Raw genomic sequence first — 72,089 nt, 5'->3', positions numbered from 1 at the left:
GTCTCCCAGAACCTCAGCTCTCTCCCTTATAAAATGGGATTAGCAATAAATCCCCTGTAGGTAGGTCTTTATGAAGACTAGCAATAATGTCTGAAAAGTCTCTAGGACCTTCCTTGGCACAGTAGCCACTCAACAGCCACATGGCAGCTATTATTACAAAGTGTCCTGCTGAGTGTGGACAAGATGCTCCATGAAAGTTTATGGAAGGAGCTGAATGAATTGAGAGAGACATAATCTAATATCAACTCAAGTATCAAGGGAAAAAAATGAAAAAAAACCGCATCCTGTTTATTCTCTGCATTTAAATATCCCTTTACAAGGGATTGGATACATAAATGATTTTATGCTCATATAGTGGAATTCTGTGCAATTCTTAAAAAGAAGAGAATATTGGGGCTGGCCCCCTGGCTGAATGGCTAAAGTTCTGTGCACTCCGCTTGGGTGGCCTGGGGTTCATGGGTTCAGATCCTGAGCACAGACCTACTCCACTCAGCAGCCGTGCTGTGGAGGCATCCCACATACAAAATAGAGGAAAGCTGACACAGAAGTTAGCTCAGGGCTAACGTTCCTCAAGCAAAAAAAAAAAGAATGTGATCTTGATGATGATGATGTTAGTAAAAAAATATTCATATGATGATGAATATTTATTACTCTTTTAGAGTAGTCATATTAATTATATTAGAATTATAATCCACTCCATTTTTCAGGTGAGAAAATTGAGATTTGGAGAAGTTATACAATTTCCCTAAGGTCACCCCCTCGCTAGTAAGTGTTGGAGTAAGTACTTGGAGCAACCAAATCACACCCAAGATCAGCGTTCTCAGCCTCATTGTCCCCTGGGCCCCACAGACCCCGGGTCCTGATGTACATAACCCCAGGAAGCAGGAAGGAGCACGAGCCCTTCTCGTTTTCAGAGAATGGGAAAGAGCAACTGAGAGCTAGGCTTGACTTCACCTAGAAACATAAGTAAATGTGACATTGGTTGCCTCTTGAATTTTAGCAGTAATTTGTATTCTTGTTGCATGTGTGCCATGATAGGTATTGTTGCTATCCAGACTTTCACCACTGAGCTCAAGGGTCACATAAAACCAGGTGACTTTTAAGATAAATCTTTGTTATAGAAACTCTTGCTACTCACTGTCTTAAACTCAGGAACCAAATTTATCTGAATCCGTACCATCCCTCCTGACTCAAGCTTGGTGTCTCTCCTTATCCAAATCAGGAACCAAATAGATTTGGGTGGAAAGGGACAGTTATGTACACAGAAAATACACCAAACTTTGGATTTGGCTCTCACTGAGTATCTCTAGTGGATGCTATTATGAGAAACTTTTACTTTGCTAATAAATTGTTGTAATGTTTTAATTTTTACAAGCATGTTGACATAACTAATTTTTATAAAATACACCTGTGGGTGGAATGCCCTTGTCCCTATCTCGAGAACCATAACCCAGATTCCCAAAGGGTTCCTTGCCCGAATATTTGGAAACCGAGGTCCTCAGAGCATGAGCCTGTTCCCTTATTCCCACCCACAGATCTTGGCTTCAGTGGTCCTTCCTTAGCACGGCCTCTGGTTTGCTGGGCTGGACGTGCCTGTGTTGAAGAGGCATCCACTCACACACCACGTGGACTTTTCATACTTTACTATGCAGCAAACAATTTGCTCCTCAGCCCTCGGTCGCCCGGGTCCATTACTGGGTGTTCTGGGGGTGGAGGGTGGAGGCCTCTCCAACATTTTGCGGCTCAGCATTTCTGGCTCTTTCTCCTTTCACTCTGGAGCTGGTGCTCAGATGGTTAGAGTGCTGTGCAAATGAGGTGGTGATCTTGGCACGGGGACCTGTTTGCCAGCCTCTGACCCCTCTCCCAAGACCTCAGGCAGCTGTCTGGCAGCAACTGTTGATCACCAGAGGGACCAAGCAAGCAGCCAATGGACCAGGGCCACGTCAGGACTCATGGAGAAGGCTGCACACTTCCTACGGGGAGCAGGTCAACACATCAAAGACCCCTGAAGCACCTCTTCCTAGAACTGAGCCCTCATTTGTGTAAAAGAAAAAATGATCTGTTGATTTTTTACACTTTGCTGTACATTTTTGTTAGTAGCAATCTGTTAGTTGTGACAGTCCCACTGGGTCCCCCCCGACCCCGCCCCAATTGCTAGAAAGCTTTATTACTCTGGAGCTTTAAAGCCTCCTGGGGTGAGAAACTATTACATAAACACACTGTTTGGAGAGAGGAAAATGACCTGTCGTTCTCATTCTCTAAAGGGGTGTGATTATCACAACGCCAGTCCTGCCTCTGCTGGTGGGGACTCCCAGATGTGCCTCATTCCACTAGTGTTTTCACACCCAACCCCCTTCTCAATTTCCAGTCTGCTCAGGGAGGGGGAGGGAAGAATATTCCACTGCGTGTAGAGAAGAGAGGGACTCCTGTCGTGGGCCCTGCAGATCCTGAAGTTGAGGTCACAAGCTCCAGCGACTGTCTGCGTGTGTAATAGTTGTGGGGACGAGATCCTTGTGCGATTAAGTCTTTCTTACCCCTTACATCTGGCAAGTCCTCTCCTCAGCTTGGACTTCAGGGACTCCTGGAACACTGGAACATGCTGAAGATCCAGATCCAGCCCTCTGAGTGTTGGTCTCTCTCTTTTGTGACCAAGACACTTAGAAGAACCATGGCTTCTGCAAGAGGGCAGGTTGGGGAGAGATGCGTGCACTTGAGGGATTGAAGTGTAACTTGAACCACTTGTTTGCAAACTGCATGTGGGGATCTCGTCCCAAGACTATTACACACCGGACAGCAGCTGGAGCTTGTGCACAAACGTGTGTGTGTACGTGTCAGGAGGATGTTTTTTCACAGCTTCATCGAAGGGTAATTGACATACAATAAACTGCACATATTTAAAGTTACAGCTTGACATGTGTTCACTGGCAACATCATTTCCATCACCCCAAAGTTTCCTGTGCCTCTTCGTAACCCTGCCTCCTGCCCCTCCTGCTCTACCTCTCCCCAAGCAGCCCCTGGTCTGCTGTTTGTCACAAATAAGTAGATTTGCAACTACTTATTATACCAGCTCTGAGCCCAGCAGGTAAACACTTTCTTGTTGTAGTTGGACCTTTCATTGTGTGTTTAAAAGTCTCAATTCCCAGAGAATGAGAGAAACAGAGACAGAGACAGGTGAAAGGCTAGTGTGGGTCCACCTCCTGGGGGTCTTGCCCTAACCAGCTTTGCTCACGTGCCCGGAGCCCCTACCCCCAGGACAGCCCCGCCCAGCCTCTGTCAGCTTGCTGGAAATTCTTACCACCTTTTCCGGTAGGTTCCGTCCAGTGTGGGACTCTTGGCCAGTTCTTGCACCGAAACAACAAATCCCAGCAACAGGATGTTTGAAGCCAGTCGCTGCAACCTCACCTCCTATCCCTATCCAGCTGCTGAACAAAACGTACTCTCTCTCTCCCTCTTTTCTGGTAGCTTCCCCCTTACTGTCTGATCCTCCACATACTGGATCTTTCTTCCATCTGCTTCTTTCCCAGTCCATGCAGCCCCTGGAGCCCCATGTCAATATAAACAAACTCTTCTCTACCCTCAATCTGTCTGCAGAACTGCATCTCTGGCATGGATCTGCCCTGACGACATCACACCTCTTCCCATGGGGGCCTGCACCTGTGGATTCAGGTGAGGGTGGGAATGGGTGCCCACCTGGCTCCCCTCTGCTGCATCCAGGCCCATTCTCTTCCAACGTGTTAGATGTTGGGTAGCCATGGAAAGTGTCCAGCACACATATCATGTGTCCTGGTTTGGGCAAATGATGATGAAAATAGTGTTTTCCCATAAAATAGGCAATATCATCTGTGAAAGCACCTAGTTCATTTCTGACACAAAATAGGCATCAGAAAAGTAGGGCTTAGTGTTTTAAAAAGCTTCTTAAGAGACAGGTAAAGATTTCTTCAACAGGACATAAAAAAAGACTAAGCCAAAAGGAAAAGACTGATACATTGGACAAGAGTAAAATGAAGAATTTCTTTTTTTCTTCAGTTTTATTGAGATATAACTGAGATATAACATTTTATAAATTTAAGGTGTACAACGTAACAATTTGATATACACGTATATTGCAAAATGATTACCACCTTGAGTTTAGTTAACACATCACCACAAAAGTAAGATTTTTTTTCTTGTGATGAGAACTTTTAAGATCTACTGTCTTAGCAACCTTCAAATATACAAGACAGTATTATTAACTATAGTCACCATGCTGTAACTTACATCCGCAGAGCTTATTCATCTCATAATTGGAAGTTTGTACCTTTCGACCAACTTCACCCATTTCCCCCACCCCTCGCCCCCCACCTCTGGCAACCACCAATCTGTTCTCTGTATCGATGAGTTCATTTTTTTTTAGATTCCACGTGTAAGTGAGACCATGCACTATTTGACTTTCTCTGTCTGACTTATTTCACTTAGTGTAATGTCCTCAAGTTTCACCCATATTGTTGCAAATGGCAGATTTCCTTCATCTTATGGTTGAATAATATTCCATTATTATCTTTATAATCTCACATCTTCTTTATTATTTCATCCATGGATGGACACTTAGGTTGCTTCCAAGTCTTGGCTATTGTAAATAGTGCTGCAGTGAACATGGAGATGCACATATCTTTTCAAGTTAGTGTTTTCATTTTCTGTGGATAAATACTCAGAAGTGGAATTTCTGGGTCATATGGTAATTCTATTTTTAATTTTTTGGGGAACCTCCATACTGTTTTCCATAGTGCCTGCATCAATTTACAGGCCAATCAACAGTGTACAAGTGTTTTCTTTTCTCCACATCCTCATCAACACTTTTCTTTTTTTTTAAAAAAAAAATAGCCATTCTAACAGATACGAGGTGAGATCTCATTGTGATTTTGATTTGTATTTCCCTGATGATTAGTTACGTTGAGCACCTTTTCATGTCCCTGTTGGTCATGGGACTATCTTCTTTGGAAAATATCTATGCAGGTCCTTTGCCTGTGTTTTAACTGGATTATTTGTTTTTTTGCTATTGAGTTGTATTAGTTCCTTATATATTTTGGATATTTACCCATTTTCAGATATGTGTTTTGCAAATATCTTCTCCCATTCCACAGGTTGCCTTTTCATTTTATTCATCATTTCTTTTGCTGTGCAGAAGCTTTTTAGTTGTAAAATTAAGAATTCTTTTAATCAATAAGTGAGTAAAAAGGTAATTCACAGATGGAGAAATATATTTATAATATATGTAACAGACAAAGGACTCATATCAGGAATTTGTAAAGGATTCTTACAAATTAATAAGAAAAAGGCTGATGACCCAATTGAAGAAGGGTATATGAGATGAACAGCTGGAAACGGATGGTGGTGATTGTTGCACAACAATGTGAATATAATAATACCACTGAATTGCACACACAAAAATGATAAATTTATGCTATATATATGTTACCACAATTTTTAAAAAAGTCAAATTAGGTAATTAAAGAAATGAACACACGCTTCACCAAAAAAGAAAGAAAGGAAAGACATCCAAATCACCAAAAGCATATAAAAGATGCTCAACCTCATAAGCTATCACACAGATTTAAACCACTGCTGATGGGAAAGTAAAATAGCACACCCACTTTGGAAACTCTTTGGCAGTTCCACTAAAGCTGAGCACACCCTACCACCCAGAAATTCCACTCCAAGGCATAGACCCAAAAGGAATGTGCACATATTGTCATCCATGATGTGTACTAGAATGTTTACAGCAGCACTATTCATAATAGCCCCAAATGTCCATCAACAGCAGACCAGATAAATACATTGTAATATATCTATAAAGGAATTCTTACAGTAATGAAAATGGATGAGCAACTGCTATGCATCGGTGAGGAATCTCACCCACATAATGTTGAGCAAAGGAAGCCATATGTAAAAGAATGCATACTCCATGATTCCATTAATATGATGTTCAAAACCATGGCAAAACTTACCTATGGCATTAGAAGTCAGTACAGCAATTACCTTAGAGCTCAGAGGAGGGTGCCAGGGGGGAGGTGGCTCTGATGATAGTTTATCTCTTGATCTGAGGGCCAGTGAACCAGATGTGTCACTTTGTCATTCTCACTTGCTCTTCATGCCCCATATGAAGTAATAAAAAGCAGGAACACTTTTAGTAGACTGGTTTCCATGTAATAATTATATTTATATATGTCCTCTCAAAGATGCATGCATTCTCAGATGTCAGCAACATGGCAGAGGAGTTCTTCCCTTAGACTCTCCCCCATAAGATACAATGAAAAGGACATTCATATACTAACAGAGGTCATTCACACAACATAACAGATGTCTGAGAGACCCACGCAGCCATATGTCTGAAGGTGGAGGTGTGGGACTCATGGAGGAAGTGGAAGGAAGGGGATCTGCTCTCCCTTCCCCAGTGGCAGTAGCCCAAGGCATGGGACTGTGCACGGATCTGAGAGGAGAGAGGGGAGGGGGAGCCCTCCACAGGAATACCTTCATCCTCCAAGTTTCCTCACAGCCCTTGGGGAAGGCCCACAAAGAGGCAGCTAAGCTACTGCAGAGGTGTCTTCATCAAGCCAACAGCCCAGGAGAGCAGTTAGCAAGGATGAAGCAAGAATGCCCCCAGGATGGCACAGGGGAAAGAATGTGCACACCCCCTGCCCAGCACTCCAGCTCAGCCAGTGGGCCAGAGTGCCCACGCATATGACAGAAAAGCAGCAGCTGTGAGCAAGTGAGCCAGGGTCATGGTGGGCTCAGAACACACAGCTCTTGACCCCCACCCCATGGTGGCAAGTGGAAGCTGTGACCAAATACTATCATTACGTGGAGGCACAAATCCACACCATCAAACAGTATGAAAAAATATGTTAATACTCCAGACCAGAAGGAAAATGCCAAACACCCAGAAATCAATCCTGAAGGCACAGAAATTCATAATCTAAATGACAGAAAATTCAAAATAGCTATCATTTAAAAATTCAACAAATTACAAGAAAATACAGATAGGCAGTTCAATGAAATAAGGAACTTCACGAAAGAGAATGAAACTATAAACAAAAAACAATCAGCAATGTTGGAGATGAAAAACACAATGAATGAGATAAAGAAAAATCTGGACTCCCTGAATAACAGAGCTGATATTATGGAGGAGAGAATCAGCAGTCTAGAGGACAGAAATATGGAAATGCTCAGATGGAGGAGGAGAGAGAACTAAGACTAAAAAGAAATGAAGAAATTCTCCAAGAAAGGATGGAAGGCAATACTCCAAGCAAATAGTAAACAAAAGAAAGCAAGTATTGCCATACTTCTATTGGAGAAAGTGGACTCCAAGACAAAACAGGTAATGAGAGACAAAGAGGGACAATATATAACAATAAAAGGGACACTCCACCAAGAACACATAACACTTATAAATATATATGTACCCAACACAGGAGCACCAAATTTCATAAAGCAACTATTAACAAACCTAAAAAGAGATATTAACAACAACACGATAGTAGCAGGGGACCTTAATGGCCCATTTACATCAATGGATAGACTATCCAGACAGAAAATCAACAGGGAAATAGTGGGTCCAAATGACAAAATTGACCAGATGGATTTAATAGATATATATAGATCACTCCCTCCAAAAACAACAGAATACACATTCTTCTCAAGTGCACATGGAACATTCTCAAGGATAGACCATATGTCAGGAAACAAAGCAATCCTCAATAAATTTAAGAAGATTGAAATCATATCAAGAATGTTTTCTGACCATAATACTATGAAACTAGAAATCAACTACAAGGGGCCAGCCCTGTGGCTGAGTGGTTAAGTTCACGTACTCTGCTTTGGCGGCCTGGGGTTCACCGATTCAGATCCTGGGTACAGATGTAGCCCCACTCGTCAAGCCATGCTGAGGCAGCATACCACATAGAGGATCTAGAAGAACCTACAACTAGGATATACAACTATGTACTGAGGGCTTTGGGGAGAAAAAAAAGACAAAGATTGGCAACAGATGTTAGCCCAGGGCTAACCTTCAAAAAAACGAAAAACAACTAGATTTCCAGCTGATTAACAAAATAAATAAATACATAAATTACAAGAAAAAAGCTGGGAAGGTGACAAACATGTGGAGACTAAACAACATGCTACTGAACAACCAATGGATCATTGAAGAAATTAAAGGAGAAATCAAAAAATATCTGGAGACAAATGAGAATGAAAATACACCACACCAACTCAAATGAGATGCAGCAAAAGTGGTCCTAAGAGGGAAATTCACGGTGATACAGACATACCTTGACAAACAAGAAAAATCTCAAATAAGCAATCTCAAACTACACCTAACAGAATTAGAAGAAAAGAGCAAACAAAGCCTAAAGTCAGCAGGAGGAGGGAAATAATAAAAATTAGGGCAGAAATAAATGAAATTGAAACCAAAAAACAGTAGAAGAGATCAACGAAACAAAGAGCTAGTTCTTTGAGAAGATAAAATTGACAAACCCTTAGGCAGACTCACTAAGAAAAAAAGAGAGATGGCTCAAATAAATAAAATTAGAGATGAAACAGGAGAAATCACAATGGATACCACAGAAATACAAAGGATTATAAGAGAATACTATGAAAAACTATATGCCAACAAATTGGACAATCTAGAAGAAATGGATAAATTCTTAGACTCATACAACCTCCCAAAACTGAACTAAAAAGAAATAGAGAATCTGAAAAGACCAATCACAAGCAAAGATATTGAAATAGTAACAAAAACGTTCCAAAAAATAACAGTCCAGGACCAAGGTGGTTTCTCTGGAGAATCCTACCAAACATTCAAAGAAGATTCAATACCTATCCTTCTCAACCTATTCCAAAAAATCAAGGAAGATGGAACACTTCCTAACACATTCTACGAGGCCAACATCACCCTGATACCAAAGCCAGACAAGGACAACAAAAAGAAGAAAAATTACAGACCAATATTGCTGATGAACATAGATGCAAAAACCCTCAACAAAATATTGGCAAACCAAATACAGCAATACATTAAAAAGATCATACACTACGATCAAGTGAGATTTATTCCACGGACACAGGGATGGTTCAACATACACAAATCAGTCAACGTGATACACCACATTAACAAAATGAGGAATAAAAACCACATGATCATCTCAATAGATGCAGAGAAAGCATTTGACAAGATCCAACATCCATTTATGATAAAAACTCTTAACAAAATGGGTATACAAGGAAAGTACCTCAACATAATAAAGGCCATATATGGCAAACCCACAGCCAACATCATACTCAATGGGGAAAAATTGAAACCCATCTCTCAGAGATGAGGAACAAGACAAGGGTGTCCACTCTCACCACTCTTATTCAACATAGTACTGGAGGTTTGGGCCAGGGCAATTAGGCAAGAAAAATAAATAAAAGGAGTCCAAATATGCAATGAAAAAGTGAAACTCTCGCTGTTTGCAGATGACATGATTTTGTGTACTGAAAACCCTAGAGAATACATTGGAAAACTATTAGAAATAACCAACAACTACAGCAAAGTTGCAGGGTACAAAATCAACTTACAAAAATCAGTTGCATTTCTATACTCTAACAACAAACTAACAGAAAGAGACCTGAAGAATATAATCCCACTTACAATCACAACAAAAAAATAAAATACCTAGGAATAAATTTAACCAAGGAGCTGATAGACCTATACAATGAAAACCATAAGGTTTATTGAAAGAAATCCATGATGATGTAAAGAAATGGAAAGACATTCCATGCACATGGTTTGGAAGAATAAATATAGTTAAAATGCCCATACTACCTAGAGCAATCTACAGATTCAACGAAATTCCAATCAGAATCCAATGACATTCTTCATGGAAATAGAACAAAGAATCCTAAAATTCATATGGGGCAACCAAAGACCCCGAATAGCTAAAGCAATCCTGAGAAAAAAGAACAAAGCTGGAGGCATCACAATCGCTGACTTCAAAATATACCAAAGCCATACTAATAAAAACAGCATGGTACTGGCACAAAAACAGACACACAGATCAATGGAACAGAATTGAAAGCCCAGAAATAAAACCACACATCTATGGACAAGTAATCTTCAACAAAGGAGCTAAGAACATACAATGAAGAAAGAAAAGTGTCTCTTCAATAAATGATGTTGGGAAAACTGGACAGCCACATGTAAAAGAAGGAAAGTAAACCATTGTCTTTCACCATATGCAAAAATTAACTGAGAAAGGATCAAAGACTTGAAAGTAAGACCTGAAACCATAAAACTCCTAGAAGAAAATATAGGCAGTACACTCTTTGACATTGGTCTCGGAAGGATTTTTCAAATACCATATCTACCCAGGCAAGAGAAATAAAAGAAAAAATAAACAAGTGAGACTTCATCAGACTAAAGAGCTTCCTCAAGGCAAAGGAAACCAGGAAAGAAACGAAAAGACAACCCACCAACTGGGAGAAAATATTTGCAAATCATATATTTGACAAGGGGTTAATCTCCAAAACATATAAAGAACTCTCACAGCTCCACACCAAAAAAGCAAACAACTCGATCAGAAAATGGGCAGAGGATGTGAACAGACATTTTTCCAAAGAAGACATACAGATGGCCAATAGGCACATGAAAAGATGTTCAACATCACTAAGCATCAGGAAAATGCAAATCAAAACTACACTGAGATATCATCTTACACCTGTTAGAATGGTTATAATCACCAGTTGAAAAAATAACAAGTGTTGGAGAGGATGTGGAGAAAAGGCAACCCTAGTAGACTATTGGTGGGAATGGAAACTGGTACAGCTACTATAGAAAACAGTATGGAGATGTCTCAAAATATTAAAAATAGAAATAGCATACAACCCAGCTAGCCCACTACTGAGTATTTATCCAAAGAACTTGAAATCAACAATTCAGAGACTTATACACCCCTATGTTCATTGCAGCATATTCACTACAGCCAAGATGTGGAGGTAACCCAAGTGCCCATTAACTGATGATTGGATAAAGAAGATGTGGTGTATATATATACAATGGAATACTACTCAGCCATAAAAAAGACAAAATCGTCCCATTCACAACAACATGGATGGACCTTGAGGGAATTACGTTAAGCAAAATAAGCCAGATAGAGAAAGACAAACACCATACAATTTCACTCATCTGTGGAAGATAAACTAACACATGGACAAAGAGAACAGTTTAGTGGTTAGCAGAGGGGAAGGGGGTTGGGGGTGGGCATAAGGGCTGAAGGGGCACATTTATATGGTGACTGACAAATAATAATGTATAACTGAAATTTCGCAATGTTACAAACTAGTATGACCTCAATAAAAAAATTTTTTAAAAAAGATGCATGCATTCTTTGTGACTATAAAAAGACAAAGAGCACTGTGGATTCTGGAATTAATGGATAAAGGGGAGGGGTTAGTCTCCAGATCAACAAATTGAACAAAGGGTACAATTGGGAAATGTCAAGCAGAGAAAGGTGGAGACTGGCTGTATTTTCTTCTGAATCTTTACTTTTACTTATGGAATGAAGGTCTTCATTCAATTAAAGAGATTCGAAAGTTAGCAGAGAAGATAGGAAGATCCTTTTTAGTGTGGAAGAATTTGTTTTGTAGAGCCAGAACTGATCCCATATAGACCCATGGACTGAGCTACCCCTGAGAGCAGGCCTGCGCCTGGGGCAGGGCAGGGACAAATTACAGCCAGGAGGCTGAGGCATCTTGCCTTTGCTGGGTGGTTGGCATGGGACAGTCTTCTGCTCAGTTCTGCACAGCAACAGCTTCTCATCAGAAGCTATGCTAAGTCTTGCGGATCCAAAAATAAATTAGATATGGCTCCTTTTCTCAAGGACAGGAAGCTACATAAATAGACTACAATATAATGCAACGATATGAGTACTAAGAATGATGCTATGATCCTGGACAAGCTGCTTAATCTCTTTGTGCCTCTGTTTCCTCATCCGTGAACTGGGGATAAAGATAGTACCTATACCATAGGGTTGTAAGGACGAAATGAGATCAAACATATGAAACAGCTAGCCTGGTGCCCAACACACAATAATTGCTCACTCCCTCACTTTGCTACATGGCTGTAAAGATGATGACCAGACCACAGTTATGATAACGATGATACAGTCACACACGGTGAGATGGAAGCATCAAGACCCAGCCTGGGAATTGAGGGACACCTCCCTGCAGGAGATCTGAAAGCACGAATAGTTTGAGGGGATATGGTAGAAAAGAACAGCAGCCGGGACGGCTGAGAAAGTCCCAGAACTGTGCAACAGCGCAGCGTGTGCAGGCAGCCTCCAGCGTGGGAGGTGGAGCTGGAGTGTGGAGCACAGAGGAGGAGAAGAGATCTGGAGCTGGGTCTTGGAGAGCCTTGTATAAAATGAATGAGCTGGAATTTCAGCATGTAAGTGACAGGGAACCACTGAGGGGAGTTTTTTAAAAATCTCTCTCAAGTAAAATCGGCAGGGCTTGGTGTTGATTGGTTAGTGTTGAAGGAAAGAGAAGTCAGTAACGACTCCTTGGTTCTAGTTTGCAAAAAGGGAATAGATGCCACTGGGAATGGAGGACACAAAAGGAAAACCAGGTGTGGTGGGAGGAGGGCTATGTGTTCTGTTTTGAGTGTGTTGAGTTTGAGGTGCCTTGGAACAATCTATAGCAAATGTCCAGCAAGCAGTTAGAGGTACCCACCTGAGGCCCAGGGAGACTGGCCAGATGTGAGGTGTAGGTGGTGCCAGGACAATGAGAGAGACATCCAAGAACTGTGTGTGGAGGAGACAGTCACCTCAGAGCCCCAGGCCTGGGGGCAAGCAGAGGAAGGGGAGCCATGTTGGGGCTTCAGGTGGAATAACGGGTCCATCAGGGACCAGCAGAGTGCAGTGCCCAGAGGAGGACAAATAAGACAAGGACCATGAAGGGCCTTGTGTTAGTCTGCTCTGACTGCCATGACAAGACCACACACTGTGTGGCTTAAACAACAATAATTTATTCCTCACATTCTGGAGGTTGGAAGTCTACCATCAAGGTGTCAGCAGGGCTAGTTTCTTCTGAGGCCTCTCTCCTTGGCTTGTAGATGGTCATCTTCACCCTGTGTCCTCACTGGTCTTCCTTCCATGTGTCTGTGTCCTGATTTCCTCTTCTTAGAAAGACACCCGTCACATAGGATTAGGGCCCACCCAGATGACCTCATTTTATCTTAATCACCTCTTTAAATGCTTTATCTCCAAATACAGCCATGTTCTGAGGTTCTGGGGGTTAAGACTTCAACATTTGAACTTGGGGGCACACAGTTTAGCCAATGACAGGCCTTTTGGATTGGCAGTTGGGAAGCAGTAGATGAGCTCAACAAAGCATTGGAAGGCAAGAGGAAGCCAGGCTGCAGGGACTGGAAGGAGTGAGAGGCAGGAAATGGGGCCACCTGGGAGCCAACAGTGGGCTGGATGGAGAGCCAGGGTCAAGGTACAGGAGACTTGAGCACTGTAAAGCCTGAAGGGAAACATGGACGGGGGAGCAAGGGAATGAAAGGCCAGGCTCACGGGGTCACTGTGTTACCGCAGGTTCGTTTTTGCCCGTCGCCCAGAAAGCCAAACACTGAGACAACGAGATGGCAGCAGAGAGAGGGTTTAATCACAAGGCAGCCAAGTGAGGAAGCAAGAGAATGAGTTTCAAATCCCCTTCTCTAAAAATAGGGACTCAGGGATATTTATGGGGTCGGGGGCAAGGTGGTCTGAAACATGGAGAGAGGTGATTGGAGGTGAGGAGAGGTGAGGCAATTGATGATCTAAGCAAACATAGTCAGACTCCATGCCTCTTCATGGGACCCATGTTCACAAAATGGCGGTGTTAGCATGATCTGAGGGTGGGGTTTTAGCCACTTGACGTCAAAAAGTCACCTATAGGACATCCGTGCTTGCCCAGTTGATGGGTTGGTGGTCTCAACTGACCTGAACTGGACAAGGGGTTCTAATTCCTGAAAAACACCTCACACGCCCATTACCATGGTGACCCAGGCTCCAGGGAGATGTTATCTATAGGAGCCTAGTGGGAGCCAGATAGCATATTGCCTAAGCAGCAGTTAACAATGGGCGGGTTAAACAGCTAAAAGCTATAATCAGTCATTGCAAAAGGAACAAAACCTTTAATTCCTAGCTACTTAATCATCAGTGTCTAACTGCTTGCCAATTTCAAATGTGTGTGGAGTGCGTCAGAGCACGTGTCCACCTCCGGACCAAGCTGGCCCATAATGAGCACAGTGAGTTAAAGCCCCCTGAGACGAGGGCATGGAGCCTGCTCAGAGACTTTCAAACCCTGATTCATCCTGACTCTCGCACCCTCAGGGATGGTGACTTGCCCCAGATGGCCAAAAGAAAAGCTGGTGGCCTGCAGGGAGCACGAGGAGACCTTGTCACTGTGACTTAAGGGAACAGAAATTTTAATTTTGTGGATGAAAAGATTATTTTCTCCTTAGCCTCAAGATACTTTCTAAATTAAAAAAGAAGTTTTCTTTCCACTTCCATGAGATTGCTGGAGGAGTCAAAATCACAGAGACAGAAAGTAGAACGTTGGTTGCCAGGGGCTGGGGGAGGGGGATGGGTAGTTAGTGTCTAATGGGGACAGAGTTTCAGTCTGGGAAGGTGACAGAGTCCTGCAGATGGATGGTGGTGATGGTTGCACAACAATGTGAATATACTTAATGCCCCTGAACTGTACGCCTAAAAGTGGTTAAGATGGTAAATTTTCTCTGATTTTTTTTTTTTTTTTGAGGAAGATTAGCTCTGAGTTAACATCTGCTGCCAATCCTCCTCTTTTTGCTGAGGAAGACTGGCCCTGAGCTAACATTCGCGCCCATCTTCCTCTACTTTACATGTGGGACGCCTACCACAGTATGGCTTGCCAAAGCGGTGCCATGTCTGCACCCATGATCTGAACTGGCGAACCCTGGGCCACCGAAGAGGAACCGCTGCGCCACCGGGCCAGCCCAAGGTGGTAAATTTTATGTTATGTGTGTTTTACTGCAATTTAAATAAATAGATAAGCAAATAAATAAAAATTTTTAAAAAGTTTCTATAGAGTCTGTTTTCCTCCCTGACATGCGTATTTGAACATTGGAGACAAAATGTCTAGAATGCTCTTGATTACCAAAATGTTTTTAAAAGCATCAGGCGGGAGACTGTCTCAGAGTTTAGACTATGAGGTACCTTTCCAAAGTGTGGAAAGGGAGTTAAGCAGTTTGTAGGACAGTGAAGCGTTCTTCTCAACAAACCATTCCCTTCAACGGGCATTTGTTGGTTCCCTATTATGTGCCGGGCAGGGAAGGAGGGAGATTTGTTTTCTCTATTTGCGTCTTTTCGTGATTTGCTTCCTCACAAATGGTGCCGAGGTCTAAGGCAGATCGCTGAGTGTCGGGCAGGGCTGCGATCTGGGGCGCTCCTCCGATGCAGTCAGGCCCTTCCCCTGAAGAAGCTGAGGACGCTCCATCTGGCTCTCTCTGTGGTCCCTTTGCATCTGGGGTCTCCTTCCAATCTGGGGAAGCAGACCCGAGTCCCTCCCATGTCCTGGCCACAGAGGTCCAAAAGCCTTGTAAGTTTGAAGACAAACTGTTTGCCATCCGCTGGAATTCCAGAAAATTATGAATGAAAACAGCATTTGCAAGATGAAACGGCTTTGCAAACTACAGCTGGTTATTCACTGGCTGTCTTGGGTTTTGGCAGGAGTGCTCAAAATTTGCTGCTCAAGGATCCAAAGGGAGCAGTAGACAGCGATGGCGAAGCCTGGGCTCCCTCACCTCTCGCACAGTGTCTGCCGGTATTTGACTGGTACTGAGGAAGCTCAGGCCCCGAAGCCAGCATAAAGCGGCAGTTGGGGGCAGCTCCCGGTTCAGCTAAACTTGATCGTGTCTTCTCCCAGCTGGGGTGGGCTGAGGGCCAGCACTCAGAGCCACTTATGGCTTTTGGCCCTGGGGTCCTGGGGAGCCAAGCCTACTTTTCAGGCACACCAGAAATGCCTGCATTCTGTCTCAAACGGGCCAGCAGACGCTTGTGGGTGCCAGGTCTTTGATGAACTAGATTTTGGATGCAAATCAAATATTTAAATTGATGTTTTCCCTCTCTGGGAGGACCATTCCAACCGGTCCTGTAGACTTGTTTTTACATAAAACTCAAGCATCTTTAAATATGCATTCCTTCTTCCTGAATATGCCTGAGGCAGGACGGTGGCTGCATTTGAAAACCCGAGGCTACCGGTCAGGCCCTAGAGAAGGGGAGGAGGTCACCTCAGCTAGCCCTCTTGGCTGAAAGGCCACTTGTTAGAAAACCAATTTGCCCACTGGCTCCGTGCAGCTATCTGTTGTTTAATCACACAGGCCTTGGGCTTCCGCCAAGCAGCAACTTGCTGCCTGCCATCTTTTAGGAAAGGAGTAAGACAAATTCATTCACTTCTGTCTCTTTCTCAGTTTCCTGGGCTAAATGAAAGCAAGAACGTGTTTATGAACATTCCAAAGTGCTCTGAAATATCCATCTTGGTGAAAATAGACATTCTGCTTCTTTTTGAAAAACAGCATTTTGTGAAAGGAATTTTTACCCATAAATCTACCTCAGATAATTCCAGATATTTCCATCGGCTCTCCTTCCTCCCTCCACATTACATATATAGGCTCGAGAAATGTGAAGTTGCCTTCTCCACCACTAGTTCTGGGATCTGGGCCTGGACCATGAGTCTCCGTCCTGGTCAGTTACTGCTGACACCATGAACACAGGGGCGGTTGGAAGCACATTTCCAGGCAGGTGCAGGAATTCCATAAATTCCATCCCAAGGAATCCAAGCAATCCCACAGCCACGCTTGGAAAGAGCAGGTGGGACGTTCACTTTCCAAGACGGGATGCAGGAAGAGCCGAGTCCTCCCCTCCCTCCTGCCATCCAGGCTGCTCCTCTATTGCCTGTGGAGGGCTGGGGATCCCCTCCCAAGCTGAGCCCATCCCTTCAGCCCCTTGAGCGGCCCTAAACCAGGAGCTCTGACCACAGCACACTCCTTTCTCCCTCCTTCCCACCCATTGCGCAGTCCAGCAGGAGTCCAGTTTTCTTACAGCCACTCCTTCTCTGCTTCGCTTATTGCCAGTAAACTGTCTCCTTTACTCACTATGCCATGGGAGCATCAACTGAGTGACGTGCATGTTACCTATCAGCTATAGACCAAGGCTTACTTGTAAAAGTCCAAGGTCAAGGTTCCGTCTCGGCACAGCCAACACACACGTTGGACACTGAGGTTTCTCTGAGCAACATCCTGGAGTGGAGGAATGCAGCCCCTGCTGTGCACCCGCCAGCCCAGGGTGGAAGAGTCGCTAAACCTATGGCCATGGGAACAAAAGCTTAAGAGAAGCACAGACTTGCTGAAAAGGGACATCATTCATGTCCCTATCTCATGGGGTCAGTGGGAGAACCAAATGAGTTGGTTCTCTCCTGCAGGTGCCTGGCATGGGTAACCTGTTGTTATTTTAATCTCCTTGTACTGCAGGCGTCGGTCAGAATTCAGTCCTTAGATGTCACATGTGGATCTGCACAAGGTACAGAAGAAAAGTCCAAGAAGACACTCAGCGTCCTGAAGCCAAACCTCTCCGGGCTGGGCGAGCCCTGGGGTCAGCAGGTTCTTCTTTAAACCCAGGGGGCTGAGGGCAGGGGACAATGAGAGCTATTGTTCAATGGGTACAGAGTTTCAGTCTTCAAGATGAAAAAGCATTACCTAATTGTACACTTAAAATGGTTAAGATGGCAAATTTTATGTTTTTCACCACAATTTAAAAATTATTAAAAAAAAAAATGTCTGAGGGCCTGCTGCCCAGCATGTAGAATTGGAGCGACGGTCACTGCTCCACCTTTCTATCTCTCGTCCCCAGAACTGCAGTTTCTGGAATAGGCCCTCTCAGAAATACGTGGCCTGTCAGGTCTGCGTGGACGTTCTGAGATCACATCGCGGCCTTCTGACTGAGGGCAAGTGTACTGTGTAGTAGGAACACTTAGAAAACGACTTCTCTTTCCCTGATCCTACCACTCAGCAAGTGACCACCAGGAGCCTTCTCCACTCAGGCAGTCTTAAAACTGAGGCCCCACAGCTTTCCTGGCCACGGCACTCAGGGCCCTTCACACTGTGTCAGTCAGCTCGGGCTGCCACAACAAAGACCACAGACTGGGGGAGTGAACAACAGACATTTATTCCCCACGGTTCTGGAGGCTGGAAGTCCGAGATCAAGGTGTCGGCAGGGCTGGTTCCCTCTGAGGCTTGGGGACGGCCCCCTTCTCCCTGTGAACTCACTTCCCTCTGTGTGTGTTTGGGTCCTAATTTCCTTTTTTAAGTGGGAACATCAGTTATACTGGCTTGGGCCCATCCACATGACTTTATTTTACCTTAGCTACCTCTTGAAAGGCCTCATCTCTAACACATTCACCTTCCGAGGCATGGGGGTGGGCCAGCAGGGGTTAGGACTTCAGTGTGTGATGAATTCTGGGAGACACAGTCCAGTCCATAACAACCACCTCCCACCAGCGACCTCCTGATGACCCCAACTGTGGCCTTTTTGTTGACCCCGTGCCCCAAGTGGCAACTCTGAACTTTAGGAAAACTTACAGAGGTAACCCGATGGGACTTTGAGGTGCCAAGTCCTGACCAGCCCAGGGTGCCCAGATGAAGGGCATTTACCCAGCACTTCCCCTCCAAATAGAGTTTCAAAAGTCACCAATAATTCTTCTGTTCAAAGCGTTAGAGGGGGCAGGGTTTCAGTTCGGGATGAAGAAAGAGGTCCAGAGATGGATGGGGGTGATAGTCACTCAACAACATAAATGTGCTCAATGCCACTGAGCCATACATCTACAAATGGTTAAGGTGGTCAATTTTATGTAAAGTATATATCACCACAATTTTTTTAAAAGCATTAGAGAGGAAGAAAGTTAAGACCAGGCCCACCAGTTTAACACGTCAGCAGGAAAGGACCCAAAGCCTCCAGACTGTGCTGCTGTGAGCTTCCTCCTCGACTCGAGGGCAGCGCACTTTCAACAAGTCTCTACCCTCCTTACAAATCTTTGTGGCCTGTGTTCAGCACCAGAGTGCATCGGACGGGGGATGGCTTGGAGTCCAGCACGGCTCAAAGCCAGATCTGCTGAGAGCCAGGTGTGTGACTTCACCTCCTCATCTGGGAAGCAGAGATAACAATGCCTATCGATGGGTTTTGTGAATATTCAACAAGCCAGCAAGCGTGTTAACAAGCTAACGCTCACTAGACTATAGCACCTTGAAAGCAGGGACTACTAAATTAGTAAATGAACTAGCCAATTATTGATGCATTCAACCGCCTGAACACCACTATCCCAAACTTCAAAACTTTTTGAAGGGCTATAAATGCAATTTCGGAGGCTGATTGGTGATCTTTGCTATCAGCCTGAGAGGAAAAGAAGGACGCTTCTCAGGCAAACAAAATATTACCACATAACGCCTACAGCAGAACTGCTACTTTGGTGGCCCCCAGTGAACCACAGCTCCCAAGATTCACTTCCTTGTATGGTCTCCCACTTTGACTCATGGCTTGGCCGTGAGACTGACTCTGGTCAATGGGCCATTAGCAAATATTTTAAAAGTGGAGGCTTGATAGGCACTTTCACAGTGGGGGTTGTCCTCTTGGAACGTTCCTTCTTAGCCCAGTCACCAGGCTGCAAGGAAGCGCAAGCAGTGACAGAGTGAGGCCCATTTAGGGAAGAACTGAGGCTTCCTTCCACCAGCCCCAGCTGACCTTCAAGTCAGTAACCAGCACTGGCTGCCAGCCATGGGAGTGCCATCATCTTGGCTCTCCCACACAACTCACCCTCAGGTGAGACAGAAGACCCCTGGTCAACTGGCAGTGTCATGAGAAGTCATAAATGGTTGTTATTTTAAGCCCCTATGTTTTGAGGGCGGTTTGTTACCCATCAATGGATAACTGAAACAATTCCTTTTCATCCTCCCAATCTCATTTTGGTAATCAACCATGAATAAGGGAATTTGTGAGGGATAGCATACCTTGATGTTGAAAATCTCCAGCTATGGAATCAAACTTAATTTGTAATTTTGGTTTCACTGCTTACTTAGCCATGTGTCCTTGCAAAGATTACTCGTTTTATCTCACCTTATCTGCAAAATGTGAGTAACGCCTGCTTCAAGGGTCTTAAACGGGCATTCACTGATGGAATGGATATGAACACTTAGCCTCCTGAACACAAAGGAAGTGCTCAATAAATGTCAGCTCTTATTATGAAACCAGATAGCGTGGCTGGTACTTTTATTCTGAGAACTTTAGAATGGATTCAAATGAAACAGGGGCAAAGTTTACCCGTTGAGAATCGGAGACAAGCTTTGTAATTCAGAAGGCATTATGTGCCCACAACTTTCCCTCAGGAACACACTGAGGCCTGTGAGAAGGCTAAGAGAAACACAACAAATTCTGGCTGCTCACAGACCCAAGAGACTGGCCTGCATTCTCAAGCGCTCCAACTCTTATCTGGGTCTCTCACCCAGAAGCCTGCACAGGCAGGGTGGACTAAAAGCCAAGAGCCACTAGGTTTACAGAACACACTGTCTCGAGGTTGCCGACTGTTATCTGAAATGAGAGCCAGAGATGAGCTCTTCACAAATGAAAGGAAAGAGCTCAACTTACCTCATAAGTTGAGGGGAACAAAGAATGTCTGCAGAAATACACTTTTTCTGTGCCTGTTTTTTTCCTCAGAAAGAGCTCACAGATGCTAATGGCCTGATATTCCGGATTTCCAGCCCCTGAATTTCTCTGCATTTTCCACCTTTCTCACTGGGTCTTTCCCTGCTAGTCCTGCTCTGGCGATTGTGACAGATTTCTGCAGTTCCTTCATACTCAGCTGGCTGCCGCCACCTCCTACTGAATCCCCCTAATATCACATTAAAAGAGGAAGAAAAACATCTCTTGCCCCAAGTCCAGCCACCTTTTTCCATGAGTCTTCTCTGTCCTAAAACAAGGTCACTGTGTAGAAACAAGGCAGGAACTGCTATTCCATAAGTGGGGCACAGGGCTGTATTCAAGAAAACGGTTGTTTCTATAAGGTAATGCATTCTCCTGAGAAAAGGTGTTGATTCGCCATTAGAGGAGATCTAGCCAAAGAGAGCTGGCGTCCTGGTGAGCAACAGTTTCCCAAACTGGTAAGCTGGGGCCCAGGAGCTGATGGAGGGGGCTAGGAGACAGCAGCTCCAAGACTGGGAAGTTCCCAAGAGGCTTTCCTCTGCAGGGGAAGGGTCCTAGCTGACCTGAGACTCCGTCCCTTGCAGCACGTTCCTTCAGCTCCTTCGGCTGTAACAGTCTACCTTGTCAAGCCAAGAGCTAATGAGGTCCAGGTAGAGACAGCAATCCTCCCGAAATGTCTTTTCCCAAAAGGAGAAGTCATCAATTTGCTCTGTTCTCACAATCCCCACGAGGAACTACCAGGTGTAAATCAGATCCTCGATAGACATTACAACGAACTGAAGTAACTCAGGAGAGAGTTTATGTGTCAGCTTGACTGGATTATGGGGTATCCAGACATTTGGCTAAACTTTTTTTCTGTGTGCCTGGGAGCGCGTTTCTGGATGAGTTAGCATTTGAATCAGTGGAGTCAGTGCAGTGGATTGCCCTCGGTGTGGGCGGGATTTATCCAATCCATCGAGGGCCTGAAGAGAACAAAAAGGCTGAGAAATGGAGAATTCACACTCTGCCTCACTGCTGAGCTGGGACATGCATCTTCTGCCCTCGGACTGGGACTTCCACCCCTGGCTCTCCTGGTCCTCAGGCCTTTGCACTTGGACTGAACCACGCCACCAGCTCTCCTGGGTCTCCAGCTTGCAGGTGGCAGATATCATGGGACTTCTTGCCTCCATAATTGGGTAAGCCAATACACCATAATAAATATTTATATTTATTACACATATAACAAATATATAAATATATTCATATATTTATGTTTCTAAAATGTTAATATATTTTAAAATATGTTTAACCTCTATATAATATATATGTTTATTACATGTATATCCCCTACTGATTCTGTCTCCGGAGAATCCAGAGATCTTTGTGGTGAAAATGGCACACAGGTTTAGAGGCTATGTGCCAGAAAGCAGAAGAAAACCCCAACCTTGGGAAATAGAAAAACAAGACAAATATTTCTTCAATTATGAGAGATGAAAATAATTATCTTTGACCTCTGGTCATTTCCTCAGAAATGGACGGGTCACCCTAAGCTTCCTGAAAAATAGTTTAATTTGATCTATTTATCAAGATGAATACAGCAGTCACTTTGCACGCAAAGGATAAAACTTTTCCCTAATCTGGATTCTGAAGAATATGCTTATAGTGATCCCTCTGGTCCCCAAGTCCCAGCAAATTACACTAAAAGAATTTGAGCTCACTCTTAGCTCCTTAAAAGGGATGCTGCTGGCAGAGCTCTTTTGGTCGGTTGCCGTGCTACCATTTCCTCTGCTCCAAACTCAAGAAAACTGCCTTGGTAATTTGTAGGTCTTGTTTTTTTTTTTTTTCCGGAAACCTCTTGACACTCGTTCCTTGAAGATCTACAAGTCTATTTTCCTATTCATATAAGTTCCTCAACTCAGTCTTTTAAAAACCCTTTTTTATATCAGATTTTAATTTTAATTTTATATAAAATAGTTGAACATGGTGTTAACCAGAAAATATAGTTTGAAAAAACTAGTCAACCCTGAATTATTTTAAAGAATTTACAGCAATAAATCTTACTTCCAACTTCAACTGACACCTCCTAAATTGAGTTCCTCATTACCCCGCTTCCTCCCAGTTGGCACGCACTCTTACAGATTACAGGAGGAGCACGCTGAAATAAAACCGCTCCTGACTTCCTGCTCAGGATGGTGGGGAAGGAGTGGAGCAGCTGGGAGCTTTGGGGAATATACTATCAACTCCTAAAGCAGCCCTGGAGGATACTCTGACTCCGTTGCAGTCCTACAAAAAGTTTAGAGTCAGCTTGTCAGTTTACACACACACACACACACACACACACACACACGCACAGCCTGCGGGGGTTTTGATTGGGATTGTATTGAATCTATACCGAACCTGCGTTTTAGGAGTACGACATCTTAACAATTCAGTCCCCTGTTGCTTAACAAGAAGACTACGTTCTGAGAAACGTGTCCTTAGGCGATTTTGTTGTGTGAACACCAGAACACTTTGTGTAAGAACACTTACACAAACCTACACGGTATAGACCAGTCACACTAGGCTGTATGGGACTAATGTCATGGGACCGCGGTCACTGACCAGAACGTCGTTACAGCATGCATGCCTGTACTGAGTCTTCCGACCCACGAACAAGGTTTACACCCCCATTCATTTCGGTCTTTAAGTTATCATAGCAATATGTTGTTTTTCAGTGTATACAGGACTTTCACATTTTTTGTCAGATTTATTCCTAAATACTTTATATATTTTGCTATTGTAAATTTTAATTTCAATTTCTAATTGTTCACTGCTAGCATACAGGAATACAACTGACTTTTGTACATTGCTTTGTATTCTGCAACATTAATAAACCTTTATTCATTCTAATACCTTGTTTGTAGATTCCATTGCATTCTCTACATAGATGATCATGTCCCTGTGAAGAAAGACAATTTTATTTTTTCTTTCCAATTTGGATGTCCTTTGTTTCTTGCCCGACTGCACGGTCTAGAATCTCCAGTACAATGTTGAATAGACATCCCTGATTTGTTCGTGATGTTAGGGGGAAAAGTATTCAATTCCTGACATTAAGGGGAAAGTATTCAGTCTTTCACAATTGAGTATAATATTCACCGTAGGGTTTTTTTAGATGCCTTCTATCACATTGGGGAAGTTCTCTTTATCCCTAGTTTGCCTGAGTTTTTATCAGAAATAGATGGTGGATTTTATCAAATGCTTTTTCTCTCTTGATTGAAATTACTGTGAATGTTAAATGAACCCTGCATTCCCAGAATAAACCGAGGACTACGATATGGTGCCTTTCATTGTATCATAGGATTCAATTGACTAAACTTTTACTTAAAATTTTTGCATCTATGTTCATGAGAATATTGTTTTGTAGTTTTCTTTTCTTGTAATGTTTGTCCAGCCAGGGTACCAGGGTAATTTTGGTACCAGGATGACGTTGCCCTCACAGAACAAGTTGGAAAGTAGTCTCTCCTCTTTGAGTTTTTGGAAGTTTGTGGAGAAATGGTATTATTTCTTCAAATGTTTGCTAAACTCACCGCTGAAGCCACCTGGGTCTGGATTTTCATTAGAGGAAGCTTTTACCTATTTCGTCTTGAGTGAGCTCTGGTAATGTCTGTCTTTCGAGGCATTTGTCAATTTCACCTATGTTGTTGCTATATGAGCACAAAAGTGTTCTTAATATTCCCTTACTATTCTAACACTTGTAGGATCTTTAGTGATGTTACTGCTCTCATTCCTTACATTGGTAATTTGTCTTCTTTTTTCCCTTACCAATCTGGCTGGAGATTTATCAATTTGATTGATTTTCCCAAAGAACAAGCTTTCAAACTCACTGATTTTTCTCTATTGTTTCATCTTTCATTTCACCGATTGCCACTTTGATCTCTTTTCTTCTGCTTCCTTTAGATTTAATTGCTCTTCTTTTTCTTATTTCTTAAAGTGGAAACCAAGGTCACTGATTTGAGACTTTTCTTCCTTTCTAATAGAGGTGTTTAATGCTGTCAGTTTTCCCATAAGTACTGCATTAGCAGCAACCCACAAATTGTTTTTTATTCATTTCAAATTACTTTCTGATTTCCCTTTAGATTTGTTGCCTTGTGAGTTAGTTTCCAAATATTGGGAGATTTTCAAAGATGAGTTACTGATTTCTAATTTCATTCATTGTGGACAAAGAACATCCTTTATATGATGACTTTATTGAGATTTTTAAATGGGCCATAATGTGATCTTCATAAATGTTCCATATGCACTTGAGAAAAATTTGTATTCTGCTGTGGTAGGGTAGAATGCTCTATATCAATCAGGTCAAATTGGTTGATACTGTTGTTGAAGTCTACTATATTTTTGCTGACTTTCTGCCAACTTGTTCTCTCAATCATAGAGAGGGGTATTTAAATCTGATAATTGCATATTTGTCTATTTCTCCTTGCAGTTCTATTAGTTCTTGCTTCACGTATTTTGAAGCTTTGTTGTTAGGTGCAAAGACAAATAGGATTATGTTAATGACACTCATTAACTGACCATATTATCAGTACGAAACCACCTTCTTCAATTCGTTAATATTCTTTGCTCTGAAGTCTATTTTGATATTAATACAGCCCCTACAGCTTCCCTTTGACTAGTGTTATCATGGTATATCTTCTTCCATCTTTTTACTTTCGACCTATCTGTATCTTTAAAGTACATTTCACGAAGGGAGAATAGAGTCAGGTCTTTTTTATTTTTTAAATCCAATCTGACAATCTCTGCCTTTTAATTGGGGTGTTAAGGCTATTTATATTTAATGTGATTATTGACATGGTTGGTTTTGAGTCTATCATCTTACTATCTGTTTTCTGTTTGTCCCATCTGTTCTCTATTCTCTTTTACTTTTTTCTGTCATTTTTTTCATTAATCAAGTACTTCATGATTTCGTTGTACCTCTTCTGTTAGATAACTGTAACTTCCGGGTTTGTTATTTTAGTGATTGTTTTAAGGTTTATAGTATACATCTTTAACTTATCACAGTCTAAATTCAAATGAGAGTACATCATTTCATGTATAGTACAAGACCCCCACAATGCTATGCTTGTGGTATACCTCTCCCCTCCTAGTCTTTAAGCTATTATTGTCATCCATTTCACTTTTACATATATAATAAAGTCCACAATGCTATTTTTCTTTAAACTACTATCTTTTAAAGAGGTTTGAATAATAATAAATCAGGTATTTACCCATATTGTTACTATTTCCAGTGCTCTTCATCCCTTTGTGTAGATCCAGATTTACACCTGGTATCCTTTTTCTTCTGCGTGAAGAACCTCCTTTAACTTTCCTTGAAGTACAGGTCTGCTGGTGATAAAAGTCTTTCAGCTTCTGCAAGTCTGAAAACATCTTTATTTCTTCATATCTACTATTTTCTTTCCAGTGATGTCTAGTTTACTGTTAAGCCAATCCACAAAACTTTCAATTACAGCATTTTTTTGTTCCTAGATTTCCATTTGGAACTTTTCCCAATCTTCCTGGTTATTTTTACACTCATGCTCTTTAATCCTCCTTATTTCTTTAAATATAAAACCTAGTCTATATTGTGTTTGGTAACTCTAATATCTTAAATCTTTGGAGACCCGCTTCTTCTGTCCATTCCTTCTGCTGGTTCTTGCCTATTTTACATGTTGATTTTTTTTATTGTGAACTTATATTCCTTGCAACTATCTCTGAGTTCCTCCAAAGATAATCTGTTTTGCTTCTGCCACTCACTGGAAGGCATTAAAAACTTGGCCTCACTTTAAATTTCCAGTTTGAGACTTTTTTAGACTCCCCAGGTTGTGTGAACAAACCAGCTTCAGGGCTGCTTGTGGTTACATATACACTCTCAGGGAAGATGTTTTCTCTCAGGACAATCTTCCTTGCTGCCCCCGGGAGTGGGAGGGGGGTGGGGGAGGCAGACAGGTTTGCTCACAGTTCACTCTGACTCTATGGCTACCCCTTTGGGGTCTCATCTTTACCCAGCCTCCTATGAGCCCTCCCACCTTGAGCAGGCCCTCAGCTTTGTCTGTTGTCCTCCTGCCTGTTCCCCACACCAGGCTGTGAGAAGCAAAGTTCAATTTGAGGGGCCGGCCCAGTGGCACAGTGGTTAAGTTCGCACGTTCTGCTTCTCGGCGGCCTGGGGTTCGCCGGTTTGGATCCCAGGTGTGGACACGGCACTGCTTGGCAAAAGCCATGCTGTGGTAGGCGTCCCATGTATAAAGTAGAGGAAGATGGGCATGGATGTTAGCTCAGGGCCAGTCTTCCTCAGCAAAAACAGGAGGATTGGCAGCAGTTAGCTCAGGGCTAATCTTCCTCAAAAAAAAAAAAAAGTTCAAATTTGACATTTGGCAAATATCCTAAGGGTGAAAAGTGGCATCAGTGCCCTAATTATTTCTTTGGGTTTCTACTTCCATTAAAAACTTTTTATTTATTTAGCCTTTGAGAATTCTTAATTGTCTTGCAGCTCATTGATCTGTTTTTAAAAATGGTTCTTAATTTGTATTCCAGAAGTTTTGGTTGTTTCAGCTGGTCCTTATCAGCCATATAGCTGGAAAAAAATTCTTTCAATTTGTTCTTTATCAGTATACAGTATGCAAATATCCTTCCTGATCCAGAGGCAGGAGAGCGAGAACATACTTAGGAACCGGCTGGCCTGAGCTCAAGTGTCAGACCCACGAGCAGTGTGACCCTGGCAGCTTCTTTATACTCTGCAGCTGTTCCCTCATACGGCTGACGTGAGAATTAAATGAGGTAACATACGAACAGCAGTGAAGGCAGGGACTAGCTCTGTTAAGTATAAGAATTTTTTTATCATTCTGTGGAAGTGCTGTAATCGTGTGCCTGAGTAGCAGCACACACCTTACCCAATGGTCCAAAAACCACTGGCCCACTCTACCACAGAGTGACCCCAAACCCCTGTGCTTACACTGCCAGGAAGAAATCAGCTACCAGCTGGTCACTGGATGACAGGCCCAGCTGCAGTCACAGGAAGGGCCCGAGTCCAGAGCAGAATGCTAATAAATGCTGATCTAAGAAACATCGTCATCACATAAGCCTGAGTGAACACACAGCCCTTGGACCACTAAGAAAGCTGAGAACAAGCATACGCACAAACACGATTTTAAAGTCTGTATTTTTTTATGGTGGACAGTCATCATTTGCCCCCACAGCCATCTGAAGCCAATAGTCCTGATTATTAAAAATCACAAAGTTGTATAAATGTTCTCCTCCTTTTCGAAAACCATGTTCCTTTTCTCTCCAGGAAACAGGGCTGTCTGCAAAGCCTTGAACCGACAACGTAACCCAAGGAGCTAACTTTGGCTCATCGAAGTAGCGACTGAAAAAGAAAGATGATTCTTAACAAACAGAGAGAGTGAGGAATGTTCACATTTCTTTTACTCGTTCAGGACAAGTGGTATTTCTGATGCTCCAATGAAGCTCAGACCTTAGTTTTTATTTATAAAAACTAGAAGGCGCAAATTAAATTCCTGATGCAGCACTGTGAATTCAATAAAGGTTAACCAATACACAACATGCAAAACAAACCTGAGCTGCTCCTGCCCTCGCTGTGGAAGGTCATCTAAGGTTCAAAGAACAAAAACCCACAAAGTGTGTAAGAACAGCTTCCCTCCTCTAACAGCGCTGTTGTCAGAGTCTCTGTTAACTGAAACACTGCAGAATAATTCATCCAATTTTTAAAAATTCAACGTTCTTATTGAGGAAAATCAAAGTAGTAAAAACACTAACAGATGTGAAAAAAGATGTTGGGTTGAAAAAGGAAAACTCTCGAGACTTAAATCCTAGACACTGTAGAGTGAAGACTGAGAAGTCTCGATGATCGCTTTATCGTCTTTGCAACATGGGGTCTGAGCTTCCTGGCATTCGCTACAACGTAGCGTTTTATTTGTAGAATACCTCCCAAATGAAAAATCCCATACTACTTCCTACAACCCTCGCCATGTTCCTGATGCTCAGTGATTCACAGGGTGTTAGAGCTGGAACAGACCTTAGATACGATTTGGATTCAGAGATGGTCAATTCCTTTTTTCCACCCATTTCAAAAAGAAACATCTTGCAGAACTTCAATATTTAAAACAGATCATAATGTGTTCTATAGAGTACTGCTGTTTTCTTAAGTGATATTACAACTTCAACTGCACCAAAATGGTCCGGGGGAGCAGAATAAGAAAAATGAGCAGCTTGTTTTCAAGAACCACGATTAGGCCCTGCTCTCTGTCCTTTCATAAGGACAAGGACGTGGCAGCAGAATTTTCCTCTCAGCAAGGATAATTATGTCATTTAAGATGATAAGATGATAATGTTACTACACTGTGAGCCCAAGCTAGGAAAAAGGGGAAACGTGTATGAGAGGACCCTGCAATCTGGAACGGCAGAACTGCCCCTAAAATGTCAAGTTGGCACAGACAAGCAAGACATAAAAGGCAAAAAGTGTTCTCACCACAGCTGTTCCAACAGGAGACATATCTTCTCCGGAAGTATGAAACCAGTGATTGTACACAAATAGGCTTTTGCCACCACTGTGCTTGGCTGAGGACAGCAATAGGTTGATATGAAGTTATTAGGCTCATTATTTCTGTCACAAAAAAAAAGGAAACACAGTTATATCTACCACACGATCACTTTCAAAGTATTAAGCCCCTATCAAAAACCAGAAGCCAGAGCCGTCCAAGCCCCAGGAGCTCTCCTACGCACAGCTCGACGTCACTGAAGACGGCGCCCAGCCAATCGAGGAGCTCCCGAGCCCCGCAGGCCACCTCGGGCTTGCCCCCAAGCTCACTGCTCTGCAGCACTGGGCACTGCAGATCTGTCATCGTGCTCACGGCTATTTTTGGCTGATGCTCTTGAATTCGGTAACTGGAAAAGTATGACATCATCGTTGATTCTTCTGCACCTTAAAACAAACCATATAAGTCCTTTTGAATATTGTAAACAAGTCCTCTGAATCCCTGAAACTACCCCATTCCCAAGTGAGAGTTACAGGAAGCAGGTAAGATTAAGGAAAACAGAAGGAAATTGTGCAAAGCTGCATTCAAATTAAAATCACTTAAGTTGCTTTCAGCTCCTTCTGACAAAAGTTCTACAAAAATTCATCTTCTTTCACACTTTCCTGGAAAAGCATAATACTTTCAGATTCAACCCATACTAGTTTCATCATTTGCTCTAATAAGAAAATTTTGACTTAATAAATGACACCAAAAGTATTATTTACGTATAAATGAAATTAGTGAGCTCTACAGGAAAAGGAGCATATATGCACAATCTCTATAAAGGAAAGAGAAGAAGACAGAACCTCCTTAAGGCTTGTCTTTGAAAACCCAGTAAAATCCAGTGTTTTTTCAAGGATTTTTCAAAAACCCTGGAAGACAGAAGTAGAGGCCCCTTCTGGATCACAGGGCAGGCTTGCTTACTGTCCGGTGTAACAGAAATAATGTCTCCCTCCCACCTTCTCTCCAAGGCAAAGGTCACCAGCAGGCTTACTGACTGGTATAAAACATCCGATATACAGAAACTGAAACATAGCACAACTAGAACGACCTACGACTGGAATATACAACTATGTACCGGGGGGATTCGGGGAGAAGAAGAAAAAAAAGGAAACTGAAATATAATGATGTACACTTGAAATTTCTATCGTGTTATAAACCAATGTTCCTCAATTAAAAAACCTAAATAACAACAACAATGAAACGGTGAGCAAAGAAAATGATAAAGCCTGTGAGAAAATCTAAACAAACATTGTACAAAACAATAATTATACTTTATATTAGGAATTTTTAACTAGAGAAACTCGTGAACATGTGCACCAAGAGACATTTATAAAAATGCTCAGAATAGTCTTTTGAAAAATAAAATTTACATACTGATAAGGCTCCGAAAAAAAACAAGTAGAGGCAAAAGGACAGAGTGACTTAGGGGGTACTGCTGTTTTGGGGACGGCTGCTTTCTATTAGGAGAGAAGGAAGCTCCCTCTCAAGAGGTGACCCCTGGGTGGTCTAAAAACCTTGACTGTTTATATCTGAAAACTCAGGACCGGACCCTGAGCTTATAGTGAGGTATAAATTGCAAACTTACAAAGTTTGAGCAACCAGCCAGGATTTCTCTTTCTCTAACAACTTAAGTACAATAATGGATAGTAAGAGATTAAAAAAAAAAAAAAAAAAAGACATATTAGTCTAAATTGCAGATGTGGAAAATGGAACTGACATTTGGGAATCCTGTCTTCTAGGGTGGACAAGTTATGTAATTTTCTCTGTCTTCAATTTTATCGATTATAGAAAGAGTTAAATTAGATGATGTTGAAGGTTCTTTCTAGCACTAAAAGCACAGGATGAAAGAAGGACCAATTTGGGGCAATTTCTTTTAAGGAAGTTATCAGAGTAAGTGAAATAAGTACACGTATGTGTATGTGTGAAGTTTGTAAAACTAGCCTGTGGCCACCTGACAGTTGTTAAAACCATTAGTAAATAACAAAATGCCTGTTCAGATAGGAAACAAGTTTTTCTTTAAAACAATGGAGGGGCCACCCCATGGCCCAGTGGTTAGGTTCATGTGCTCTGCTTTGGTGGCCCAGGGTTTCACGGGTCTGGATCCTAGGCATGGACAGGGCACTGCTCATCAGGCCATGCTGAGGCAGCATCCCACATGGCACAACCAGAAGGATCCACAACTACAATATACAACTATGTACTGGGGGGCTTTGGGGAGAAGAAGGAAAAAGAAAAGCATTGGCAACAGATGCTAGTCCAGGTGCCAATCTTTAAAAAATAAAAGAAAGTTAATGTAAAAGTTCCATCTTCTTTAAAAAGAAACAATGGAATTTTCATTGAAATATTTTGTATATTCAAATCACTGGTTTGGATATATGGGTTTTCATATGCATAAAGGTTGAGGCTTCATTATACCATGGTTCAATTAGTGGATTTTCACGTTCGTAAAAAAAGATTGAGTTCCTTAAGCTCTGGGTTCCTCTCCTGTAACAGAGCTCACTGTGCTGGCATCACCTGGCCTACTCTGTATCACCTGCAGGAACGCGGACTTGGTGAACTGATGCAAATGCTGACACTCTGGCTACTGCTATTGCTGTGAGTAATTAAGTCCTTTGTCTCTGACCCAGGTGTCTTGTGTCTTCTACCAGCATCCTTGAAACTGCAGGCTAACTTCTTAGCTTGCAAGTAGGATAAAATCTCAGACCTTTCAAAGTTCCTGACAAGCCCTTAAAATTATTAGGAGTCTTAGGAACCCAGAGCTCTTCAGAACCCAATGCATAGATGGTCCTCAATAAAGACTTCACGCAATTGAAATGCTAGTCTCTCTGCCCTTTTCTATCTCTACCATAAGCAGAAGGAGAAGCACCAAAGTATTACAGACCTAGGCCTCATGCAAGCAACTTGGAGCACTCAATAACCAGAAACTTCCCATGAGGAGCAGACAGATGGGCATATTTCCAAAATGGACCTATGTGCTTCCCTATGCTCCAAAAGAGAGTAGTACACCATCATATTGTGATGATTTGATGCATTATCATCTTGGGATGGGCCAAAGATACACATCTAAAAAGAGCGAGGCACATGGCAGTTGTGAGTAGATTAACGCGTTTGGTGACCATCAGACTTTTAATTAAATTTAGTGTTCTAATCAATTAAGAGTTACAGCAAATTTAATCTGACTTTTAACAGTATGCCTGATTACTACCCTGTAATAATGAATAAGCAGTTTGTGTATGTAACTAAAATTGCTGTTATTTTAAAATATTACAGCCAAGGTTGTTTGAGGTAAGCAGGAGGAAGGAAGGGGAGAAACAGATAAAAGGTAGCTGCCCTGAAGCCACTCTCAAGATCTCTGGATCTACATACAACCCAAGAAGATGGAGGCAGATGGCTGCAGACCTAGATTATCCTGAACCACAGCTGTCGGGGATGTCTGAGGGGCCAAGGCAGCTTCCTTAATAATGTTTACATGTGTATGTACACAACTTCTCTGACCACAGGAATTAACCACCATTCAATCCTCCATTACTCTCCTTTAATTAACAAGTACATTTCAAAATCATTGTATCATTATATAACGTATTCTCCATTACCTGTATGATGCCAAGCCAAAAGAAAATCAAATTTCAAAGGCTTCTTTTCTTTGAAAGACCAAGATATTCGTTTATACTTCTTAGAATCCAGGTTACAGGATAAATCCATCAAATCAATGGAAACAACTTAAAAAATGGAAAGAGGAATAAATAGTTCATTCAAATATACACAATTTGCACTGTAGAAAAAGTACTGTATTAAAAACATCAGAATTTTTGGAAATTTTATGGTTAGTAAACATTATTTTGTTCTTCTTGCACTCCCTTTGGTTTACCAAATCAAAACTCTGCTTTTAATGGGCCTAGCACTGACAGCTAATACCAACAGATGTTTTAAATTCATACTTGTCCTAGGTCAAAGACCAAGGGCAGAGGTCCTTGGGAGGTCAACTCTAATCTACCTATGGATGTGGCAGCCTTAACACTGATGTTCAAGCCAGACACTGTCAGCAGAACCACATCTCTTCACTCAGGGGTGAATTTCTACTAGGAATCATAAAGACTTGGATAAATAAAAGGAAACTCTTTATTAAGAAAAAGTTGTAGATGTTTTTAATTTTTTTTTTGAGGAAGATTAGCCCTGAGCTAACATCTGCTGCCAATCCTCCTCTTTTTGCTGAGGAAGATTGGACCTGAGCTTACATCCGTGCCCATCTTCCTCTACTTTATATGTGGGACGCCTGCCTCAGCGTGGCTTGACAAGCGGTGCATAGGTCCACACCTGGGATCTGAACCGGTGAACCTGGGCTGCTGAAGTGCAACACGCAAACACTGGGCCAGCCCAAGTTGCAGACTCTTATCTTGGGTTCACTAGTTTGAATTTTTCACCCAAAACATATATATCAAACAGATCACTCCAATTCGATGATCTTTATAAGACGTAGCCCACAGCTGAAGAGAAATACACGTAACGGCACTATCTTATCCTCTCCAAAGCCCAAGCCCCTCGAGTCAGAAGTTTTCAAAGTATGAAAAAGCCATACTTTTTCCAGCCAAAGAGAGTACAAGCAATTCAATCATTTAAATTTAAATTGCTATGGAAGATCATTGACTTGTTAGAAACTAATGGAGTGAGCATAATACCTACTAAATTTCATGATTTTTCTGTCAGAATACTGAGATGGATGACCCTGAAGTCCAGTTTCTTCATAAGTGTCTTTATCCAGTGATAAAATTAATTTCCCTATAAATCAAATAATAATTCCCATAAGAGACGTTAAAAATATGACACATGTTCTCTGACTAAAAGAAAGCACAGCAAATTGAGCAGCTAGATATCAGTGTAATAAACTGCATACAAGGTTATTTATAATACAAGGATATTATTTATACATACTTATACCTTATTTATAATACAAGGGTATTACTTATACATTATACAGACAAGGATATTATTTATAACAGTCAAACTAGAAATTATCTAAATTCCTATTAAAGAAGGAATAGTTAAATCATGATACACCTCTCCTTTGGAAGACCTTCCAAACTTTCAAAGTACTAAGTTAGAACTATATGCAGTGAGATGGAAAGATATCCCCTTACAGCTTGGGAAAAAAGCAAACCGAGCAACAATGTAGCATGATTTAATTTATATTTTTTAAAAAAAGAACAACCTTTACACATGTTTATAAACTCATAGAAAATGTCTAGAAGAATAAACACCAACCATTTAACAACGCTCCTCCTAAGAAGGGGAGTGGTCTGGGAGGCATGGGGATGAAAGGGGGACTTTTACTTTACACACAGCTGTACAGTCTGACTTTTTTCCCCTTACAGTATGTATTTCTTTTATAATAAAAGAAGAAAAATGCACGTGGTTACCGTTGGGCAGCAGGGCAGCAGTGTTGTCTTCATCAATATTTGTATTGTATGTCAGGGCACAGCATGAGCCTGTAAGAGAAAGCCCAGAGGGGAAATTAAGACAGAAAACCACACCTGCCAAAAGCTAGTGGATTATTTCCACATGTTAACAGATCTGCAGGTCACTGCTCCGGCTCGCTCGATAAACTAAAGCCCGCCAAGGCTAAGCCAGAGGACAGGGACAGCCTGGCGCAGCTAGCGCAAGCCCACCCAGGGCCTGCTTGTGCACACGGCCTCCTATCAAGCAGATGGACTCGGGATGGAGCAGGGGCCTTTGGGGTTGCTGGCAGAGAGGCACAAAGCACAAGTGTACACACCTGAGACGCACCGTTCCAGGTTAAGACTGAAAATGTGCCAGGAACTTGTGTGAAGTTAAGAGAGCTACTCAATCTCTCCCAGCCTCAATTTCCTCCCCTGTAAGGTGGGGATCCCAGGCCGACTTCATGGAGCTGTCGCAAGGGTTCAAGTGGGTAAGACATGTAAAAGTGCCTGCTGCAGCCAGCGTCCACACTATTAACACAGGAGGCCCGAACTTCAAAAGAGACAGAAGGAATAATGTCGACAACACCCGACCGACGTCAGCTTCGTAAGCAGCCCCCGCCACCCCAGAATGAGAGGAGCTACAACTAACGAGGACTCTTCACAGCCCCACCGAAGAGGACAGACATGGGGCCTCCTATGAGGTCAGTGGCTCCTGCACAGTGACTTACATAGTGAGGGTGAAATCCGTAAAGACGCTGAAACACAGTGACAAACAAATGGCTCCAAGGAAAAAACTGGAACAAATCAATCAACCCAGCAGACATCAGTGGGAATGGGGTAAGCAGAGGAGGGTGAGAGTCACAAAATCTAAGACAACACCAAACCCCAATGAGCACCTGGCTCCCTGCAGTGCTGCTGTGGTCACGCCGAGAGGGCAAGCTTCTGAGACAGACGCTTGGGCGGCCGGGAGCACAGTGGGCCCTGCAGCCACGCACTCAGCAGCAGTGCGTGTGAAAACACAGGGAAAGACTCTCCTCTCCATGAATCCTCGTTTTCACAGGAGGGATCCTCCCATGTTACAGCATCCCCACGCAACACTTGTGGACAAGTGTAACCAGAAGCCACCACACAGTGAGGGCACATGCAAGAGTGGGATGAGAATACTGAGGGATGGGGCAGTGATGCACGCACCTGACCACAGGCCCCATTTAAAACAGCAGAACCCTAGCACTGCGGATGTGACCTACCCATGCTTCCTCATCTTGCCACTCCCACAGACTACACAGTTTTTCTTACCTTTCTTTACAAAAGTATTGATGAACTCATGAGTAATTAACTCATGGAGAGGTAAATTCTTCACAAAGTAATAGGGTCCAGTTTCCATGACCAGGTTTTTCAGTTCTTTTGACAGTATCCCACATTCAGGAATCAGAAATGAAACCTAATGGAATGTGTAATATAAACAAATCTTATTTTCATGTGGATCGACACCCAGGTTTTTAGGGATGAGAGAACATCATGAAGGCTGCTAACGACTCCTCCACAGGTTTCAACAAAACTCTCAACTTACCAAATCTCAGGAAAAGAGAAATGTGACAATTCAAGTTTTTCATTTGTATATTCAAATGCAGAGTACAGCAGAGTTGAATGAGCAAAGCAATTTAAATGGAAAGGTCTTGTTTGCGTTTTCTCCTTCTCAACTGAGCAGTGTATTTCATGTCCAGCTCCTGTCACTACTCCAATCAATTTATAGGGAAATATAGTACAGTCGAATGCCCCTAGATCTGTTTATCCTGGTGCCAGGCTAGAATCAAAGGAACTGCCCCTTAGGCCATAAGGAATTTAGGGACATCAATTAGCAAGAGGTTACAGGGAAGCGGAAGTGCTGCTGGACGTTTCTATTTTCCAGACGGGAGATGAGGTGCGCATCCCTGACTGCTGTCTGTGACGAGCTTTCCATCCAAAGCAGGGACGTTAGAGCTGACAGGCTTCAAACGCTGCCCAAGTGCTCCACACCTTGAACACCTGCCTGCTCCGGTGGATCCGGAGGATCAGGGTCACCACCGCGTCTGAGAAACCGGCCAGTCAGGCCTGAGTTGAAATTAGGCTCATGAATGGAAAGTGTAAAAGGCTTAAACCATTATCATCCTAAGGCTGATTTTTTGGGGGCCTCGCCACTTACATGGGTTGGTGAAAACAGCTCACTAAACAGCGGACTGGGAGTGTTAGCTGTTCTCAACTCTCAGCAGATGCCGGATAAACCCATAATTAACCTCACTGATGCCTCAACTTCCACATCCGTGAAAAAGGCGCCCCGCGAGGGTGACATTTTCATGAAGCAACAGCCAGAGTTGCTCTGAAGCTGTGCTTGCGAGTAGGGTCAGCAGGGCGAATTTCCGCTAAAGGCTGCCGAAACGGTGTGCCTCGCGGGAGAACGCGGAGGGCGGCAGGCAAAGCAGAAAGTTTCTCAGGTATCAGACCCGTTCCCAAAAGCACTTTAGAAAAGCCAGGAGCTCCCTGGGCCGGAACTCGGGACGATGCTCTGGAAAGATCTAAAGGCAAGCGGGTGGGAGAAGGAATCCAGTGGTGGGGAAGGGCGCGACGTGGCCTCGATTTGCGGCCGGCCCGCGCACTCTCCTAACTCCCTAGCCCCGACCCTGCCCTCCCGTCCCTCCCGGGGAGGCCACCAACTGGGGCGGGGGCGGGCTAGGGACCAGAGGAAGCAGACGCCAGCGCCTCGGACACGGCGAGGGGCACATCGCCCTGCCCCTCCCTCCGACGATTGGACACCGCCCTGAGCCCGGCGCATCCTGGGAGTTGTAGTCCTGCAGCTCTGCCATCCACCGCTCTGGAACGGTTAAGAGACTACAGCTCCCAGCATGCCGGCGAGAAGCCCCGCCCCCTCGCGCGTCGCGGGCTGGCCGACCACGCCGGGCAGAGCGCGGCTCTCCCCCAGCCTCTCCCGCCAGCGGGGATGGAGCGCGGTCCGGCTGGCACAGGGGGTGGTACTCACCCTGTAATTGTGATAGTGCGTCTCCACAAGATGCCGGTGGCGCGACTTGTCGTGGCCGAAGTTGGATTTCTCGCAGACCAGCAAGTGCCGAGGCACCTCTCGCAGCCTGCGCAACGTGGCCATGCTCTCCCCCACGCAGGCCCTCCCCTAGCTCGGGCGCCCCGCCCCCTCTCGCCTTGCCCCAGGTCCCTGCCCTGCGGGCATGCGCGGTGCGGGCGGGCTTCGCATTTTTGAGGCCCCCGCGCCCTTCTTCGGGGTGTGGCTAGGTTTCTTAGGAGCCTGTTCAGGAGCTCTCTGACGGGTACTTGAAACGCTAAGCTCACTTCTTAAGATGAGAATAATCGGTACCTGTGGATCTTGCGTTTTCAAAGCCACCTTTCTCGCCATACCCTCCATCCCTCCCAGCTGCTGTCTCTTGCCATGAATCCTGCCTCTGGGCCCACTCTGGTCCTTCCCAAAGTGTAAAGGAAGTTTGTGTAGGACGGTAATAAAAATTTCTGCTTTCTGCTCTGCGTTAGGACTCCTTCAGACTCCTTTGAAATCACTTTTAAGATCCCCTTTTAAATATCCTTGGAACTGCTTTTAATAATTTGTTGCTTCTGGGGATTACAGTGATAATTCATTTTTCCATTTAATTTTTCAGATCAACTCCAAGTACCACATTATTACTAGCTTCTCAAACTGAAGTATGCACAGCCCCAGTTCTGTACAGAAGGGATGCAAAACAGCAGAATATTTGTGGTACAACCTTCTAGAGCATCAATTTTACTCTCAGATTTTGAAGAACAGAACTTAAGTAATTTACATGGTAAGTATTTAAAAATTTAAAACTAAGACAGGCTAGAAAGTAATCTGCCGTTAATGTCAGTAACCTATGCCTGAAATGTCAGACTGTCTCCGAGGTTGCTCTAAGGAAAACCTATTTCCTATTATTGTAAGTAGGAAAAATTACAGGGAATAGGAAGTCAATTGAAAAACGATACCAATTTCCTAAATCACAGTATGGTACCTAGATATGTTAGAAATATCATCTTAGGATGTAAAATGCTTTTTAAAACCCTGCTTCTTGGGCATCTCACAATTAAGTAGCAGTGGCATCTCTTAGACTAGCACCATGAGATGTGTACGTCTTCTTTGTTGATACTCCAAAGCTTTGCAGAGTGACTAGGGTGACTCTGATGGTCTACTAATTGTATTTAGAAGCCACATGAAGCTTTTCTAGCAAGTCATTTTGTTTACATTTCATTAAGTTTTGAAGATTCGATAAAATTTTATTTGTATAAACATCAGCTGAAAAATGCATTGAGAGAGAAATAGCTGTGTGCAGTTTGGATATCCCAAACTCAGAAGGGTTCTTCCGGGGAAACATTACTTGAGGATATGTTCTGTGGGGTGTGCCTGTGTATGAAATAGAAGGCAAAAATCTCATGTGTTTTGAAGACTAAAGCTGTAATTCAGGTCAATGTGGGGCTGAGGAGTCCTCTCAGCCTGCCTCTTCAGGGTTCTGGAGTTCTGTCTATAATGATCCCTTGCCAGCACATTCATTTCCCCCTCCCTGCTGGGTCATTGCTGTCAGCAAACAAATGTGCCCTAATGTTGTGCATTAAACACACAGACCTCCTTGGACCCCAGGTTCCTCTGCATTCTCATTCTGTTTCTCTGCTTTTAGAGCTCTCCTCACGTTCTCTCCTGAGCCCATTCCATTCCAACTTTCCCTCGCACTACTTCACTGAAATGGCTTTTTGCAAGGTCACCAATGAGTTCCATTTTGCCAAATTCAAGGCCAAATTTTTGTTCTTATCTCACTCAAACTTTTAGCAGTATTTGACAAGATGATACAATTGAGCACTTCTTCCTTGCATTAACTATATTTCCTTATTTTCTCTGTTCTTATTTTCTGATGCTCTGGCATCTGGGGCCTTGCTGGCCAGCCTTGCTGACTACCCCTTGGAGAGTTAGCTAATTCCTGGAGATAGCAAACAGCTAGTGCTGTCAGCGTACCTTTCATTTGCAGACTCCCCCATCCAGAGCCCACACCCCACCACACCTCTTCTGTGGGCTGTTACACTCCAGGCTAACATTCTCCACCCTAAGCACCCCAGGGCCAGGTACCAGACAGCTGGGGACAGTCCCTCCACTCCAGAGCCCACTGAAATTGTTCAAACTAGCCAATCCTAAGGCTGCTTTAGTCTGTTTTCCTGCGCCTCCCGTTTCTTCCCACAATAAAGGCTCTGGCTGATGCTTTCCTGCACTCCCTCTGCCTCCTGACCACTCAGGTGCTTCCCCAAGTGCCTCTGCCTGCCCGCCCTGCCTCCTGATTCTGGGGAACCCCGAGTAAAAACTTCTCCCTTCATGACAGTCATTTCCCTGTCTGCGTGTCTTACCATACCTGATCAGAGCAAATTCCCAGGTACATTTTTAAACATTCCTTCTTGAAACGCTTTCCTCTGGACTTAAGGCCCTCTCCTGGATTCCCTCCCACCTCTCTCTCCCTTCCACCTCCTGCTCCTCCTCCTCCAGATCTCTGGTAATCCTCAGCCTCTTCTCCTTCCTGTGTGCCCTCTCTTCTGAGGGTGATCCCACAGTCTCCCAGCTCTCAATACCGTCTACCTGCTGGTCACCCCCAGGACTGGCTCCTCTTCCCCGGGGAGAGCGCCCAGGAGTCAGGCTTGGCTCCTCCTCCCTTCTCACTCCACTTGCCATCTCACAGCAGGACTGTGGCTTGTTGGCTCTGCCTGTAACCTGCATCCTGGCTGTAGCTCCTTCTCGCTGTCTCTATTTCTACAGTCATTTCGGCTACCTTCCTCTCTTACTGGTTTACTGCCAAACAGAGCCTGGTGACTGTCTCCCTGCTGGCCCTCTTGCCCTCCTGCAGTCCGTTCTCCACTCAGCATCTGCAGTCATCTCTTGAAAAACATGATATATGCCACCCCTCCCCCATTGAAACCCTGCCACTGCTTCTCATTGCTGTAGAATAAAACCTCAGATAAACTGGCCCCTGCCTCCCTCTGCAGCCTCACCTACCCTTGCTTGTTTAGACTATTGTGTGTCAGATTCTCTGGTTTCTCAGGCTGAAAGCCATCTTAACTGACAAACAGATATGAGATCTTAGACTCTAGATCATAGGGCATGGAAAGAAGAGTCTATGAGAGAATGAAGGGTCAGAAATGACTAAAAAAAAGCCCAGGAAACAAAATATAACTGACGTGTATATATATCCAAAAGAATAATGAACTTTTTGAAAAAACAAGCCAAGAGACTTGCAAAGAAATAAAAATACCTTTGATTGTATTCTTAAAACAAAAATATGCTTAGTATCTAAAAGGACAAAAATTTTACACATGACGTTTTGGGGCTACAATGCAGTAAAATTAGCAATAACAAACAGAATTTTAAAGATGCTCAGCTCCTTAAAGATGTTAAAGTATTCTTTTAAACAAATTAATGCCTGGATCAGGGTCTAAATCTAAAATACGATGCCTATACATATATGTGCTTGCCATGTCATGCCTAGCTGTATGCCGTGATCGGGAAGGAGAGAGCTGTCCAACTCAGAAGCTCTGGAGTGACCAGGTTGTGTTCATCGGGACCCTATCACCGCCCCGGAGCCATTTAACATCCTCTCATTATAATTAGGAGCAGCAGGGAAAGCAGGGCGGAACCGAACCTATGGCAGACGCCTGGTCGTAAATCAGAGGCCTCCCTCCTGCCGACCCTCAGCTTGACCTCCCAGTCCTTTCCGGCACAGGGCTCCAGGCAGCCGCCACAAGTGGACCAGTGTTGGCGAACAAGGTCAGAACTGCCCTCCGAGAGCAGGTAGAGTGGAAGCTGGATCCCGCAGCTGCAGTGGGAAAAACTAATGGCCCCCCGAGAAGAATATATGATCCACTCCCTGAGAGAACGCGAATCCCGGAAGTCCTCCTGCTGAGAGCTCAGAGCAGAGGCTTCATTTCCCCTCTCCTGGGCTGTCCTCCCTCTGGCTGGCTGGAAATCAGGTAAGCACACAAACATGTTCAAAGTGGCAACTATGTGGCCTGTGTCAATACGTGGAAGTGTACAAATGGAGGAGTATTTTAAAAGCGGAACACTACACAATGTTTCATGTCAGTTATAACTCAATGAAGCTGGAAAAAAAGCAGAACACAACAGTCAGAGTCTGATTAAAGTTCTTGTCACATGTGTTCATAAACAAGTTTGGAAGAGAATTTGGGAATAGTTGAAATTCTTTATAAAGCTCATTCTTTTAGTTTGTTTAACTATATATGTTTAGAAGTAAATTGGCACATAAAGAATTTAAATCTTAGCTATCCAGAAACTTAAGGTATCTAGAATGAGGCATTTCTGCATAACTCTAATTTTACTGTAGTTTGAAAACTATTAATCCATAATGCACTTGATGAAATAAGATACATTTACAGAGAAATGAGCAATCACTATAATGATATATATGATTATTACTAATTGTATGACACTGTTGTGTATACTGTTACCTGTGTAATGGAACACCTGTAAAGAGGCGGGCGCTGCCAAAAGCACTTAGTATTCATTATTTCACGAGAACCCTCCCCGAGGTAGGTTTGAGTATCTTCACTTTAGAGGCTAATTAGTAAACAATACAGAGAATCAAATAATAAACTTTTTGAAATGGGAAAGACTCTCAAAAAATGCAATGTTGAATGAGAACTGCAAGTTACTAAAAGCATATATAGCTCATACATTTATAGAATTTTTAAAAACTTACAAAATTAAACTATATTATTTAGAGATACATATGTAGTGAAACTGTAATGAAAGTCAAAGGAATATTTTTTTCAACTTCAAATGAACGATTCTCTGAGGAGGGGAGGCCAAGGCTGTTTGGGCAGGGCTAGGCAGATGGCTTCAAAGGCTGCAGTGATAAAGTTTTATTTATTAAGCAGGTGACAGGTATAGGCTGTTTGTTTTATTTTTTTATACCATATGTTATTTTGTATGTATAAAATAGTTCATAATAATTTTTTAAAATTTTAAACAGCTTTATTGAGATACAATTGATATACCTACAATTTACTTATTTAAGTGTACAACTTAATGATTTTTAGTATATTAGCAGATATGGGCAACCAACACCACAGTCGATTTTAGAATATTTTCTTCGCCTCCAAAGGAAGCCTTTCCCTTTTAGCTATCTCCCTCCTGTCTTCCCTGCCCCCTCCCCCAGCCCAAAGCAACCATTAACCCACGTTGTGTCTCTATAGATTTGTCTTTTCTGGACAGTTCATATAAATGGAATCATATAATATTTAGACTTTTGTGACTGGCTTCTTTCACTTAGCATAATGTTTTCAAGTTTCATCCAAATTGTAACAGGGGTCAGCACGTTGTATGGCCTTTGTATGGCCAGCATAATAATTTTTAAAAAAAATCTTGAATGCTGATGCTTGAGGAAAAGGATCTTAAATAGAAGGAAATGATAAAGATTAAGATTTCTCTGAAGATCCTAAAGGATCTTAAACTGCTTCCAAGATCTCCAGAGGTGGGTGGCGCTGGTTCTCGTTCCAGAATGTGACTGACTGTTTCCAGAGCTGTGGAGTACCAAGCTGTGGGGTGAATTGTTGATTCCCAAGTGAATGTGAATGAGGCAGAGTGGAAGAAGAGTTATTTTATGAAGAAAGGGGATAAAAATCAATGAAAGATACAGCAGGAGGGGTGGGGAGGGAAGCGAGAGAGCTGCTTGAAGTCGAATTGACAGAGCTCTGAGCAGTGAAACACAGAGTCAAAGGTGGAATACCGCGTGGGTACAGACCTGAGGGGAAGAAGATGAAGAGGTGGGAACACTGCCTGAGATAAATCTCTGGATTCGCCAGCAGCTGGAGTCGTTGCCCTGGGACTGGGCAGTAGGGGAGGCTAATTCTCAGGCAGGAGTGGGCGTCCAGGTGGCGTCAGTGTACACACGGACATCTACAGCGCCAGGTGTGGCACTTACGTGTCTTTGGCCTTCATGCCCATTGGAAGCATTCATTTGTTCAATCAACAACTCCTTAATTAAGTGCCACTGTGTGCCAGACACTGTGCTGACCACCACCGTACTGTCTTCCTGTCCTGGCCTTCGAGGGACTTACCATCTCATAGGACAATATTTGTTATTGTCCATCTCCCCACAGCTCCTGGAGTGTATTCTGCATAGAATTGTTAATAATTGAAGAAATGAAGCTTTTTACATTTAGAGTTTTTTAAAAAATGCAACATCTGAGATCTAGAACTATGTGTCTTTGGCTTCTTTAAAGTTAACAATACAGACAAAATCGAAAATGAAAAGACTGATTTCACACTGATATCAATGGGAGTTTTTTCTTCCTTTTTTTCCTCACAAAGAGTATTCGTGTACTTAGGACCTTTAGATGTTTACAAAACGGGGACAGGAGAAAAAAATACATAATAAGAGACATGTGCTTTATCATTTCCTTGCGTTTCAAATTACTATAATGATTAATATATACATGGATTTATGGGTCTGGATTTCAGTGATATTTGTTTACAACTAAAACGTAGCTTTCGTCTCTTTTATTTCTGTTGAATTCTGTCATATTCCTGAGCAGCCATCAGAGCATTCTTACATCGGGGCTGGGTTTCTCTCCCTGAAAATGGTGTTTTTTGGAAAAGAAAAAGAAGGAAGTTGCCTTGAATCAGCTGAGCTTGGCCGTTGTGTTTGCATTCACTGAAGAGTTGTCTAGTGTCCTATGGAGTTCTGCTCCTTTCACAGATGGGCAGCCCTGTCTGCCCTGAATTCAGCATACACAGTCCCATTTCAACACCAGTGATGGCACGGGGACTGTCACAGTCTAATGCTTGGTGTGGACTAATTTGGGGGAATTTATTGGAATTGTTGGAAGTTATGTCCCTTTTTAGTAATACACATGCCCATGAAAATTAGATGCTATGTGACTCCAGACTCAATTCATTATGTCCTTTTTCCTGGCTGTGGACTGGAATTGGTATTTCTGATATTAGAAACTAAAAATGCTGGTAAGCCACAGCTAACCAAAATCCTTTGGTTTCTGAGAGCTTCAACTTATAATTACACCAGAGGAAGAGAATCTATGAAAAAATGAAAATATAGAGACCTGCAGCCAATCCTTGAGAAGATCTCTAAATAGTAAAGGTCTGGAGCCAAGGACAATGTCTTCACATTGCTTCTGCAGCCCCGGTGCAAGACAATGTTGAATCCTAGCATGATGTTGAAATGAATGTATAATTATTTTAATATTAAACTTTAAATGTAAGATTATATTGGGGTGAACATCTTTATTAAATCCTTTATTCACAAATGGAAACAATAAAATAACAAAATCTGGGGCCAGCCGGTGGCAGACCAGTTAAGTTCGCACATTCTGCTTCGGCGGCCTGGGGTTCGCCAGTTCGGATCCTGGGTGCACACCTACGCACCACTTGGCAAGCCATGCTGTGGCAGGCATCCCACATATAAAGTAGAGGAAGATGGGCACGGATGTTAGCTCAGAGCCAGTCTTCCTCAACAAAACGAGGAGGACTGGTGGCAGATGTTAGCTCAGGGCTAATCTTCCTCAAAAAAACAAAACAAAAGCAAATTCTTTTAAAATTTCAGGTTTTATAACCTTCCTGGACCCTGGTCTCTTGAAGAGGCAGCCTGAGCTTTGAAAAGGGAGGCAGTCCTCCAAGGCAGCGATGTCCAGTAGAAAGAGGATGTGAGCCACAGCTGTAGTTTTGAGTATTCTGGTAATCATCATGTTAAAGAAAATAAAAAGGAACAGGTGAAATTGATTGCAATAATATAATTTGTTTAACCCAATGTACTAAAATATTATTTTAATGTGTAATTCATATAAAATTATTAATGAAATATTTTACATTAATATTTTTGTACTAAATCTTCGAAATTCACTCTGTATTTTATGTGTCCAGCACATCTCAGTGCAGACCAGCCACATTCGGTGCTCAATGCCCACCCGTGCCAGTGGCTGCCACATGGCAAGTGCAGCTCTGAGGGCTCTGGTTCCCCCTGACCTCAGGGAGGTGAAGTGCCTGAACCCCGGTTCTCTGCCAGAGACCAGAGAACGCCCCCTTCGTACCAGCGTCTCTCCTCAGCCCCCAGGTGGGGAGAGAGGCAACAGGGGGGTGCACGCAGGAAGTTTCCAAACCACTGCTTCCCAGCTGCTGCTTGGCGTGGGCTCGTTCCCTCTTCCAGGGATCAGACAGCAGTGAAGGAGGCTAGGGCCCCAGGAAGAGGGAACCTGTGTCTTCAGATCTGTCCACAGCCTTGACCCCCAGAGTTCAGACTTGGAGGGAACAGATTAGAGGCAGACTTCTTAGTTTGCAGTCCGGCCTTGGGTCCTAGTGGTCAGATTCTAGATGTCTGTTTCCTCCCGTGTGGGGGGTACTGTGTGAGTTTAAGCACCAATCACGTGCATACATGTCTACATGTATTTCTCTATAAGTCAAGAGGTCCAACTTTTAATAAAGAGAAAAGGAAATCACCTATAGGGTGCCTACTGTGCGCCAAGTAACTTATAATTAATACAGCATTGAATCCTACCACCCTGTCTGCAATTGGTGTATTATTTAGCTATAGTTACATAACAGACCACCCCAATATTCATCTAGCTCGTGATTGGGCTGGTCAGCAGTTTAGGTTGGGCTCAGCTGGACCATTCTTCTGGTCTCAGCTGGGCTCCTTCATGTGTTTGTGGTCAGCTGCTGGTTAACTAGGGGGTAGTGCTTCTAGGAGGTGAGCTGGCTGTTGACTGGGCCCCTTGGTTCCCCTCCCCATGGTAGCTCATCCTCCAACAGGCTAACATGGGCTTGTTCTCATTGAGATGGCTGGGTTCTGAAAGAAAAAGCAGAAGCATCTAAGACCGTTTGAGCCTACACCTAAGTTGGCACACTGTCCTACCCACAGCATTCTGTTGGCAGCTAAGCCCAGCCACAATGCAAGGTTTCGAGGAACAGATTCTGCCTCTCGATGGAAGCAGCTATAAAACCACATTGCAAAGGGCATGGATGCAGAGGGTATGGAGAGTCGCTGCTGTTTTTGCAATCAGTATCATTACGCCTTTTCTTGCAAATCAGGTTTATATAACTGTTCCAACTCAATTAACTTGTCCAAAGTCCCACAAAGTGGGACTGGGCTGGGACTTGGTATCAGCTCTGCCTGGCTCCAGAGCCCGCCCACCTCCACCAGACCACACTCCTCCTGCAGCTTCCCTAAGCATCTGAGGTCCAGCGAGTGATGCTTCTGTGATAGAAGCAGGATTCTTTGAGATTTGCGTCTGTCTAGTCCTCTTCGCCATTGGGAATAATCCCCTCAAGAGAATGCTGAGGCATCTTGGAAAGACTTGGAATAATTTAGGGAAATGACAGAGGGCTGAATTTAGGAAATCAAGGCCCCAGAAATATAGTTTTCATTTCTAATCACAGGAGAAATTTGAAAACACGTATAATGCACTCCACATGTTTGCAAATTCTTTTCATCCCTTTTTGGTATTTGTAGGCTATTTGTGATTTTCAACACAGACTAAATCAAACTACTGTGCCTGAAACAACCTCTTAACTCTGAAAGCAAGTGACATAAAGATAGATCTGCTGGGAAGACATTTCCTCTTGCTGCAATTTAGCCAAATAACTCAGTGACCTTGACGTCATCCTTTGATTTTAACAGGGCATAGCTGTTTTCTAAGCCCCCGTAGCACATGTGGAAATCACTTACAGCGAATGCATCCCCAGCCCTGAATCAGTGGTTCTCGCCCCCGGCTGCATATTAGAATCACCTGGGGGGCTTTTAAAATTCCAGAAGCCCAAGTTGCAACACACCCATGAAATCTCAGTCCCTGGAGTGGGACCTGGGCATCAGGACTTTTTACAGCTCCTCCGGGGGATTACAGCGTGTGGCCAAGGCTGAAAACACTGCTTTAAACCAACAGTTTTTGGGGAACTAGTTGCAAATGGTTTATCAAGTAAATGCAGAACGTTTGCCGCTGAGCTGTAGCCTTTCGCTCTCTCCTACTTGCTGACCTTTGTGGGAACCAACCTCTGCTACTTGTTTTATTCCCGGTTCAACCCAGTTCCACAAGTACCGCGTGTGTACTACGTGCGAGACCCTGTGCTAGGTGCCATGGTCTGGGTGAGCATCGTTGGGACGGGAGGATTTTTCTGGAAAAAAATTGCATGATAAAAAATAAAAATCATGCCACCTACCAAATTGAGGCAAAAATTGACATTAGTTAACTACTTTGGAATATTAAAATCCATTGGATGATGCATGCATAAAGTGTTCCACTTTAAAACGGAACAAAACAAAATGCTGTTATTCTGAGATACTGAGTTAGGGTTTTTGTGTAGATATGTAGTATTCAAATTTTTATTGGCGTATAACATGCTTACAGAAATATACGCAGAGCTCACTCATGTAAAGCTCGAAGAGTTATTACAGAGTGAAAACACTGTGTAGCTAAGAGCTAGAACCTGCTTTTCTTGGGCCCCATGACAGGCGCTCTCTCCCTCTCTCCTCCGCAAAGGGAACCAATAGCCTAACGGCTGACACTGTGGGTCAATTTTGTCTCTTTACAAAAACATTTTATTGCAGAAAATTTTAAGCATATACAAAAAAAATGGTATAAATAGACCTGTCACTCAGCTTCGACAACTACTAATTATCTGCCATTTTTGTTTCATCTATACCTCAACCTATTACCCACCCCTCACTTTATTTTGTTGTTTTTATTTTTCATGAGGTAAGATATACATTGAAAGGCACAGATATTAACTGTAGAGTTTTGAGAAATAAATATGTCTATATAACCTTCACCCCTTTTAAGAGCAGAATATTCCCATCGCCCCCAGGAAATTCCCTCATCTTCCCCGGCATTTATTCCTCCCCCACAGGCAGCCAGTGTTCTGATTTTTTTCACCATAGTTCGTTTTGCCTGCAGTCATACAATAATGTGTTATGTGCAGCTTGTCTCACCCGGCAGCATGAGATTCATCACTGATGTGTGTTTCAGTAGTTTGTTCCTTTGTATTACTGAGTTCCGTTCTGTTGTATAAATATACTACAATTTGTTCATCCGTTTTCCTATTGATCGACGTTTGGGTTATTTTCTGGGTTTGGCTACTATGATTAAAGGGTCTATGAACATTCTTGAACAAATACTTTTTGTATTCTGTTTAATTCCCTTGTTAGCAGGTAAGCAACACTCTTTGTATCATTTTAGTGGTTGCCCCAGGGATTACAGTATGCGTCTTTAACATGTCACAGTCTGCTTAGCGTTAACAGTGCACTATTTTGACAAATGTAAGCTGTGAAAGCCTTGCTGCCCCACAGTGCCGTTTACCTCCTTCCACCCTTTGTGCTGTTGTTGCCATGCATTTGCACATGCTATAAATCCCGCAATACAATGTTATAATTTCTGCTTTAAATACTCATAGGTCTTTTAAAGACATTAAGAGAAGAAAGTTATTAATAAATGTTTGAAGGGAGATACTGCATGGGACCATGCAAATACACCATTTCTCCTTTATGTTTCACTCACAATTTGTACATTCGTGACTGAATCTTGCCTCCAGTAATTACTCCTGTGGTGCTTTAGTGATGACCTGATTCTCTGGGTAATAGTCCGATGCTGTCATTGTTTGTTCGTTGCTCACGCTGTTCTGGCTTGGGACACTGGGAGCCCTTTCAGCTTGGTTCCTTTTGACCTGTCTCATCCTTTTGGATTTTTTTTAAAAGCACTTGTTTACTTCCTGGCACTACAAGATGCTCTGGGCTCATCTTGTGTTTTCCACCCCTAGCCCTAGAATTAGCCATTTCACCAAGAAACCCTGGTTCCTTTTACTGGATAATGGTATTTAGAAACCAATATCTGAGTATTGTGTGCTCATTGCTACTGGGGTGTCACTGCTAGTCAGTCCTCAGCAGACAGAGTTTGGAAATGTATGCATGAATACAAACTCAAGTGTACACACATATCTCTATCTGAGTAGCTAGCTAATTAACTGGATATATTATTATAGACACAAGTTCATACTGATATTTTCAACTCCAATCCAGCACCACAGGGTTTGCTCTGGCATTCTCCCTTTGTTTACTTGTAACTTCTTTCACCTACAGTGAGAAACTGGGCTCTAATTGTCTACAGTATATTTACTAACATGTAAAGTAACTTCAGAATTGCTAACTGATACCCTTTGGAGAAACAAATGTACCAACTACAGTATAGTGTTTGTGGACATTTCTTTAGCTTTACAGTATCCAGTCAAAATCCTGTTTTCCAAAGTTACTTAGATTGGCAGCTTTCATCCCCACCGCCTTCAATATGGTTAGGTCACACATTGCAATATTAGATTCATTTGTCACTGTCTGCATTCTGTCAGAGTTCCCCCAACATCTTGAATGGTTTTTTAAAATTCGCATAGAGTAAAATTCACTCTTTGTGGTGTACAGTTCTGTGGGTTTTGACACTGTATAGGGTCATGTATCCACCTCCACAGTGCCACATAGAATTATTTCATCACCCCAAAACTTCTCTCATGCTGCCCCTTAGTCAATCTCCTCCCCCTCCTCATCCCTTGGCAAGCACTGATCACTTTGCATCCACATAATTTTGTCTTTTCTAGAATATCATATAAAATATAGCCCTTGGGGAATGACTTCCCTCATTTAAGATGCATCCATGTTCTTGTGTGAATCAATAGTTTGTTCCTTTTTGTTGCCAAGTAGTATTCTATTGTATGGATGCACTAGTTTGTTTCTCCATTCATCTTTTGAAGGACGTCTGGTTTATTTCCATCTTTTAGAAATTATGACTAAAGTGGCTATAAACATTCACACAGGTTTTTATTTAAACATTAGTTTTTAATTTACTTTAGTAAGTACATAGGAGTGGGATATCTGGGTCATATAATAAGTGTATGTTAAACTTTATAAAAAACTGCTAAGCTGTTTTCGAAAGTCACTGTACCATTTTGCATTTCCAGATCTAGTCACTCCAGATCCTCACCAGCACTTGGTATATACAATTTTATTTTTTAAGCCATTGTAATAGCTGTGTGGTATCTAATTGTGGCTTCTGCCTCATTTTTGGAGGAGAGTTCTGCTGAGTGAAAATAGAATTCTGTGTTGACATTTGACTTTCCTTTTTTCTTTCTTTTTTTTTTGGTGAGGAAGATTGGCCCTGAGCTAACATCTCTTGCCAATCTTTCTCCTTTATTGCTTAAGGAAAATTATCCCCAAGCTAAAATCTGTGCCAGTATTCCTCCATTTTGCATGTGGGACACCACCACAGCGTGCCTTGAGGAGCAGTGTCTGTGCCGAGAATCTGAACCCACAAACCATGGGCTGCTAAAGTGAAGCACACGAATTTAACCACTACACCACTGGGCCAGCCCCAACAAGCCCCAAACAAGGCTTTTTCCTCCTGCACTTTAAAGATCTCATTTCAGTGTCAGTTTGTCTCTGTCATTTTTGCTGATATATCATCCATCATTCATTTCCCCTTGATTGTAACGTGCTGTTCTTCTCTAGCTGCTTTCAAGATTTTCTTTCTGTCTTTGGATTTTTGCAGTTTGACTGTGATGTGCCTAGGTATAGTTTTATTTGCATTTTCTTTTGGAGTTTTTATTTTAACCTTTTTGGATCTAAAAATTTAGATTTTCTACCAAATTTTGGAAGTGTTCAGCTATGCATTATTGATTTACTTTTCTGCCTCATCTAATTTTTCTGTCTCTCTCTTCTCCTTCTGGGACTCAAGTATCCTACAGGTCTTTAAAGCTCTGTTCATTTTTCTTCAAACTTTTTTCACTATTTTCTTCAGGTTGGGTGATTTCTATTGCTCTGTCTTCAAGTTTCTCTATTCTACTGTTTTTATCTTTTTTTTTTTTTTTTTTAATGCTTTATCTCCCCAAATCCCCCTGGTACATAGTTTTATATCTTAGTTGCAGTTCCTTCTAGTTGTGGCACGTGGGACGCCGCCTCAACGTGGCCTGACAAGTGGTGCCATGTCCACGCCCAGGATCCGAACCAGTGAAACCCTGGGCTGCCACAGTGGAGCACATGAACTTAACCACTCGGCCACGGGGCCGGCCCCTCTATTCTACTGTTTTTAATGTACTGATGAGCCCAAAAGTAATTTTTTTTCATTTTATCATCATTCTACTTTGTTCTTTTTTATGATTTCCATTTCTCTGCTGAATTTCCACATCTGTTCATTCATTATGAGAATATTTTCTTTTCCCCCCCCCGAGCATGTTTATAATGGCTTCTTTCAAATCCTTGTCTGCTAATTGCAACATCTTGGGGAGAGTTTCTACTGCCTGCTTTTTGTCTTGTATATAGATTACATTTCCCTGTTTCTTCATACGTCTCATGATTTTTAAAGATTGCATTCTAGACACTGTTGATGATAGTTATGGAGACTCTGGATTCTGTTGTATTCCTTTAAAGAGTGTTATTTTTCTAGCAGGGAGTTAACGTAGGTAGACTCAAAACTCTCACCTGAAGAATCTCTTCAGTTCTTTTAGCTTCCAACTGCTGCTTTCACGCTGGGCCCCCCTTGGAGCTACCCTGCACATGCATGGTTCAAAAATCAGCCAGTTATTTGGGGGAAACTTACATACGTATTTTGGAATTTGCCCCTTGTGATTCCCTCTTTTCCAGAAATTCTCCCCTAACTTTGTAGCCGTTCTGCCAGCCCCAAAATGTATCCTCTGACACCACAAGAAAGACTGGTTTTTTGCTGCCTGCCTGGGCCGTGTACAGATTGTGAAGTGTTTCAAGGCAAAAAGACTCAAGCTTGCAAGTGACTCCTGTTCCAATTCCCATCATTCAAGGGTAGACTCCTCCCGCTCCTGCTTGCAAGTGTCTCCTGTTCCAATTCCCATCATTCAAGGGTAGACTCCCTCCCGCTCCTGCTTGCAAGTGTCTCCTGTTCCAATTCCCATCATTCAAGGGTAGACTCCTCCCGCTCCTGCTTGCAAGTGTCTCCTGTTCCAATTCCCATCATTCAAGGGTAGACTCCTCCCGCTCCTGCTTTTTGGAGAAATCAGGATGTGAATCTAGACATAGATATATGCATACATATATCCTATATGTACTACACATACACATTTCTTTTCTTTTTCTTTTTTAAAGATTGGCCCCTGAGCTAACAACTTTTGCCAATCTTTTTTTCTTTCTCTCTTTCTGCTTTTTCTCCCCAAATCCCCCCAGTACATAGTTGTATATTTTAGTTGTGCGTCCTTCTAATTGTGGCATGTGGGATGCTGCCTCAGCATGGCCTGACAAGTGGTGCCATGTCCGCACCCAGGATCCGAACCAGTGAAACCCTGGGTCGCTGAAGCGGAGCACATGAACTTAACCACTTGGCCACAGGGCCGGCCCCATAGATACATATTTCTATATGTATAAAAACACAACTGACTTTTATGTGTTCATTTTGTATCCTGCTAATCTGCTGAATTCATTTGTTAGTTCTAACAAGTTTTTTTGTGGAATCTTTAGGGTTTTCTACATATAAGATCATATCATCTGTGAACAGAGATAATTTACTTTTTCCTTTCCAGTTTGGATGCCTTTTATTTCTTTTTCTTACCTAACTGCTCTGGTTAGAAATTCCCATTCTATATTGAATGGTAGGGGTGAAAGTGGGCATTCTTGTCTTGTTCCTGATCTCAGAGGAAAGCTTTCAGTCTTTTATTATTGAGTATGAGATTAACTCTGGGTTTTTCAAGTATGGCTTTTATTAGGCTGAGGGAGTTTCTTTCTGTTTCTAGTTTGCTGAGTGTTTTTGTCATGAAAGGGTGTTGAATTTTGTCAAATGCCTTTTCTGAATCAATGGAGATTATCACATGGCTTTTTCCCTTCATTCTGATATTATAGCATATTGCATTGATGAATTTTTGTATGTTGGATCATTCCAAGAATAAAGCCCCCTTGGTCATGGTGTGTAGTCCTTTTAATGTGCCACTTCATTTGGATTGCTAGTATTTTGTTGAGGATTTTGGCATCAATATTCATCAGGGATATTGGTCTGTAGTTTTCTTTTCTTGTAGTGTCTGTGTTCCACTTTGGTATCAGGGTAATGCTGGCCTCATAGAATGAGATTGGAAGTATTCTCTCCTCTTCAGTTTTTTGGAAGAGTTCGAAAAGGATTGGTGTTCTATAAATGTTCAGTAGACTTCACCAGTGAAGCCATCAGGTCCAGGGCTTTTCTTTGCCAGGCAGCCTTTGATTACTGATTTAATCTCCTTAGTAGTTAGGAGTCTATTCAGATTTTTCATTTTTTCACAATATAGTCTTGGTAGGTTTTGTGTATCTAGGAATTTAACCATTTTATCTAGGTTGCCCAGTTGGTTGGTGTACAATTGTCCATAGTATGCTCTTATAGTTCTCTTTATTTCTGTAGAATTGGTAGTAATATCTCCATTTTCACTTCTGGTTTTAGTAAGTAGAGTTTTTTGTTTTCTTAGTTAAACTAGCTAAAGATTTGTCAATTTTGTTAATCTTTTCAAAGAACTAGCTTTTGGTTTCATTGATTTTCTCTTGTTTTTATAGTCTCTTTTTACTGATCTCTGCCCTAATTTTCATTATTTCCTCTACCAGCTTTGAGTTTAGTTTGTTCTTTTTCTAATTCCTGAAGTTGTAATGTTAGGTTATTGATTTGAGATCTTCCTTTTTAATGTAAGCAGTTATAGCTAAATGTCCCCCTTAGCACTGGTTTTGCTGTGTCTCATAAGCTTTGCTATATGGTGTTTTCATTTCCACAAGTCTCTACGTATTTTCCAATTTCCCTTGTGATTTCTTACTTCACCCATTTGTTGTTTCAGAGTGTGTTGTTTAATTTCCACAAATGTGTGAATTTTCTAGTTTTCTTTCTGTTATTGATTTCTAACTTCATCCTGTTGTGGTGAGAGAAGATACTATGTATGATATTTATCTTTTTTAATCTATTGAGCCTTAATTTGTGGCTTCACACTTGTGGTTTATCCTGAAGAATGTCCCAAGTGCACTTGAGAAGAATGTGTATTCTGTAGTTGTTGGGTAGAGTGTCTGTATATGCCTGTTATATGTGGTTGGTTTATTGTGTTGTTCATGTGCTCTTTTTCCTTACTCATTTTCTGTCTGTTTATTCTGTCCACTGTTGAGAGTGGAGTACTGAAGTCTCCAATTATTATTGTAGATCTGTCTATTTCTATCTTCAATACCATCAACTTTGGCTTCATATATTTGATTGGTCTGTTATTAGGTACATCAATATTTACATTGCTATATTTTATTGCTCTATTGATCCTTTTATTAATATTCTCTATTAATGTCCTGTTTCAATTTCACTGGTTTCTACTCTAATTTTATTATTTCTTTTTTCTATTTATTTTGGATTTAACTTGCTCTTCTTTTTCTAGTTTCCTAAGTTGAAAGCTTATATTGATTTTAGATCTTTCTTCTTTTCTAATGTATACATTCAATGCTATGAACTTCCCTTGAAGTGCTGCTTTTGCAGCATTCCACACTTTTTTTTTTGAGGAAGATTAGCCCTGAGCTAACTACTGCCAATACTCCTCTTTTTTCTGAGGAAGGCTGGCCCTGAGCTAACATCCGTGCCCATCTTCCTCTACTTTATATGTGGGATACCTGCCACAGCATGGTGTGCCAAGCGGTGCCATGTCCGCACCCGGGATCCGAATTGGTGAACCCCAGGCAGCCAGAGCAGAACGGGCGCACTTAACCGCTGCGCCACCGGGCTGGCCCCCGCATGGACACATTCTCAATGAGCCCAGATTTCTCAAAAATATTTTTAGGGCCCAACCCTGTGGCTGAGTGGTTAAGCTTGCGCACTCTGCTTCGGTGGCCCTGGGTTTCACTGGTTTGGATCCCAGGCGCAGACATGGCACTGCTGATCAGGCCATGCTGAGGCAGTATCCCACATAGCACAACCAGAAGGACCTATAGCTAGAATATATATCTAGTACTGGGGTGCTTTGGGGAGAAGAAGAAAAAAAGAAAGAAGACTGGCAACAGATGTTAGCTCAGGTGCCAATCTTCAAAAAATATATATATATTTTTAAATGTTTTATTTTAGATGGTAATCTTTAAAAACTTGAGATAAGTATATTCTGGATCTTCTAGATGACCTTTATTTTTATAACCAAGTTGTGTAATTTCTGTGCCCAGTATTACAATACGGAAAGCCAGAAAGCGAAATGTAAATTTCTTGGTGTTTCTTTACTAAGAGTCATAGATTCACCAAAAACCTGTAAGCCTCACTACCTGGTTGACTTGAAATAAGGCTTTGGATGAGGGCTTTAAGTCGCTCAGTGTTTTCTATATCAGTAAGCTGAATGACTTACCAAATCTTCATAATAATTGACTTTTTTTTTGTTTAGGTATAATTAACGTATAACATTATATTAGTTTCAAGTGTTCAACATAATTATTTGGTATTTGTATCTATTGCAAAATGATCCCTACAATAATCTAGTTAACATCTGTCACCATGCATAGTTACAAAATTTTTTTTTCCTGTGATGAGAATTTTTAAGACCTACTCTCTTAGCAACTTTCAAATATGCAATACAGTATTAACTATAGTTGCCATGGTGTACTACATTACATCTCCGTGACAGTATTTTTTTTAGATACAAGGATAGATTACCACAGTAAAAGTAAAATATGCATTTAGGACAGTCTAGTCCAGTCTTACAAATTTACTAGTATGATAGATATTTTCATTTCCTCTCATAATAGATGTGACATCCCGAGACTGACTCCAACACCATCCTGCCCTGAGGCGACCATGAAGCTGGCAGACGCCGACACTCCCTGTGAGTCGATCAGGGTCCAAGGCCGAACTCTCCGTCAGGCAACTGAACGCACGAGGGGCTTCCAGATGAATCTGGCTGCTGCTTCATTCCCCAGGGCCACAGGGGCTCAGACACATCTTCCTCTCAGTGACACTGCCCTGTGGTTCAGTAGCCCAGGGTGCTTACCTTTGCTGTTGGGGATTACAGTACCCTCTAAATTAGGGTGGGAGTGAGGAGGGGGTGTATCCGCTAATTACGTAGAGGAATGGTCAGGGGCCAAGGATGGGGAGAGACTCTGGTTGGGGAAGCAGAGTGTACAAACCGTGTGGAACACAGAAGCAGAGCTGGGCGACAGCTCGAAGGTGTAAATCCATGTCCCGTTCTAGATAAGGTGGCATTAAATGTGAGGGGAAATTGTTCAGGCACAGGCAAGCTTTGGCTTTTGGGCTCAGTGCTCTTTGGTTTGGGGAATGATGAGGCCGTCATCTGTTGGCCCTGATCCGGGGTTTGATGCTCTGGGTAAGAGGGTCCCCCTCCCAAGAATCCAGGCCTTTCCCAGTTCTAGAGGATGAGTGGTAAATGTCTAGCTACATTTGACGTGCTTTCCAGAAATCTGCTGCTGAGACCCCCCTGCCGGCAGCTTGCCCTCCCTGGTGCTGAGAGTGAGAAAAGGAAAGAGTCCCCCGTTCCTGGGCCTGTGCTTCCGGGGTTTTGATGGAACTGCTTTAAAGGAACTGCTTTGTGAGCTGCGATGACTTGGCTGCAGAAAAAGCACATCAGAGCTGGAGGTAGACAGTCTCTAACACTGGCATGGGGCCGGGTAACTCGGATGGACGCTGGCTGAGGCAATAATGAGTCCTTCGTCACGGAAACTGGCGACCACTCAGCGCTGTAGGGCCTGAGGTCTCATCATACATCACTGGGTTCATGAGAGTCTAAAATCAACCCAATAATTAAGATGTCCATTGTTTGTTGAGGGTTTCTTTTTCCTTTTAGGGGAAACGAGAGTGGAGGAGATGGAAAAGAAAGCAAGCTTAACGGATAAGGAGACCGTTAACTGTTACAAATAGCATCATGGCATTATTCGGACTCACAGCTTGCCTAAAGTTGCAGTTAAAGTGCCATTTTCAATGCCCAAATTGCTAATTTGGTTGCTTAAGTTCTTTCTTTTGTATTTTAATTAGAAAACTTCAGTTCAGGACTGTAGGACTTACTATCGCACCTCACTCCGCCCCGTGCCTACTTGTCATTGTTCCAAGAAAATGGGAAACCAGGTTGATGGAACATGTACTAAGTTCCATGAGAGCAGGGAGTGTCTGTCATGCTCACTGCTGTGCCCCAGGGCTCAGCACAGTGTCGGTGCATAGCTGGTTCTCAACAAACATCAACTGAATAAATACTACTTTCCATATGGCTTTGCTTCAGCTTCTAAAACAAAACAATACTAATAGCTTCTAAGTGACAGCCACTTCTGGTAAGCTTTATACCAGTTTTTCTTGCAGTGTTACATACTTATTTTTAAAGCGGCAACTTATTTATTTCGATTAAGAAAAACACATGAAAATAATATTTTGTGGGCCCACTTATTCAGTGTCCCAGTGATATCAGACATCCTTAATTTTCAAAGTATCATAGTAATTTCAAAGTATCATAAGTAATTCTGATAAAAGATCCACTGGCAATATGTTTAGACATTCCATCAATGAGATGTGTCTGTTAATCCTTGCAGGCTTAACCCAGACATTTAGAGCAGGTCAAAAGGAACAAGCCAAATAGGCAGCTCTTCTCAAAATCAGGGAGACGCTGTGCTTCGGAAACCTAGATCATAGAAGACTTTGAAAGGACCCTCCTTGGAATGATCCACCTGGCTTTCCAGACTTCAGCTTCTGCCTCTGTTGACTCAGAGAGGGGCTCCCCAGTGGTGTGACTGGCCCATCTCATGCCCTCAGTCCTTCTGAGAAAGCAGCAGTTCTTCTCACCCTCCTGGCTCAAGGAGTAGGTGCTGGCCCCAAGGGCAGCTCATTTACAGGGTGACCCCCATTTTAGGAGGTGGTCTGGTGAGAGCTCTCTGCCCAGCAGGAAGGACAGCAACTATCTGAAGCAATTGGATACTTTCTTTGTGGGGATTTGAATTCGAGACCTGTAGAGACCATCAGCACTTGCTTTTCTGGGCAGAAGCACAGGTAGGCAGAGAGCAGAGGGTAGAAGTGATGAGTCAGGACAAGCCATGACCAAGCAGAGGCTGGAGCAGCCCAGTCTCCAAACTGCAGCCCCAGCTCCTGGAGGAGCAAATGCCCAATCTCGAGGAGACAGCCGGTTATTGACTCACAGAGCTGCCGTCCAACACGGGACCCAGGGCTGGCCACAAATGCCCCTCCCTTCAGGCCCCACACAGCCTGGTGAGGCTGTTTCCATTCTTTCCCTTCCTGTCTCCTTAGCTAACCTGGAAGAGCCCAATTAACACGTGTAAATTAAGATCTCTCTGGTACTAAAATTCTAGAATTACACTGAGCACAGTAAAAACTCATTAAGGCAGGCCACTTGTTCCAAATTTCTAATTATCCCATTTGGACTAAGCTAAAGTTTATTCTGCTCAGCAAACTTTTATTATAGATAACTCAAAAAGAGAAGGTGCAGAGGAATTATTCAAAAGATTTCAAAGAACAAGCTATTAATTTGTTAATTTAAAACTATTTTATTATAAAATAGTTTAGTAGTTATTTATTATAATAATAGTTATTTATTAAAAATTTATGACCCCAGGAACTTCAATTGCATAGAATGGATAAATATTGTTAACCTTTATGCTTTTATTTTTCAACAAATATTTACTGATCCTCTCTGTGGGCCAGGTTCTGTGCTAAGCACTAGAACACAGAAACATAGACTCAATCAAATACAGCATGGTACTGTGTGTTTATTTTAAAAATAAAATAGAAGTGGGGCTGGCCCCGTGGCTGAGTGGTTAAGTTCGCGCGCTCCGCTGCAGGCAGCCCAGTGTTTCGTTGGTTCGAATCCTGGGCGCGGACATGGCACTGCTCATCAAACCACGCTGAGGCAGCGTCCCACATGCCACAACTAGGTGGACCCACAACGAAGAATATACAACTATGTAACGGCGGGGGGCTTTGGGGAGAAAAAGGAAAAAAATAAAATCTTTAAAAAAAAATAAAAAATAAAAAAATAAAATAGAAGTGCGAGGTAAAAATTACCTTGGACTGTTGGTTTTTGCTCCCCCATGTGCACAGGTGTGCATGTGCGTGCACACACATATCATATATATTTAATGGACCTTGCCCGCAAGCAGCTTAGAGACTGGCGGGGAGACAGACAAATATATGAACAATGACGCTGCCACGATGGGTGCTGAGATGGAGGTGTGCGCACGGTGTGCTAACAGGAGTGGAAGAGGAACGTCCCAGTCCCTCTAGGAGTGGGTCCAGAGAGGCTTCCTGGGGACAACTGGGGTTGAGGGTTAAGGATGAACCTAGGTGCCCAGGTGGAGAGGAGTGGGCACCCCAGGCAACTGCAAGTCGATCAGTGGGACCGGAGCCCACACGGCAGGAACAGCAGGGAGCGCAGTCACTTGTTATCTGCAGGAGTTATGTTCTGTGGACTTGCTGCAAACACTGAATTAGTGACACTGAACTATTGCTCGTAGGGGACACACAGGTTAGGTTCCTGGGAGCCTCCAGTCACAACATTTTTGTCAACCAAAACCCAATGTGTGTGATACAGGTTCGTTTACCAAGATCCGTGTAAAACAAGCCTGGCCCGTCAGCACGGCGCGCCTGCTGTGCCACACCACACCTTTCCTGCACAGCACTCACCAGCTGTTTCCAAAATCCTCCACAGCCTCCTGATCTGCAGAACCTTCCTCACCTGCAGGTTCAACGTTTTTCACAGCATTTCACCTTTTGAAATGTGCGAGTCAGCCAGCACTAGCTGAGAAGGGTTTAACGTTTACCTGGCTGTAAATCTCTTCGGGTTTTCTCACAACATTGCCCACTATGCTGTTTTTAATCAGTCGTCATCTCCTGAATCCGGAAATATAGCTGCTTTTCCATCTTCTCCATGGCTTCTCCACACACAACAGACATTGCTCTAGCACTTTCTGCAGTGGCCTCGCGTTCAGATTGGCGAATTTCCTCTTCCTTTTTCTGGATGTACTGTATGTTGATTCACTAACACTGAGCCCACGGCTGACAGTACTGTGACCCATTCCTGACCAAAGCGCAGCTAACACGCGTATTTTCTCCAGAAGGCACATCACAGCTTTCTCGCCTTTAGAAACACTAGCCAGCACTTCAGCACCTACGCTTTGAGGGCCACTTAAAGAGCAAAATCAACAACAAAAAGCGCAAAAATATGAAAAACGTGGCACTAAGTAGACGATGAAAAGGATACTTGCTACAGTACGAGAGCTGAAGTGGAAAGCAGAGCGTGCCCTTGTTCAGCCCTGGCTGGGAAGCGCATGTTCCGCGAGTCAGATTTCTGCCCCTCTCTGCTCCCGTCTGTGGATACCGGGAAAGCACCGCGAGTGTTGATTTGGGGTACAAATAAATGTTAGCATGTAGGCAAATTCACAAATACGAAATCCATGAATAAAGAAGATCGACTGTAACGCTAGAGAAGCAGATAGAGGCCTGTTGCTAAGTGCAAAGGCTGCTCTTGTCGCGAAAGCCGTCATTGCCACTGAAGAGTTTCAGGCAAGAGAGCGGCGTGATCTCTTTGTGGGGACAGCACTTTTTCTAAATGTATCGCGTGGCTTGCAGAGAGGAAGACTGGAGACCGGCTGGGAGACGGCTGTCCCTGAAGAAGGTGAGGGGGTGAATGAACTGCCAGGGGCACACGTTTGAGGAGGAGCTGACCTAAGAGCCGAGGGGAGGAAGGAGGACACCCCCCCCCCCCCCCCCCCCCCCCCCCCCCGGTTTCGGGCTTGGGCCTGGAGTGGTGTAGGGCAGTGGGGGAGAGCTCTAGCCTCGGAGTCAGAGATACTGAGTTTAAATCCGGACTCCACCACTCACCAGCTGTGTAGCCTTAGATGTGTTCCTGAACTTCGCTAAGCTTCAGTTTTTTCATCTCTAGCACACAGATTCTATGTGATGGGAAAGTAACGCCTCTCAGAGTTATTTGGAGATTTAAATAAGTGCTGGTGCTTTTCACTTAAATAAGGAAACTAGGAAAAGGACAGCATCTGGGCTGATGGAGGAGAGGAGTCCCGTTGGACACGGGAAGTTGGATGTGCCCGTGGATGTCCATGTACCAACATCCAGTAGCCATTTGATATGCTCCCCAGAGGCCAGGAGCAGAGAAGCCGGGGCAGAGACAGGCTGATCTGGGTGTCATTAGCAGGCAGGCAGCTGCTACAGCTAGGAGGGGCAGGCAGTTCCAGCATCAGAGGTCCAAGGATAAAGCCTGGGGGATTCCAACATTTAAGAAGAGCCTGGGAGGAAGACCAAGAGAAGGAGGCAGGACGAGGAGGAAGGGTAGGAGCACCAGGAGAGCGTGGATGATGACAGGCGGGTGAGGAAAGTCCAGGAGGGAGTGGGCGGAGTCAGTGCTCCGAGAGCATCAAGTGAGAGTCACAGAACTCTCGGGCTGGAGGGACCCAGGAGATCTTTGAGTCTAACGCCCTTATCTGTCCTGAGAAGAAATCGACATTCAAAGAGGAGAAGTGAGCTGTTTGAGGTCACACTGATTTCACAGCAAGATACCTAATTCCTAAGGAGAAATAAAATACATTCTTTAACAAATATTATAGATTCAAAATTGTTCCTCTTAAGTCACACTGGACTTTTCCCAATCTGATGAAATTAGTGAGATTGTATTGATGTATCAGAGCAACTGTTAACCTTCCATGTGCTAAGATGCTGTGTAGTCAATCTGTGCAATAAATCTTAAATCTATTTATAGTGTACATTTAAGAAATCATGCTCTAAAAAGTTTACAAACAACAAGAGTCATAACTCATGTTAAAAATTAGACATCAGGTCCAAAATGGAGTCACTTATGCTAAGCTCCACTTAATTGTGGTTTTGGCTCTCCCAGGAATGGACTCTTAAACCAGTCAATCAGGAATCACCTGGTCAGCACTAGGCAGGTAATCTGCCTGAGAGACTCCAGCCATCCCCTAAAGGAAGGTGACCTTGCAATAACCAGCCTGCATTTTGCCAGTGTAACTTCCCTGTCCCTGCTCCCTTCTGCCTATAAAAGTCTTTCATTCTGTACGGCTCCTTTGTATCTGCTAGACTGAATGCTGCCAGATTCCTGAATTGTTGAACACAGCAAGTAAGATCTCTAAAATTCACTCACTTGAATTTTGTGGGGTAAAAGCTTGTTTGTTTTGGTGAGGAAGATTGGCCCTGAGCTAACATATGTTGCCAATCTTCCTCTTTTTGCTTGAGGGAGATTGTCCGCTGAGCTAACATCTGTGTCAATCTTCCTCTATTCTGTATGTGGGACGCAGCCACAGCGTGGCTTGATGAGCAGTGCTAGGTCTGCGTCCAGGATCAAGACCCTGGGCCACCAAAGTGAAGCTCAAGAACTTAACCCCTGCGCCACCGGGCCAGCCCCTGAATTTTGTTTTTAACACTCATCAAACTGTATATTTTAATTTTAACATATGTAAATTATACTTTAAAAAAAACTGAGTTTTAAAACACAGAGCAAATAAAAAGTTTAGCTATTTAAACTAAAAAGTAATTATTTTCTAAGTTATTTTGTACACAAAGACCTAAGGGGTAGAAACATTTGAATGTTTGGAGCTTGATCCTTCTTATAGCTTTTAGGGAACCACTTATTACTCTTCTTGGTTTCCTTCACAACGAAACGGGAATAATATCATCTTGTAAGACTGCTCATGGTTTATTAATACATGTGAAATTCTTGAGTAAAAACATTAAATACTTGATATTTAATATCTGGTAAATACCATCTAACTACATTTATAAATAATAGCACTTTTACAGCCAAGTTGGAATTACAAATTATAGCCCATATACAAATATATGCATACATACATACACTAGTAGGAAAAGAAATCCACAATTATCAATGAACAAAGAAAATATCTTTCATATAAGATTATTTCAATTGATCAATATAATAAACAAATTCTGTGACTGACCATTTTTAACTTAATTGTTTAATGTCATTTGGGCCCTACCTAACTTATGTAAAATTGTATATGATGTAATAGCAGGAAACTAACAACTGCTGGCTTTTTTCCAGTTAATGAAGAGAACCAAATGAGGAAAATGTCCTGAAGATAAGCCATTTCATTTCCTCAAAACGTACTTCTGCTTCAGGAACCCAGGAGGACACAGTGATAGAGCTTTGCATTTCTAGAGGAAACATTCCTATAAATCAGGGTTGCTCAGTCTCAGCACTAGTGAGATTTGGGGAGCTTTGCTGTGGGGGGCCGACCTGTGCACCATAGGACATTTGGCAGCATCCCAGGCCCCTACGCAGTAGCTGCTCCCCTACCCCAGTTTGTGACAACCAAAACCATCTCCAGACATTGCCAAATGTCCCCTGGGGGGCAAATCGCCCCCGCTTGAGAACCACTCCTACAACAGCATTTCCGTGCCCAAGTGGGCCCACTTTTACGTGTACTGGGGACACAGGTCCATAGGTGACAGTGAGTCTTTGGTTCCAACCTGGCATTTCCCGCTAGTTGGGCAGATGCAGCGTCCTCCAGATGCTTGGACCTCTCTGCTCCCCCTCCAGGCAGAAGCAGAGGCGCGGCAGGGGCTGTCTGCACGGCACCTTGGAGGAGCTGTGGCTGTGGGCAAACCTCGTCTGCTCAAGTACTGCCCGGGCCCTCCGAGGACTCACGACTCACCTCCCTACCCTCTGCAGCCAGGGCAGCCTTTTGGTTTGTCCTCGCTTCTCCAAACTAATTATCTAAAAAGTTTCCTTTACCATTATGTTATAAACACGTTGACACTTTGCCAAACAAAAACCTAATAAAAGATCTATCTTTGAGTTTTCTATTTTCATACATAAAAAAACTTGAAAACAACAGACCAGAGGAAAGACTGTGTAGAGAAACATAAAGAAAATGGTATAAAAAAGAGGTAGCGGGATCTTAGAGCTGAACTCCCAACACAGTCACACTAGCTACATTTCAAGGTCTCAGTAGCTGCACTGGCTGGTGGCTGCCATATTAGCGCAGACATGGACCATTTCTGCGACCACAGGAAGTTCTATCAGACAGTACTGTCCCAGAGAGTATCTGGGTCACAGGCTTTATTTTACAGATGAGCAATTAAGTCCTAGAGGACATATAAAACAACCTAGCTAAAAAGAAACCGCGAGCTTGTGGCAGCACCAAGACTGGAAACCGGAAGAATTAAATTCCCCTCCTGTGCTCTTTTCTTCCACACGCCGCCTCACGGTCAGTCCAAACTTGGAATACCACATGAGGTTTTCACCACTGTAGCTCAAAAATGGGGGTCAGAGGTGGGGGAAAACAACTCCAAACAATTAAGAAGATGGACCAACTCTAAATAAAATTTTAATCCAGCTCAACAACCATATGTTGCATGCCTATGCCTGCCATGTACTAGGAACTTGACTCTGGATATAAAGTTAAAAAGAAAACAAGAATCCCTATCCCACTGAAAAGCACTCACTGTCAATACCACGGTCAGAGCAAAGACGAAGGTGAGTGGGGAGCCCGGCCTGGGTGGCGGAGGAGTGCGGTAGGGCGCACTCGCTAGAGGAGACAGCATCCAGGTAAAGAAGGCGGGAGATGCGCCCAGGACGAGGGAGCTGGATGCCTGAGACACAAGAGAGCAAACATGACGGCGGCCTGGGCGACTTCCGCGACTCTTGGGCCTCAGTTACACTCGCCTGCTAACAGCGGCAAACCAGCGTGTCAGGGCAGATGGCTGCCTCTGCCTCTTGGCCCCTCCCACAGGAAGTCCCGCCTCAAGGCAGCGCTTCCGGTGGGCCTTCCCTGCACAGGCGCACCTTCCCATCCCGTGGCTCCCGCTCGAGCGCTTCTCATCCTCTGTTCCCGCCTTGCTCAGTGGTGCCCCTGTCCCCACAGGCATAGCCCTTCTGGGGTCTGAGAACCAGCCTCTCTTTCCTCTCTCTCATGCCCTGTATTCGACCTGTCACCAAACTCCATTACCATTGCTGTTCCAGCTCTCATCATCTTTTTTAAAAAATTAATTTTATTAAATTATGTTCATTTTAATAATTAAAATTATTTTAATTAATATCTAGTTATTTTAATTGAGATATAATTCACATACCATAATATTCATCCTTTTGAAGTGTACAATTCGTTAGTTTTTAGTATATTCACAAAGCAACCATCACCACTAATTCCAGAACATTTTAATCATCTCCAAAAGAAGCCCCATACCCATTAGCACTCACTCCCCACTCGCCCTCCTCACCTAGCCCTGATGACCAGTTCCTTTCTATCTCTGTAGACGTGCCTCTTCTGGACATTTCGTATAATGGGATCATATAATCTGTGGTCTCTTGTGAGTGGCTTCTTTCACTTAGCATGATGTTTTCAAGGTTCATCCATCTTGCAGTGCATACCGGTACCAGTACTTTATTCCTTTACGGCCAAATGATATCCCACTGTATGGATATCCTACATTTATTTATCCTTTCTTCAGCTGATGGACAATAGAGTTGTCTCCACTTCGGGGCTATTATGAATAATGCTCCTATGAACATTCCTGTACCCGTTTTTGTGTGGACCTAAAGTTTCAGTTCTGTTAGACATCGCATCATCTCAGCAAGACTAGTGAATGAACTTTCCAGGCTTATCCTGTCAATCCACTCTCCAACTTAATGCTGGAGTCATTTAAACATGTAAATCTTCTGAGTGTGTCAATCAGATCATGCTGTATTTAAAACCCTCCAATAACTTTCTATGGCACTGAAAAAAAAATGCAAAGACCTGAACGTGGCTTCCTCTTGCACCTCACCTCCCAGGGCGGCCGGGTGTTGGGACCATCCCTCTGTTCTCTCCAGCTGCTCTTAGGGAAGTGAGGCCGCGGGGCCACCGCAGCCTGAGCAGCTGCCGTTGGTGGTAGCACTATCTGCATCTTCCTTGTCCCCCAGCCCTCTGCCGCTGCTGAGACCACCTGCAGGGACCAGGCTGCCCTGCTGTGGGCTCTCTTCTCTCCTGGGGCCGTTCCTGAAATCCCCACACCACAGGACCCAGACTGTCAGAGCCTAACGGGGCCTCCAGCACGTCCAGCCTGGTGATTTCCGAGCTGTGCTCTGGGGAGCCCCGGGCCCTGGTAGAGGCGTCAGCTGGGGATGGAGGACATGAAGCCCAGTGGGCAGGACACTGTAGGATGCATTTCAGTTACTTTTTGTTTGAATAAGATTTTTACCTGCTGAAAGAAAAAAATATATTTGAGAACAAATTATTTAATCCAACCGTCTTCATTTATAGACAAGGAAACGGCCCAGCTCTTCTCCTAGACGGAAGCCAGGCAGTTGCTCCCACCTGTGAGTGTCCCCTCAGGGCCCTGCTCCCCCATGATGCCTGGAGCGTGGGGCAGTCGCCCGAGGAACGCGGGAGCGGTTCAGGAGCAGAAGGACAAACGCTAGAGAGGAAACGAGATTTCAATCAAAGGTAAAAAGAGGGGCGCAGCCTGCTGGGGCCTGGGGCAGAGGCGCGCGAGGGAACCGCCTTGCTGACGACTCGCTGCCAGCAGGCGCAGGCGGGAAGTGCTACCTCAGAAACAGCCTCCGAGATGGAGAGAAGAGGCTGCGTCATGTGCCCAGGCTCCACCGAAAGTTTCGCGGGGTAGGGGTCGTCCCAGAGACAAACTTAAGAGGGAAGGAAAAGAAAGGCTGTGCGTGAAAGTCACCGAGGGGCTTCGGAAGGCGAGAGGCTGGGCTGTCATCCTTTCTGTCCCTCCTGGCTCCTGACCGCCCGAGCAGCAGCTGCTGGCGTCCAGCACAATTTTTCAAACCAATTAAGGAGAAGTCTTGCGGCCCCGGGAGGGAGTGCTGTCTGACTCTCCTCCTGAGTCAGCAGGCTCACATCAGAACCTCTGGCGACACGATCTGACGGCTCTAATTGATCCTTCATAGTTAAAAATAAAAAGCAGCAAGCAGCTACTCTTTGCCTTCAAACTGCTGCAGGGGGGTCTCTCTTTTCAGCCGAGGTTTTCCATCATCGGTGCCAGAGAGCGGCCTCCCCACCGGCTTAACTGTCTGTGTGCCGTGCGCATTTTCCTTTTCTTTGCGCTGTCTCCTGCAGGAGGCCTCCCGTCCTGAGCTCATCAATTAGCCGTCCCATTTGCCAGAAGGGAGTTACATCTGGCGTGACGATATTGCTGTTCAAAACTAGGAAGCCCAAATCTCTCTGGCTGGGAAAACCCACAAGGACTTTGGGCTCCGTCTTAAACCGGAAGCAGTCATTCGTTAAGATAATTGAGAGAAAAGAAAGCAGTGGAATAAAGCAGAAAAAGTGAGCCAAACCATCCGTTTTGGTCACCCTGTAATCTATAGACCTGGCTGCTGGCTGTTATCGGTTTACTTTTCCTCCAGTTTGTTCGGCGTTGTGTAGATCTTTCCTCAGAAAAAAGCCCCAGTTTACCTCCAAGCTTGAGATCAGAGTAGAAAGTTCTGGGCTTGCAGAGTTGGAAGGAAGATGAAATCAGAGTGTCCGCAGTCTTTAGGAAGGACACCCAGACCTTTCTCTCTTCTAAAACGTGAAAGCCAAAAATACTTCTTCTGCTTTTTTATAAAAATTGGATAGCAGCAAAATCATCACTGACTATAGTTTGTGAAAACACACAGCTCAATACAAGGTAACCCACATAAACACGGGAGAGTACGGCCCAGTCCTGGCATGGTGTCACCTTCCAAGAAGTAACAGCCTGACACGGGTTGAAAGCAGTCCAAATCTGCATTTAGTCTCTGGAGGAAACTTTTTCTTAAGATGCAGCAAAACATCCATAGAAGGTTATATTTCTTCATCTCTCTCTCCTCTACCCCCCAACAGCTTCCATTACAGCTTCCCAAAGACCCTACCTGGGAGACCCTCAGCCCCTACCCCATGCCCACCCACACGCCCCTCCACCCTCCCTCTCCTCTCTGCTTCTCTCTTTATTCCATCCATCAAGGTAGCCTTTCTGGACTCTATAACTTTCTTACCTCCTGGAAACTGTGCAAAGTAGATCCCAGGAAGGAGGAGCTGGTCTAAGAGGAATGTGGGCACAGCAGGCGGAGGAGACGGCAGGAGGAGAGTTCAAAGGTGTGCGTACAAGTCTGCACTCCTCTCTCGCTCAGTCTTTGGGGGCCTTGCCAGGAAGGGAAGCCTATTGATTGTACCTCCCGGAGGATCTTTGCCACATCGCTCACCCCACTTCTGTCTTTTCTCCTCCCAGTTGGTCAGGATTCCCCCCAAAACCTCTGAAGACACTCCCTGGGGATTTCCCACAACATTTCTCTTTGCAGACCAGGGAGCAAAGATACTGGCTTAAGGACAGTCCCTCCCTCCTTCAAGGGTCTCTGCATCTAGCAAGATGAGGGAAAGCTGCGCTCATTGTGTTATTTCCTAAATGACCCGTGCTGCCACAACCAGAGTCAACATGGGGAGAGCTCCCATCCCTGAAAGTCTGAGAAGACTAGAGGTGTCACTGAATTGGTACCGCTCAGCCTGGGGCCTGCCTCGCCTGTTCCTTCCCATGGAAACCACAAGAGTCTTGCCCACGGTTCTTCCCTCTCCCTCTGCCTCCTGACAACCCTGGTGTTTCCCCATGGCGTGGTGTGCCCCCTCCTCTTGGGAGCTATCTTTTCAGTGGCTGTCATCTCCTGATCTGTTGGCCTTAGTATACCTCAAATTTTCCATTAATATACTTTTTTTTTTAAACAGCTGGGAAAACTCCCCATGCCAGTGTCAGGAGCCAACTTCAAGAAGGTGAGGTTTCCCTGCCTCACTCGGGATCCCCAGTGCATCCTGGTGCCTAGATCTGACCTCTGTTTGTTAGACTTGCTCCAGGAAGGTGGCCAGGGTTTCTGCTTCTTCCTCAGCCCTGATTAACTTCAACAAGAATGAGAATTTAGCTTATCTGGTTTGTGATGAAATCCAAGATGCATTCGCCATTCTTGGTTCTCAGCTCTCCCGCTCTCATCTGACCCAATCACTCCTGATTCTCCAAGCGTGGCTGTGGTATTGTCCTGGTGGGGGACGCTTTAGCCGCCTGTCCCGTCTGTATACAAACACAGCGTTGTCTTTCCTTTTTATTGGCACAGTTATGAATCCAATTTATGAACTGCGGCTACTCGGGGCCTGCTTTATCCTCTCTCCTGGGAAACCAGGGAAGTGCAGGTTTCCCCCTCCAAAGCAGAAATCCTAGTGAGTCAGCAAATAATCCCTGAAGCTGGACCCCACTGCCTTTGTCTTTTTCTCTCCCTCCGTGACCATCATCCTTGCACCATTTCAATGATAAGCTCTAATCATGACTCAACATGCTGGTTGTCCATTGCTGTGTAACAAACCACCTCAAAAAATTTGTGGTTTGAATAAAAAGCAGGATCCCAAGGAGGTATTTGCACACCCATGTTCATAGCAGCACTATTCACAACAGCCAAAAGGTGGAAGCAACCCAAGTGTCCATCAGTGGATGAATCAGTAAACCAAATATGGCATATACAAACAATGGAATATTATTCAGCCTTTACAAAGAAGGAAATTCTGACACGTGCTACAACATGGATGAAACTTGAGATTATGCTAAGTAAAATAAGCCAGTTATAGTATAATTCAACTTCTATAAAGTTCCTGGAATAGTCAAATTCCTAGAGACAGAAAGTAGAATGGTGGTTGCCAGGGGCTGGGGGAGGAAGGAATGAGGAGCTATTGTTTAATGGGGACAGAGTCTCAGTTTGGGAAGATTAAGAGTTCTGGGGATGGACGGAGGTGATGGTTGCTCAACAGTGTGAATGGACTTAATGCCACTGAACTGGACACTTACAAAGGATTAAGATGGTAAATTTAATGAAAGTTTTATCTTACCACAATTTTTTCAAAAAAAGTGACTTAAAATCACACTCTTTTATTATTTCTGATAGTTGTGTGGATTGACTGGGTTCAGTTGGGTGGTTTGCGCTTAGAGTCTCTCCCGTGCTTGCAGCCAGGTGGCAGCTGGGGCTCTGGTCGTCTGAGGGCTGGATATCAACACGGCCTCTTTACTCATGTTGGTGCCTCCGCTGGAGTAGCTGGAGCAGATGGGGCTTGCCTGGGATCTCTCCCTCCTGGTTTTAGCACTGAAAGTCCTGCATCCCAGTCCTGGGAAAACCAGGATGATTGGTCATCTGAATTTAGACATCCTCAATTTCATTAACTCACCTAATGCTTCAAAAGGCTGACCTTCCCGGGGCTGGCCCCGTGGCTGAGTGGTTAAGTTTGCGCGCTCTGCTACAGGCGGCCCAGTGTTTCATTGGTTCGAATCCTGGGCGCGGACATGGCACCGCTCATCAAACCACGCTGAGGCAGCGTCCCACATGCCACAACTAGAAGGACCCACAACAAAGAATATACAACTATGTACCGGGGGGCTTTGGGGAGAAAAAGGAAAAAAATAAAATAAAATCTTTAAAAAAAAAAAAAAAAAAAAAAGGCTGACCTTCCCAAACCATGTATTTGTCTTAAAATTGTGATTCCAATTCTGATGAGGTCTCCACACATTCCTTGGTCTTTCTGGTGATTGTCCTAATCCGTGATGGTTTATATCTGATCCAGTTGTCTCTGGAGCTCTATAAACCCACTAATATGTCAGTGAAGATGCATCCTTGGATTGGGCCTAGGGTAATTATTTTAATCCAAGATACAGTTGAGCACCATATCTAAGATCCAAAATCTCATGTGGTAAGCCTTAAAATGTAACCCATAGAAACCTGGAAGTTCACATGACCCAGACTTGGTAAGAATGTTATATTCAAAGAACCAACAATTTGACGGGAAAAGATAACAAAAGAGCAATTCAAACTTTATTTGAGTTGTAAATGCTAACACATTGCTCATTTTTTCCTCCTAATAATAGCATCAAATACCACAAAGTAGAAAGAGTTCTGGGTGCACTGGGGTCCTGCTGAGCGGCTCCGTGCCCTGGTGAGGGTGGTGAGGAAGGGTACCTAGCCCTGCTCCCTCCACCTTGAGATCCCAGTTAGAGTCAGCAGTCTCCTTAAAAATCAGCCAGCATCAAGCTCCTTCAATGTACAGGCTTAATAAATTCTGGTGATTGAACGGTCTGCATAAGCTCAATCTCTCTTAGCCTCTACTAACATCTACTACCATATTTCATATCCTGTTAAAGTGATGAGCATCTCTATTCTAAGATTTTTATAGAATATAGATGATCGACTAAAATTTTAATGACAGGCGAATCTTGATGATTCTGTGGGAACTTTTCTATGTGATCACTCTCTTTTTCATCAAAGAGAAAGCTAGGCTAGCTGGCTTAGCAGAATGGCAACATTACATTTAAAGACAGGCTCTGTTTTGGCACTTAGTGTTCCCAGTAGCGCGTTCTGC

The 72,089-nt window shown here is 43.5% G+C and overlaps 2 protein-coding genes across 2 annotated transcripts; one reads left to right on the top strand and one right to left on the bottom strand.

Annotated features, from left to right (window-relative positions):
* Positions 1 to 27,913: 27,913 nt before the first annotated feature.
* Positions 27,914 to 37,915, bottom strand: RPP40 (ribonuclease P/MRP subunit p40). Its single transcript, XM_046638754.1, has 8 exons — positions 37,751 to 37,915; positions 36,034 to 36,178; positions 34,717 to 34,785; positions 33,983 to 34,078; positions 32,896 to 33,021; positions 29,508 to 29,706; positions 29,254 to 29,388; positions 27,914 to 28,131 (listed from the first exon to the last, which is right to left on the bottom strand). The coding sequence occupies exons 1-8, from the start codon at positions 37,871 to 37,873 to the stop codon at positions 27,933 to 27,935; spliced, it is 1,092 nt and encodes a 363-aa protein (XP_046494710.1). The 5' UTR covers positions 37,874 to 37,915; the 3' UTR covers positions 27,914 to 27,932.
* Positions 37,905 to 64,469, top strand: LOC124227113 (uncharacterized). Its single transcript, XM_046641005.1, has 5 exons — positions 37,905 to 38,234; positions 38,394 to 38,558; positions 41,499 to 41,745; positions 56,502 to 56,735; positions 64,289 to 64,469. Exons 2-5 carry the CDS (start codon positions 38,468 to 38,470, stop codon positions 64,467 to 64,469), a joined length of 753 nt encoding a protein of 250 aa, XP_046496961.1. The 5' UTR covers positions 37,905 to 38,234; positions 38,394 to 38,467.
* Positions 64,470 to 72,089: the final 7,620 nt, after the last annotated feature.

Source organism: Equus quagga, chromosome 15, assembly GCF_021613505.1.
Source record: "Equus quagga isolate Etosha38 chromosome 15, UCLA_HA_Equagga_1.0, whole genome shotgun sequence".
Lineage (NCBI taxonomy): Eukaryota > Metazoa > Chordata > Mammalia > Perissodactyla > Equidae > Equus > Equus quagga.
This window is presented reverse-complemented; position numbering and strand designations above follow the sequence as displayed.

Coding starts and splice junctions, on each gene's coding strand:
- RPP40 (XM_046638754.1), bottom strand. CDS start 37,873: ATGGCCACGTTGCGCAGGCTGCGAGAGGTGCCTCGGCACTTGCTGGTC. Junction 34,786..36,033: donor CAATACTTTTGTAAAGAAAG/GTAAGAAAAACT, acceptor TTTCTCTTACAG/GCTCATGCTGTGCCCTGACA. Junction 29,707..32,895: donor TTTGGCTTGGCATCATACAG/GTAATGGAGAAT, acceptor GTTTGTTTTAAG/GTGCAGAAGAATCAACGATG.
- LOC124227113 (XM_046641005.1), top strand. CDS start 38,468: ATGCAAAACAGCAGAATATTTGTGGTACAACCTTCTAGAGCATCAATT. Junction 38,559..41,498: donor GAACTTAAGTAATTTACATG/GTAAGTATTTAA, acceptor TTTCCGGCACAG/GGCTCCAGGCAGCCGCCACA. Junction 56,736..64,288: donor CTGTGGTTCAGTAGCCCAGG/GTGCTTACCTTT, acceptor CTCCCCCTCCAG/GCAGAAGCAGAGGCGCGGCA.